The 72,089-nt window shown below is 45.1% G+C and overlaps 1 protein-coding gene across 2 annotated transcripts; it reads left to right on the top strand.

The window, feature by feature from the left end:
* The first annotated feature begins 13,525 nt into the window (after positions 1-13,525).
* On the top strand, positions 13,526-19,518 carry LOC119276265 (ubiquitin-like modifier-activating enzyme atg7). 2 transcript variants are annotated; one of them, XM_037557296.1, is made up of 20 exons: positions 13,526-13,736; positions 14,289-14,485; positions 14,576-14,767; positions 14,855-14,909; positions 15,028-15,122; positions 15,261-15,447; positions 15,566-15,653; positions 15,735-15,876; positions 16,236-16,385; positions 16,462-16,638; positions 16,815-17,000; positions 17,108-17,205; positions 17,361-17,508; positions 17,589-17,810; positions 17,904-18,053; positions 18,131-18,319; positions 18,397-18,579; positions 18,681-18,796; positions 18,888-19,035; positions 19,122-19,518. In XM_037557296.1, the coding sequence occupies exons 1-20, from the start codon at positions 13,595-13,597 to the stop codon at positions 19,287-19,289; spliced, it is 3,033 nt and encodes a 1,010-aa protein (XP_037413193.1). In that variant the 5' UTR covers positions 13,526-13,594; the 3' UTR covers positions 19,290-19,518. The 2 variants fall into 2 exon arrangements, with proteins under 2 accessions (XP_037413193.1, XP_037413192.1); XM_037557295.1 differs by having other exon boundaries at positions 15,536-15,653.
* The last annotated feature ends 52,571 nt before the right edge of the window (positions 19,519-72,089 follow it).

The following is a 72,089-nucleotide window of genomic DNA, read 5'->3' as shown; positions in this document are numbered from 1 at the left end:
TGCTACTAGATCATGATGAACCTACGAACTATGAAGAAGCGATGGTGAGCCCAGATTCCGCAAAGTGGCTTGAAGCCATGAAATCTGAGATGGGATCCATGTATGAGAACAAAGTATGGACTTTGGTTGACTTGCCCGATGATCGGCAAGCAATTGAGAATAAATGGATCTTTAAGAAGAAGACTGACGCTGATGGTAATGTTACTGTCTACAAAGCTCGACTTGTCGCAAAAGGTTTTCGGCAAGTTCAAGGGATTGACTACGATGAGACCTTCTCACCCGTAGCGATGCTTAAGTCCGTCCGAATCATGTTAGCGATTGCCGCATTTTATGATTATGAAATTTGGCAGATGGATGTCAAAACTGCATTCCTGAATGGATTTCTGGAAGAAGAGTTGTATATGATGCAACCGGAAGGTTTTGTCGATCCAAAGGGAGCTAACAAAGTGTGCAAGCTCCAGCGATCCATTTATGGACTGGTGCAAGCCTCTCGGAGTTGGAATAAACGTTTTGATAGTGTGATCAAAGCATTTGGTTTTATACAGAATTTCGGAGAAGCCTGTATTTACAAGAAAGTGAGTGGGAGCTCTGTAGCATTTCTGATATTATATGTGGATGACATATTGCTGATTGGAAATGATATAGAATTTCTGGATAGCATAAAGGGATACTTGAATAAAAGTTTTCAATGAAAGACCTCGGTGAAGCTGCTTACATATTAGGCATTAAGATCTATAGAGATAGATCAATACGCTTAATTGGACTTTCACAAAGCACATACCTTGACAAAATTTTGAAGAAGTTCAAAATGGATCAAGCAAAGAAAGGGTTCTTGCCTGTGTTACAAGGTGTGAAGTTGAGTAGGACTCAATGCCCGACCACTGCAGAAGATAGAGAGAATATGAAAGATGTCCCCTATGCATCAGCCATAGGATCTATCATGTATGCAATGCTGTGTACTAGACCTGATGTGTGCCTTGCTATAAGTTTAGCATGGAGGTACCAAAGTAATCCAGGAGTGGATCACTGGACAGCGGTCAAGAACATCCTTAGATACCTGAAAAGGACTAAGGATATGTTTCTCGTATATGGAGGTGACAAAGAGCTCACCGTAAAAGGTTACGTTGATGCAAGCTTTGACACTGATCCGGACGATTCTAAATCGCAAACCGGATACGTGTTTACATGAAACGGTGGAGCTGTCAGTTGGTGCAGTTCTAAACAAAGCGTCGTAGCGGGATCTACATGTGAAGCGGAGTACATAGCTGCTTCGGAAGCAGCGAACGAAGGAGTCTGGATGAAGGAGTTCATATCCGATCTAGGTGTCATACCTAGTGCATCGGGTCCAATGAAAATCTTTTGTGACAATACTGGTGCAATTGCCTTGGCAAAGGAATCCAGATTTCACAAAAGGACCAAACACATCAAGAGACGCTTCAATTCCATCCGGGATCTAGTCTAGGTGGGAGACATAGAGATTTGCAAGATACATACGGATCTGAATGTTGCAGACCCGTTGACTAAGCCTCTTCCACGAGCAAAACATGATCAGCACCAAGGCTCCATGGGTGTTAGAATCATTACAGTGTAATCTAGATTATTGACTCTAGTGCAAGTGGGAGACTAAAGGAAATATGCCCTAGATGCAATAATAAAGTTATTATTTATTTCCTTATAATCATGATAAATGTTTATTATTCATGCTAGAATTGTATTAACCGGAAACATAATACATGTGTGAATACACAAACAAACAAAGTGTCACTAGTATGCCTCTACTTGACTAGCTCGTTAATCAAAGATGGTCATGTTTCCTAACCATGAACAATGAGTTGTTATTTGATTAACGAGGTCATATCATTAGTTGAATGATCTGATTGACATGACCCATTCCATTAGCTTAGCACCCGATCGTTTAGTATGTTGCTATTGCTTTCTTCATGACTTATACATGTTCCTATGACTATGAGATTATGCAACTCCCGTTTACCGGAGGAACACTTTGGGTGCTACCAAACGTCACAACATAACTGGGTGATTATAAAGGAGCATTACAGGTGTCTCCAAAGGTAGATGTTGGGTTAGCGTATTTCGAGATTAGGATTTGTCACTCCGATTGTCGGAGAGGTATCTCTGGGCCCTCTCGGTAATACACATCACATAAGCCTTGCAAGCATTACAACTAATATGTTAGTTGTGAGATGATGTATTACGGAACGAGTAAAGAGACTTGTCGGTAACGAGATTGAACTAGGTATTGGATACCGACGATCGAATCTCGGGCAAGTAACATACTGATGACAAAGGGAACAACGTATGTTGTTATGCGGTCTGACCGATAAAGATCTTCGTAGAATATGTAGGAGCCAATATGGGCATCCAGGTCCCGCTATTGGTTATTGACCGGAGACATGTCTCGGTCATGTCTACATTGTTCTCGAACCCGTAGGGTCCGCACGCTTAAGGTTACGATGACAGTTATATTATGAGTTTATGCATTTTGATGTACCGAAGGTTGTTCGGAGTCCCGGATGTGATCATGGACATGACGAGGAGTCTCTAAATGGTCGAGACGTAAAGATTGATATATTGGAAGCCTATATTTGGATATCGGAAGTGTTCCGGGTGAAATCGGGATTTTACCGGGTTACCGGGAGGTTACCGGAACCCCCCGGGAACCATATGGGCCTTCGTGGGCCTTAGTGGAAAGGAGAAAGGGGCAGCCCAAGGTGGCTGCGCCACTTCCCCCTCCCCTAGTCCTATTAGGACTAGGAGAAGGTGGCCGGCCCCCCTCTCCCTCTTTCCCCCTTTGGGGAATCCTAGTTGGAATAGGATTGGGGGGGAGTCCTACTCCCGGAAGGAGTAGGACTCCTCCTGCGCCCTCCTCCCTTGGCCGGCGCCCCCTCCCCCCTTGGCTCCTTTATATACTGAGGCAGAGGCACCCCAGAAACACACAAGTTGATCCACGTGATCTATTCCTTAGCCGTGTGCGGTGCCCCCTGCCACCATATTCCTCGATAATACTGTAGCGGAGTTTAGGCGAAGCCCTGCTGCTGTAGTTCATCAAGATCGTCACCACACCGTTGTGCTGACGGAACTCTTCCCCGACACTTTGCTGGATCGGAGTCCGGGGATCGTCATCGAGCTGAACGTGTGCTCGAACTCGGAGGTGCCGTAGTTTCGGTGCTTGATCGGTTGGATCGTGAAGACGTACGACTACTTCCTCTACGTCGTGTCATCGCTTCCGCAGTCGGTCTGCGTTGGGTACGTAGACAACACTCTCCCCCTCGTTGCTATGCATCACATGATCTTGCGTGTGCGTAGGAAATTTTTTGAAATTACTACGAAACCCTACAAATACAATGAACTGTATCCCAGCCAGTGCTTTAACTATGCTGGAAGTTCTTGATAATCTTTCGATATAATCTCAGCACTGGTAAACAAGAGTGATTTCAACCATACATTTGAAGTGCACAAAAATATATACTATTGTGTGATTCCAGTGAGTGCTTTATCATCTCTTATGGGACTACATGAATAAGCTTTTTTTCTCAGGTTGGTACGGGCCTAAGGCCTTCATCCATATTAGTTTTCTGTCATCTCTATTTGTATCGTGCTACTGTCATGAGAAACTCCTTTATCTTTACACTTTTAAGTTTTGCAACCTATGATAAATGGCAATGCTTTGAGTGTTGAGTTGAGCTAATTGGCACTGATTAAATAAACTAATACCTCTCTTTAAGCAAGACTACTATGTTGCTAACTTTACCCATTAAGATAATGAGGGTGCTTCTATTTGTTAGTGTATGTTTCATCAACTAGTCCCACTATTACAGTAATATCACTCTCTCAATATATGTGCCAATAGGATGCTTGATTTTGGTGGAACTGCACAAAAACTTTGGGTGCTTCGTTGCCTCGACAGCTTCCGTCCTTTCCTGTCAGTCGCTAATCTCCGCTTGCTTTCTTCCTTTGCTATCAGTCGCTTGGCATATCTCGGCTTCCAGTCAAAGGAAATAGTAATTGATATGCTACCTCACACAGGTTGGTACTGGTCTTTATCCTGATTATTGTGCCTGTCATATGTATTGGTAATTTGGTATTGTGCTACTGTTTGCCGATTTCATAAAGGAGTAATTTGGAGCCTGAACTCGCAGGCAAATCATTACATCGGGTGATTTCAGTAGAACTGCACAAAATGATCAGATGGACAGGTACTTACGCTGCTGCTATGTACTCCAAAGTTCACTCAGACAAGCATCGATGTTGACAAGAAGTGCTTATATTCATTCGAGTATCAACCGGCGTCAACCAATTGTCAAACTCCAAGTATTAGGAGAGTGAACGCCAAAAATATTGCTTGGTTCATAGCCCAGAAAAACGCAGTCCAGTCTTTGGTCCCAACTTGTGCCTTTTGGTTATCGGCACATATGGTAGCGAACTATATGGCATGGAGTCTAAAGATTCCACACAAGTTGGTTGATGCGTATATTCATCTGGCACTTAATCAGTCTGCACGCCAAGGATGCTCCATTTCAGTTGAACTGCACAAAAAATTTGGGTGGTTCATTTTCTCAACCGCCTCCTTTCTCGTCTGCAATGTAGAATTTTGGCGAGATACAAGACCAAGATGAGCTAGTAAACTAGTTGGATGAAAGTAGTGGCCAAGTTGCTCAAACCTCCCTCGGCACGAGGCCACTATTTGAGGATAAACCTACAAGCAAAGTTCAGATTGTCTGTGTTGCCTCTTATGTACTTGAAAGTTTACTCGTACAAGAACTAATTTTAGCAAGAAGTACCTCCGATTGGACACCATTTACCAGTCTGTACCCTAGGTAATTAAAGTTCGTCCATGGATCATATTGGTTGTGATCTCAATCATTTGGATGCATAAACATACTGAACATGTGTATATCTGAATCTTTTTGTGAATTATGTATGAATATTGTCGTGTGATCTATCAATCATTTGGATGCATAGATATGCTGAGCTTGTGTATATATGAATCTTTTGAGTTATTGATAGTGAATGTTGGCTATGAATATGAACATGTCCTGTGAACCTGAGTTTGATATGAATGTTTACCTTTTCTGTTGTATTTGTGTGTGAACTTGTTAGTATGCCTACTGTCGGGTATAAAACGAAGGTCTCTTATAAAAGTAATGTTGTGTCCAATTTATGTTTTCCCTTTTAACCACATTATATATATTTATATTATTACTATTATCGTATATTTTATAGAGACTTATATATACATTATAAAAACATCCCACGTGTTATTAACTTATAAAAGTAAATGTTTAACGGAAAATCCTGGTTGTTTTTGACTCACAGGCAAGGAAAATCCTGATGATTGCGTACAAAAGCTTGCGAAGATTTTAAGGACCAATTTAATAATAACACGCTCATTTTTATTTTGAACAATAACTCGCTAATTTCTTAATTATATATATATATATATATATAATGTGCCTCTCCGGTTTATTCTTTGATATTAATTGCTCCTTCTAACATAACATTATATATATAACGGGCCCACCTAATACGTGTATTTCAAGGAAGTGCAAATGGGCTGGGATTTCTTAGAAAATATAAATGGGCCCGATTGACGCGAAATTATTTGTTCACCCAGCCCAGCAAATGGACTGTACATTCTAGAAAACATGGGTTAAATATATGCCACATTTTTGTAGGCTGACATGTGAGCCAATAGGTCGAAGCCTACGCAGGGCGTTGTCAACTTGGTCAACAAATGATTGTGTCATCCACAGCCATTGGATTTATATCCAACGTCCGGCATGCACCTTCAATCTCTCGTCTTCTTCCTCCAGCGTCGCCGGGACCGCCTGGTCCGGCCTCCGGCGGCTAGCGGCTCTGCTTAGCACGCATCGCTGCGAAGCGCTACCCCACCACCACCCAGGCTATCTCCGAGTCGTTCCCGTCCGGGGCCTCGCCATTGTCCACCGCCTCGCTGTGTTCGGTGTGGCGTGGTCAACAAACGAGATTCATCGGAAGAGGACTATACGTGGAGAGCCTGACGGCGGGACCCACGAGGTCCATGGTCGCACGCAAGGAACGATTCTAGCTCCAGTGACCGTACGATGTCCATCCAATGGCCGTAGTGCTTCTTCAACCTCTGGTCTTCTTGCTCCAGCCGCCCAAATGCAAGGATCATCATGTCTATCCCTGATATGTTATAGTTCATCACGAAGCTCTAATAGCTTGGTGGTAGTGACTATGGAGAACCATCACTATCTCATCTGGAAGATTAACCCCCACTCGATTCAAGTGATTGTAGTACTCAGACAATCTGAGCACATGCTCAATGATTGAGCTTTTCTCCCTTAGTTTGCAGGCTTAAGAAACTCGTCAGATGTCTCATACCTCTTTTACGTGGGCACGAGCCTGAAATCCCAATTTCAGCCCTTTGAACATCTCATATGTTCCGCGACGTTTCAAAATAATCTTCGGCGCCTCAATTCTAAACTGTTTAACATTACTGAACTATCACGTAGTCATCAAAACATGTATGTCAGATGTTCGCAACATCCACAAATGACGTTCGAGGTTCAGCACACCGAGCGGTGCATTAAGGACATAAGCCTTCTGCATAGCAACGAGGACAATCCTCAGTTTACGGACCTAGTCCGCATAATTGCTACTATCAACTTTCAACTAAATTTTCTCTAGGAACATATCTAAAACAGTAGAACTAAAGCGTAAGCTACGACATAATTTGCAAAGAACTTTTGACTATGTTCATGATAATTAAGTTCATCTGGTTATTTAATGAACTCGCACTTAGATAGACATCCCTCTAGTCATCTAAGTGATACATGATCCGAGTCAACTAGTCCGTGTCCGATCATCACATGAGACGGACTAGTCATCATCGGTGAACATCTTCATGTTGATCGTATCTGCTATACGACTCATGTTCGACCTTTCGGTCTCTTATGTTCCGAGGCCATGTTTGTACATGCTAGGCTCGTCAAGTCAACCTAAGTGTTTTGCTTGTGTAAATCTGGCTTACACCCGTTGTATTCGAACGTTAGAATCTATCACACCCGATCATCACGTGGTGCTTCGAAACAATGAACCTTCGCAATGGTGCACAGTTAGGGGGAACACTTTCTTGAAATTTTAGCGAGGGATCATCTTATTTATGCTACCGTCGTTCTAAGCAAATAAGATGTAAAAACATGATAAACATCACATGCAATCAAATAGTGACATGATATGGCCAATATCATTTTGCTCCTTTTGATCTCCATCTTTGGGGCGCCATGATCATCATCGTCACCGGCATGACACCATGATCTCCATCGTCGTGTCTTCATGAAGTTGTCTCGCCAACTATTACTTCTATTACTATGGCTAACAGTTTAGCAATAAAGTGAAGTAATTACATGGCGTTATTCAATGACACGTAGGTCATACAATAAATTAAGACAACTCCTATGGCTCCTGCCGGTTGTCATACTCATCGACATGCAAGTCGTGATTCCTATTACAAAAACATGATCAATATCATACATCACATATATTTCATTCATCACATCCTTTGGCCATATCACATCACATGACATATGCTACAAAGAACAAGTTAGACGTCCTCTAATTGTTGTTGCAAGTTTTTACGTGGCTGCTATAGGTTTCTAGCAAGAACGTTTCTTACCTACGTCAAAACTACAACGTGATATGCCAATTGCTATTTACCCTTCATAAGGACCCTTTTCATCGAATTTGATCTGACTAAAGTGGGAGAGACAGACACCCGCTAGCCACCTTATGCAACTAGTGCATGTCAGTCGGTGGAACCTGTCTGACGTAAGCGTACGTGTAAGGTCGGTTCGGGCCGCTTCATCCCACGATGCCGCCGAATCAAGATAAGACTAGTAATGGCAAGTAAATTGATAAAATTGACGTCCACAACAACTTGTGTTCTACTCGTGCATAGAAACTACGCATAGACCTAGCTCATGATGCCACTGTTCGGGAACGTAGCAGAAATTCAAAAATTTCTATGCATCACCAAGATCAATCTATGGAGTAACTAGCAACGAGAGAGAGGGGAGTGCATCTTATACCCTTGAAGATCGCGATGCGGAAGCGTTGCAAGAACGCGGTCGATGGAGTCGTACTCGAAGAGATTCAGATCGCGGCCGAATCCGATCTAAGCACCGAACAATGGTGCCTCCGCTTTCAACACACATGCAGCCCGGCGACGTCTCCCGTGCCTTGATCCAGCAAGGAGAGAGGGAGAGGTTGGGGAAGACTCCATCCAGCAGCAGCACAACAGCATGGTGGTGATGGAGGAGCGTGGCACTCTAGCAGGGCTTCGCCAAGCACTACGAGAGACGAGGAGGGAGAGGGGTAGGGCTACGCCAAGAGAGAGGGAGACTCCTGTTCTTGGCAGCCCCAAAACCCCCACTATATATAGGAGGAGGGGAGGAGGGTGCGCCCCCTCTAGGGTTCCCACCCCTAGGGGGGCGGCAGCCCTAGATGGGATGGAGGGAGGCGGCCAAGAGGGAGAGAGAGGGGGGCGCGCCCTAGGGTGGGCCTTAGGCCCATCTGCGCCTAGGGTTTCCCCTCTCTCCTCTTTGCTGCACCTTGGGCCTTGGTGGGAGGTGCACCAGCCCACTCAGGGGCTTGTCCCTTCCCACTCTTGGCCCATGCAAGCCTCTGGGGCTTGTGGCCCCTCCCGGTGGACCCCGGAACCCTTTCGGTGGTCCCGGTACATTACTGGTGACACCCGTAATACTTCTAGTGACCAAAACCTCACTTCCTATATATTATTCTTTACCTCCGGACCATTCCGGAACTCCTCGTGACGTCCAGGATCTCATCCTGGACTCCGAACAACATTCGGTAGCCACATACAAAACTTCCCTATAACCCTAGCGTCATCGAACCTTACGTGTGTAGACCCTACGGGTTCGAGAGACATGTAGACATGACCGAGACATCTCTCCGATCAATAACCAACAACGGGATCTGGATACCCATGTTGGCTCCCACATGTTCCACGATGATCTCATCGGATGAACCACGATGTCGGGGATTCAAGCAATCCCGTATACAATTCCCTTTGTCAATCGGTACGTTACTTGCCCAAGATTCGATTGTTGGTATCCCAATACCTCGTTCAATCTCGTTACCGGCAAGTCACTTTACTCATTACGTGATGCATGATCCCGTGACTAACTACTTAGTCACATTGAGCTCATTATGATGATGCATTACCGAGTGAGCCCAGAGATACCTCTCCGTCACACGGAGTGACAAATCCCAGTCTCGATTGATGCCAACCCAACATACACTTTCGGAGATACCCGTAGTGCACCTTTATAGCCACCCAATTACGTTGTGACGTTTGACACACCCAAAGCATTCCTACGGTATCCGGGAGTTGCACAATCTCATGGTCTAAGGAAATGATACTTGACATTAGAAAAGCTTTTAGCAAACGAACTACACGATCTTGTGCTATGCTTAGGATTGGGTCTTGTCCATCACATCATTCTCCTAATGATGTGATCCCGTTATCAATGACATCCAATGTCCATGGTCAGGAAACCATAACCATCTATTGATCAACGAGCTAGTCAACTAGAGGCTCACTAGGGACATGTTGTGGTCTATGTATTCACACATGTATTATGGTTTCCAGTTAATACAATTATAGCATGAACAATAGACAATTATCATGAACAAGGAAATATAATAGTAACCATTTTATTATTGCCTCTAGGGCATATTTCCAACAAATTTAGCATGTCGTCTAAAGAAATCGATTTATGGCTTAAAGCAAGCTTCAAGAGAGTGGTGCCTCAATTTTGATAAAATTATCAAAACTTTTGGTTTCACCAAAAATGTTGTGGACAACTGCATCTATACCCATATAAAAAGACCCAAAGGGGCAGATCCAAACCATCTCGGCCGTCAAATCATGTTATCTAGCGGTTCAAATCGCTCCAATGTTGAGCATCAAACACATTTAACGCTCTAATTACCCACCATTGCCATTGGTTATAAACACGTTTTGACTCAACGCTATACCATCAAATCTTCCATGTAATTAATATCCTACCATTCCCGCGAAAAAAGTGATTGATATCTTACCAAATACCAACATGCAACAGATATATCTTACCTAATATAACATGCAACTAGTATCCTACCTAATATAAACGTCTGTTGCACGTACATTATTACTAGTATATGTTAAGTTTAAAGCCAGTAGGTTCATAGTTTTAGTCCTATATGTTGATGACATATTGTTGGCGTGTAGCGATAAGGATACGCTACATGAGACCAAGAATTTTCTGCCATCCAATTTTGATATGGAAGATCTTGGTGAAGCCACGTATGTCCTCGGCATCGAGATTCATCAAGATAGGTCCAGAGGAACGTTAGGACTATCTCAAAAGGCATATTTTGAGAGAGTGCTGAAGAAATTTAATATGCATAAGTGCTCACCCTCACCTGCTCCTATAGTTAAGGGCGATAAGTTTGGGACATTTCAATGTCTGAGGAACCAGTATGAAACTGATCAGACGAAGTCGGTTCCTTATGCTTCAACTGTCGGAAGCATCATGTATGCTCAAGTGTGTACACAGCTAGATTTATGTTTTGCAACCGGGATGCTTGGCAGATACTAATCAAATCCAGGACCGGACCACTGGAAGGCCGCCAAAAAAAGTCTTGCGTTATATGCAGGGAACTAAGGATTTCATGCTTACATATAAAAGAACTGATAACCTAGAAATTGTTGGTTATTCCGACTCTGATTTTGTTGAGTGTGTGGATAGTAAGAGATCCACGTCTGGTTATATATTCACACTCGCCGGGGGAGCCATATCGTGGAAAAGCTCCAAACTAACGTTAACTGCTGGATTTACGATGTAAGCAGAATTTGTAGCATGTTTTGAGGCCACCGGGCAGGCTGTATGGCTAAAGAATTTTATTCTCGGGCTTAAAGTGGTTGACAACATATCTAAACTAACTTTATTATACTGCGATAATGAACCCGCAGTTTTCTATACGAGTAACAACAGATCAATGCCGGTATGGGACTACTGGGAGCCTTATGATTCTGGATTAAGAGGACCGCTAAAATAAACCACTCCCCAATTAGCAAAACATATTCCATTTCGAAATAGGCGGGTGTGCTATAAGTGTTGGGATTCTATGGCGTTTTGAGTTGTTGTAACACCTCACTTTGGTACATCATTCCTATGTAGAATAGGCGAATGAAGTTAAGCCTAACGATCAAGGGGGAGAATGTTGGTTTGATCTGACGGCTGAACATGCAGTTAGATCTATTAGTCTAACAGAAAATAAATAAAGATGCCAACACTAGCAACCCACGGGTACCAATCTGAGGTTTTGGGACAAAGATTGAATACAAGAGATGAACTAGGGTTTGAGATGAGATGGTGCTGGTGAAGATGTTGATGAAGATTGGTCCTCCCACGATGACAGGATTGTTGGTGATGTCGATGGCTTCGATTTCCCCCTCCCAGAGGGAAGTATCCCTGGTGGAATTGCTCTGCGAGAGAGCACAAGTGCTCCTGCCCATGTTCCGCCTCGAGATGGCGGCGCTTCATCCCGAAAGTCTTCTCTTCTTTTTTTTCTAGGCCAAAACCCTTCATATAGCAAAAGATGGGCACCAGCAGCCAGCTATGGGCCCCACAAGGCATCGGGGCGCGTCCAAGGGGGGTGAACGCACCCTGTTGCCTTGCGGGTAACTGGTGGGCCCCCTCTGGTATTTCTTCACTCCACTATATTTTATATATTCAATAAAAAATCTCCGTGAAGTTTCAGGTCATTTGGAGCTTTGTAGAATGGGTATCTTTGCTGTAGCTCTTTTAGGTCCAGAATTCCAGTTGTCGGTAATCTTCCTCTCCATGTAAATCTTGTAGGTTAAGAGAGAAAAGACATTAGAATTGCGACATAAAGTGGAATAATGGCCAAAAACAATATAAATAACAGTAGTAAAACATGATGCAAAATGGACGTATCAAATGCCATCGATAGCCCGTGAGTAGTTTCCTTTGGACTATGGGCCCGTAGCAGTTGCTCAATGGTTCTCTATTTCTTGCTTCTTCATATTGATTTTTTTCCTTCATTTCTTCATATTGTTGTTTCCTTCATGTTTTCAGCTTTATCACATGCCCTCCTTCACATCTTCCTTTCTTTTGCATCTTCTTCATTTACAACTGAGTTGTTGGTCTCCCTGGCCTCCAGTCGCAAAAGCCCTTGCTTTGACCGGCGTTGCCATCATCATGGATCTCCACGTCTGTGTGTCCGCGCTCGTTCGCTCCAGCACTTCCCCACAATATTTTGAAAAACCTGCCCAATAACACATGAAGGACACATGCATAACACAGGAATTCACCCGGTGAGCTGACCGGTTTGTTATCAAAACATGCCCTGGTGCGTGGTTTCCAAATTTCCGAACATAAAGCATCAATCCCCATATTTGTAGGTTTCTTCTTTGGAATCCACTAGAGGTATTGCTTGAAGCAAGAAGGCCTTACAACTACACCAAGTCATCTGCACACAATGCACCAAACATACTTAGCTGTAGAACAACCAACGAAGAGATGATTTATATTTCCCTGCTAGGATAGAAGCGACACAAAGGGTCACCTGTTCATTTTCTTTTTAACATATTATATTTGCTAGCTATTGCATTGTGCCAAATTAGCCAAAGCCAAATCTTGATTTCAAAGGAATTTTAGCTTTCCATACGTGCTTGAAAGATCTGGAAGGACCAATGTCAGACAAATGGTTGTACACAGATCTAGCAGGAAAGCCACCTCTACTATTCCATATCCTCCATTTAGGAATAGCCTTTTCAATAGGTCTCAGTGTTATAGAACACAGGTTTATCCTTAGTCTGTTAAGCCAAATCATCTCGTTAGCAGAAAGTCATCTTCTAGAATTAAAATTTCAATTCCTCTCCCCATTTCTCTTACTATATAGCTTAATCATGATGGACCTCATATAGTGCAGCAAATTGATCTTTTAGAGCTCCATTGCTAATCCATTTACTCTAGGAAACAATAGGAAGGCTGACATTTGACCGAACACCTGCCTCCGTCATGGATGGCGTTGGCAGGGGGACAAGGGTATTTGAGTGGATCAGAGTGTCGGAGTCTTATGTGGCGGAGGTCTGGACGCCCGCAAATCTCCCCCAATTTGCAGGAATTTGGACAAGCGGATGCATCCACGAACAAATAAAGAAACGCATTGGATGACAAACTATAATGATGCCCTTTACTATCTTTCTTCTTTTTTGTAAAATGTAAAAAGAAGAGAGAAAATCGGTTATCTGGTAGCAGGGGCTACCTGTAAAAGCGTCGATTCGAAGTCCTATTTGCAGACTCGTTCTTTGTCTTCTACAATCCTTCACGAAACGTAATACTGCACGCGCAAGTTATACATACGCTAAAGCAAGCCCTCCTCTAATTGAAAGGGTTGTCCAACAGATAACTATACAAATAAAAGGAGAGGTAAAAAAAAAAAAGCAGAAGCAGCCCACGAAACCACTCGCCGTGCCGCCGGCGAAAAGACGAGACGGGAGATGGCGGCGAAGGCGGAGGTGCGGCCGCGGCCGCTGGAGTTAGACCCCATCACGAGCCGCGTCGAGCTGGCGTTCTGGGAGGACCTCCGCCGACTCAAGCTCGACGTCCTCGGCACCGACGACTCCCCCATCCCCATCACCGGTACGGATCCTCCCACTCGCCCACACCCGTTCCTCTCGTAATTCTCCTCGAGGGTTGCGATTTCGTGCGTCGGATCGACAATGGTCTTAGTTGTCGCTACTCCTAGATTTTGCGATCTCGTGTATGAGTTGGTGGCGGTCCATGTACGCTATGTTGCCTGGATTTTGCCTCCGCTGCAATGTTTGCTTGACATGTTTCTTGGGAGTTGGTGCTTTCTGTGTTCGACTTGCTAGTAAATGTTTGGTCCAGATGGTCTCGGTTAAGGCTTGAGTTTTCGCATGTCCTAATATAAATTCTCCATCATTTTTTTAGATGGGTTATTGTTGGTGTAGTTGCTGATTGATCTTTCTGCTTGTGCACTTTCCTCTAGTGATATGGAGTACAACTCCAGGGATTCCTCAGGAGAAGTAGCATTTCCCTTGAAATAACTCCAATTTTGTGGAAAAAAAAAACATTCTTCTGATCTGTTCGTCCATGTGTGTAGGGGGCGCCTAGTCTTTTTGTATTCTCTTTCTGGATAGACCAAACAAGTTTGTTTCAATTTTGTGCTAGGTTACTATATTCCATGCACACATCCAAAAATGTCGGGCCTCTTAAGGCTGGGCGGAGAATCATTAGTGCCACCATCTGCCAACTCCTCTGGCTCTAGGAACTCTTGTCCAGTCCCAGGGACCCTCATAAACACGAATAACATGCGAGGGTTACAAAACCTGGATGTGGAGTATCTACTGAGAGAAGAAGCAAAGAAGGTACATTTTTTGACATGGAATTTGCTAATCTTTCCTTTCTTGATGTATTTCCTTCATCATAATCGCTGTTGTATGTATCTATGGAGCCAGATCTTGCACGACATTATGTATGGTAAAATAGAAGAGGATCCTTCTCTGCTACTGAGGTTCCTTGTGATATCATTCGCGGATCTGAAGAATTGGAAGATTTATTACAGTGTTGCATTCCCCTCATTGGTTTTCAAGTCTGAAATGACTTTGCTCAGCCTGCATAGTGCCTCACTGGTGCTTAGTCAAGAGGAGGTCATGATCTTATGCGCCTAATATCCACAATATTAAATATCTGTATTTTTGTGGTTGGTATTGAAGGCTATCAATTTTCTCCCGCAGGCAAAATCATTGTCTAAGTCACTGAAAGAGTGGCGCAGTTCAAATGAAACAGCAGGTTGGGTAAATGATAGTTATCTCAAACTAGTATATGAGTTATTTGATAGCTTGTTGTTAATTGGTCATGTTTTGCTAATTTGCTATACTTTTGTTGCAATGGATCCATATTTCTGCAGCTCTTCCATTTTTCTTCGTCGATATATCCTCGGATTCTTCTATTGCTATAAGGCAACTCAAGGATTGGAAAGATTGCCAGGACAATGGCCAAAAGGTATGTCTGTGTTACTCATTTGATCATCACAAATATTTCGTGCTCTCATATTTGGTACGAAATTTAGGAGATCCGTTACTTTGTATTCTTCATGCATATATCTGTTCTTTCTTTAAATGCTTTGATCTGCTAATGCAGTTCCTATTTGGATTTTATGATCATGGTTGTCATCAAGATCCTGGCTGGGCTCTTAGAAACTACATTGCATTCCTTAGTCTGCGGTTGAAAATTGAGAAGATTCAGTTCTTATGCTACCGAGAAAAACGATCGGAGCTTGATCTAGAGAAATCCCTTGTTGGCGAAGCATCATTTCCACCACCTCATGGTATTATGATCTATCTGGATAAGAACTTCTACATAGCAGTTTCACTCGTAGTTTGTATTTTTTTTTTTAACATTGGTTGTGATTACGGGCTGGGATGACTCTGATTATGTGCCTGAAGCTATTGGATGGGAAGGAGAAAAGCCTGGGGATGGAAGGAAAGAAAAGAAACTGAAAGAAATCAATCTTGAATCAATGAGCCCAGAAAGGTAGATGAAGAGTGTTTTACCTTGCTCTGCACATTATCAGTAATTAATTGGATTTATTTCGATTGTTTATCATATGCGCAGGCGGGATGAAGAACAACAACTGATGCACTTGAAGCTTATGGGATGGCGGCACTTCCCTGTTGATTTGGAGAAGTTATCTGGCATTCGATGTCTTCTGTTGGGTGCTGGAACTCTTGGATGTGAAGTTTCTCGCTTACTCATGGTTCGTACATTGTGTACTGCTATGTCCATGCTCCCATGTAACAAACTGTAATACTCCCTCCATTCCAAATCATTTGAAGTTATAGCTTTGTCCTATGTCAAACTAATATATTAACATCTACAAGGCCAAATTAATTTTCATTAGATCCAGCATAAAATATATTTTGATACTATGTTAGCAATATTTTTCTATATACTTTGTTAAACTTAAAAGAAGACTTAGGACAAAGCTAGAACTTCAAGTAATTTGGAATGGAGTAGTATACAATTACATAATTCCCTTCTAACAAACTTAAATAAAATCGGCACTTAAACATATTTTTTGTATCTTTTTATTCCTTGATGGAACCAAAATTTCAGACCTGGGGTGTACGGAAACTAACAGTGGTTGACGGTGGTCATGTTTCTATGCCTGATGTACTCAAACAATCACTCTACGTAGATGACGATTGTGGTGTCCCAAGAGCCACCGCAATAGTTCCACATCTAAAAGAGAGATGTCCTGCAGTGGTAAGTCATGGCTACCTTTTTCTTGAATATTTGCTTTCTACAGATCTGCTTGTTGACAACAATTGCTGTCATCTAGGACGTTGAAGCCATCCAGATGGAAATACCAGCGCCTGGGAATCCGGTTTCTCCAAGTGTGCTTGATGATTGTGAGCGTCTTCAAACATTAGTAGCTTCTAGTGATGTGGTCTTCTTGTTGACTGACACATGGGAGAGCAGATGGTTTCCAACTCTTTTGTGTGCAAACGAAAACAAGGTAAATCTCAGACATATTATTCATCTGCAGTGACCAAGAAATTTTAATACTCAATAGCTTGACTGGAGAATATATTCTGGCCATGTGGTTTCATTTAAATAAGTATGCTTTCCCCATCTTCCATTTTTAAACATAGCGAGCTCTTGGGAACTAAAGGTCTTTTGTCTCCACTGCAGATGGCCATCACGGCAGCATTAGGACATGACAGTTACCTTGTCATGCGACATGGTGCTGGTCCAGGAACAAGAAGAGGAAATATGGATGACGTGATTGCTCAGATACAGAATTTATCCACCGAAGATGCTCTCGGTCGTCAAAGATTGGGGTGCTGTTTCTGCAACGATACGACTTCCCTTTTCAACGTATACCAGATAAAGACTTACATTTGTGGAATATTCTTTTTTTTTATACTTTTAATTTTGACACTGGTTACTAGATTTCATATTTGCTTGATCTTATTGGTTTGCAGTCAGTCTCTGATGAAACAGTAGCACTACCTGGGTTGACCTCCATTGTATCCGGCAAAGCGGTGGAGCTCTTTGCGAGGATGTTACATCATCCAGAGGGGTAAGCTGCTAAATAACTGAAAGATAACTGCAGAGTTGCAATTTTTGTATGTGTATCATTGATTTCGATGAAGAGTAGTTGATCAAGCTAGAACTAAAGAAAACTAATCAATAAACGTACACCATGCCTTAAGGATTGTACCATACCTCTTGCAGGATACATGCTCCAGGAGATATGGCTGGTATGGATACTGAACATCAGCTTGGTTTATTGCCGCACCAGATGCGAGGATCACTCCCGCGGTGTGATTTATCAACTGTGATAAGCAATTCCTCAAACAATTGTACTGCATGTTCTAATATTGTAAGTAAATTATAGCACACATGGCGCTACATTATAAGAGTTGTATATATACTGACGTTTCTCCTTGCTAAACATTTCAGGTACTGTCTGAATATAGAAGAGAAGGGTTGAATTTTGTCATGCAAGCCATTAACCAACCAACATATTTAAAGGACCTTACAGGCATTTCTAATTTGATAAAGTCGGACACTTGTTTGAAATTGCCAGCCAGCTTCCCTGTAAATTCTGGGAAGTTGTCTAGTGCTCGATGTCTACTTTTAGGTGCTGGAACTCTTGGGTGCGATGTTGCTCGTATTCTTATGGTTAGTTTTATGGTTCGTGCTACTTTTATGTTGAACTACCGACATAGACTCACAGAGCATCTTGTTAATCATGGTGGATACTAACTTTTTCAGGATTATGGTGTTCGGAATCTCACAATTGTTGACAGTGGTTGTGTTGTTGTGTCAAATTTGGCAAGACAATCACTTTACACAACTAAAGACCGCAAGACCCCAAAAGCGACAGCGATACTGGAGCATCTAAAAGAGAGATGTTCGTCAGTGGTAAGTTTTCACTTCCCTTCCCTCGAAATAGTACTTTCATTTTTTTAACAACATTTAAAAAAAAATCTGCGTTATAGGAGGTTGAAGGAATTCAAATGGAAATACCGATGCCAGGGCACCCTGTATCATCTAAAGAAGCTGCTGGTGTGCTTAAAGCTTGCGAGCGTCTCCAGGAGTTAGTAGCTGCCCATGATGCTGTCTTCTTGCTGACTGACACAAGGGAAAGTAGGTGGCTGCCAACGCTTCTCTGTGCGAATGAAAACAAGGTAAACCCTGTCCGTATTCTTGAATAATGTACACACTGGAAGTTATATGCTATATAATGCCTCCCATTATACTGCAGATTGCTATTACCGCAGCCCTAGGATATGATAGCTACCTTGCCATGCGACATGGGGCTGGTCCAGGAATAAATTCTGAAGGTTCAGATATGGTTGCTGTCATGAACAAGCTGTCTGCAGAAGATGTTCTTGGGCGTCAAAGACTGGGGTGCTATTTCTGCAATGACGTTATCGCTCCTGTTGATGTAATGTTTGTTGCCTTAGGTTTCTGAAGTTATGCTCATCTTCTCAGTAAATTATTTACTGCAACCATCATATATCATGTTTTTATGATCTTGTGATGCAGTCGGTCTCCAACCGAACGCTGGACCAACAGTGTACAGTAACACGACCTGGACTGGCCTCCATTGCATCTGGCCATGCTGCAGACCTCTTCACAAGACTGTTAAATCATCCAGATGGGTAAGCAGCTGAACCTCCTGGAACCTGCTATGTAAAAGGTGGGTGAGGAAACAATACAAGTGATGGTTGATTTACTTACTGTATTGTGCAGGATACATGCTCCAGGAGATATCGCTGGCACAAGCAGTGAGCGTCCGTCTGGTCTATTGCCACACCAGATGCGAGGATCACTATCGCAGTACAGCTTATTAACTCTCATGGGCTATTCCTCGAGCAGCTGTATCGCATGTTCCAATGCGGTAAGCAAACATCTACGGCGATGCATGATTGGATATGATGTTTTGAAAACTTTGCTGATACATTCGCGTGCAAAACAAAATGGCAGGTATTGCGTGAATACAGGAGTAGAGGATTGGATTTTGTGATGCAGGTGATCAACGAACCAACCTACCTAGAAGACCTGACGGGCCTGACGGAGTTGATGAAATCGGCGGATTATTCTCGAGTCGAGTGGGTCGATGAAGTTGACGACGAGGACTTTGCCGACATGTGACTTTATATGACAAAAACAAGTGTAAATACTTCCTTCAGAGATTGATTGTTAGAGTTGCATTCATGAAAATTGTTTCAAACACTTTGTAAATTCTTCGGAGATTGATTCAACACTTTGTAATATGTAAATTCTTCGGAGATTGATTCAACACTTTGTAATATGTAAATTCTTCGGACATTGATTCGAGTAGAGAAGCACGGCGATAGCTCGTGAGGGTGTTCTCCTTATACATATTAGCTACAACCTCCAGGCAGTTTGAGATCAGCCGCCAAGGATAGTGCTTCACTAATCGCCATAGCCTCCAAAGCTTCAGGAGCTGTCAAGCCTTCAACAATCGTACCTGATACACCTTGAGAAGTTCCTGAACTGGCCCTGCTGCATACCGCTGTCGAGGCACCCCGCCGTTCAATTTTTGCCAGACCCCTTGGCTTGCACACAAGCAGCTGCTGCGGCCTGAGCCTCCTCCCTCTTCTTATTTTCCTCTTTGGTGGCAGCGGCCAGCTCCCGCTGTTTCTTAGAAGTTCCTATCCAAATTTACATCTCTATCTCTACTACTTGAAAAGAACGTAAGGTTTCCATTTCACCTTTCTTCCCACCACCCTTAGTTTATTACTCGAAACTAAATCAAGGATTTTCGGGATACTTTCTGGAATATGCTCTTATTAATAAGATTTACTAACCTTATGGTTTTGGAGAAGACAGGTGAAAGTTGTAAGTCCTATTGTAAGAATACTCCATCTTTCATAATTTTCATAATAAAATATGAGGATTCTATTATGAAAATTATGAAAAGTTCATTGATAGGATTCGTAACCTTTCATGTATATATGATAATCAATCACTTTAATTTATTTACCTTCTGAACCAATTACACTTTAATTACTTACCAAACTTCTAATCAAAATATAAGGTAATTTATGGGCAGAATTTGATAAACATTTATTTACACAATCGTATTATTATTGACAGGTAAATCACAAACTAACATATTATATCCCATTGTAACACGCAGGCATTGTTCTAGTGTATCAAAAATCATGTACTCCTTCCGTCCCGCCGCCGCTCCAAAACACGGTACAAAACGGATAATAAACATGATACGTAGCTCTCAAGTATTCTCAAGAAACCACGTTGGCTAGAGGGTATACGCTGAGAATGGCGTTTTGGATCTAGGCCTTCACGGAGGCCGAATTTCTGAAAAGAAAAATCAAAAAACAAAAAATTTGATTTCAAAAAGATCTGAAAAAATTTGTACAAGTAAACAAGGATGTGAGGTATATGTGTGTAAAATTTCAGGGCGGATACGTTGAAATGCGCCCTGTACAAAAAAGACAAATTCATAGTCTGGGAGGATGTGTTAAAAAGCCCCAGATTTGTTTTTTTTGTTTGCACAACCCTCATTTCAACGTACTTCATCCTGAAAATTTACACACTTGTGCATTATGCCTTCGTGTATGTCTATCATTTTTCAGAATTTTTGAAATGTAAAAATATAAATTTTCACAAATTTTGAATTTTGCATTTGGAGGTCTCCATGGAACTCGGCCTCCAAAAGCAATTTCCAGTATATGTTATATTATTTAATTCCAATATTCCCATGCCGTTTCACATGATTATCAGCATGTATTTTGAGCATATCTGTTGGAGGAGGGATCCACCTCCCTTCATGGTTTGGACAAGGCCCTACCCGAGGTCCAGTCTCCTGCAATCAGCTGAGTCCGCCATATTCAGATCTTGCAAATATCTCTCGATAAAAACATGTGTCGATAAGGGTGATTGGAATTCATCCTCATGTATAGCCCTCCTTCGTACCCACAATAGCCCTCCTTGTGGCCCAATTTGGAGCTCAGCTCAAACAGCCATAGCTTCGCGTGCAGGGTCTCGTCTGAAGTATTTTACTATCTCCATCCATAATGTAAAACGTTTTTTGACACTAGTGTAGTATCAAAAAAACATGAAGGAGGGAGTAGCATAGAAATCTTGTCCTGCGATCGCCCAGACACTCCGCGCCATGTTACAATCGAGCAAAGATGTTTCCACGTATCAACTTGAACCCCGTAGAGCTGGCATTCAATAGTGGTCGCCATGTGGCTGTGGTGCCTAACTTCCCTTGTAGGCCATGTTACTGAGCCAACTTCCAAGAAGTGCGGAGTTTGGGTGGCAGCTTGACTTCACACAGTCTTTTCCATCCCGCTCGGTTGCCTTAAACAATATTATGCTACCATCAGCAAAGAGGAGATGATTAAATATATGTGTCGTAGTAGTGACTCTAATCCCCCTTAAGGAACCACCCCCTATCCTACGTGACACACCACCTAGGCGGTCAACCAAGGTAAAGACCAGTAATTGCAAGTCAAGAAGGTCAACGACATTCCAAGCAAGTCACCCCGATCAACGAAATTCAAGCAAAGCTTCATGGTCAACAAGTTAAAGGAAGAAGGTCACATAAAATAATAAGTTGAAGATGAAGGCAAATTAGAGAAAATAAAGCCCAAGCCCAAGCTAAGGGACCTTTAAATAATGTAGGGATTCTCCCCTTAATGGGCCATAACCCACCTTCTAGCCCAACTAGAGGCACATGGGTCAAAGGATGGAAAAGTACCCAGTTCTATCCTCCCACCTCCTTACTTCAAGGGTAGCCTTGGTCATTTGTTAGGGAACATTAGGTTATATAAGGCCCTCCATCACTACTAGGGAAAAGCCTAGCAGTAGCCCCACAACTTGAAGACGAAGGCTGCCCAAAGGACACCCCCCTACCGGCAATGACAAGAGGAAGGATCACCGGCGCACCCCTCGTCTCGCGGGCAGAGTCGCGGGGGGAGAGAACATGGGGCCTAGCTCCGGGGCACCCTCGCGGCATCATGATGGATGGAGTTGGACTCACACCCTACACAGGCTTGGGGCGCTGGGGGCTGCGCGCATGCGCCGAGCTGGAGTCCTTGGGGGTGCCTGCCTCCTGAGGTTTCGTCTTCATGGAGATCCTGCAAAACCCCAGCCATAAGAAAACGCGGCACGCTTGGGGGTCAAGAGCAAGGGTACTTACTCATCGGCAGCCACGTATCTCCTCGGCTTCAGCGGCCGACGGGTGCCATCGTCGCGACATGGGGACCTCTTCCTCTTCAGGAGCGACTCGAGGCACAGGCGGCGCCGACCCGATCCCGACGGGCGATCCTCGGGAGGGGAAGCGCTCAACGTGGTATCTGGAGCAAGGGTCCCAAGGGCAGGGGCACCCGACGAGACTTTCTGGCTCACAACCCCGGGGCCATTGGTGGGCCTCTCATCGTTAGCAGCCACACTGGAGCCACCGTCCCAGGCGTCAGAAGCCCCTGCCTCCGGGGCCGGGGGCTGCACCAGTCCTGCGGCAGCTCCTTCCCAGGCCCTAGAAGCCTCAGGCTCTTGAGCCTCTAACAGAGCCGGGCCTCCGGAGCAGCTCTCAACAGTTGATGAAGGCGCGCGCCCCCCAGCCTCCACATTTGAGGCGCACGCGACAGGGTCGACCAGGAGAGGAGCCACGAAGATGGGATTCTCACGGGGCCCCTCAATGTCCTCGGGAAGCAACCCCCACTCGTCGAACAAAGGCATCTGCCCCGCAAAGGCCGCCTTGTTCGTGCACAGATAGAGAAGGCAACCACCTCCCAGAAGGTCAGCAGGCTCGGGCTCACCACTCAGGAGCTTGAGCACCATGCTCAAGGTATCAGCAGCAAGCGACAGCTTCTGCAGCCTCATCGGATCTCCGGCGCCTGTGTAGTCCCACATCGGGCGAGAATGGTGCTGGAGGGGAGCAATGCGCTGCTTCACGAATTCCTTCACCACCATTGGCACTCTCACCTCTAGTTCCCGGAGCCTCGACAACCTCTTCCAGACAAAAGCAAGACGCCGGTCGGTGAGCTTCTCATGGCGCCAGCCGGAGCTAGGCGAAGCCGGCGACCCAGGAATCGTGAGCAGGGGGCTGAACACACGGGCATCCATCTGGAGCCACTGCTTCCGGAATCCCTTCACGACAGGCGCAAGCCCGAAGACGATCCCCGAGCCAGCAGTCGCTACCACGGCTTCGAAGGTCGCGCACCCAGAGCATTGGCGGGCGTCCACAAACCGAAGCAGGAAGAAATGGCGAAACAAGGCCACGGAGGGAGTGATGCCCACCATGGCCTCGCAGAGGAAGGCGAAGACGGCGAGGAGGATGATGGAGCGAGGGTCCAGGTGCACCAGATGGATCTGGTAGTGCGACATCACGACATTGAAGAAAGGGGAGAAGGGAGGAATCAAACCAGCAAGAAGAGCATGGAGATGGATGGGGATCTCAGTGGCACTCATCTCTCTGGTTCGCCAAGACGCAGGGCGGGCAGCCGTTGCCTTCCCCTTGTTGGAATCGGCGGCGAGCGCATGGCGAACCTTATCCAGCCCCTCCTTATTGATCACTGTCGACTGCTCAAGGGCCGCCTCCAGGGCCGGCGGAGGACCGGCCGGTGCGTGCGACTGCCGCTTCTTCTTCCTTGGCTTGGGGCCACGGCGAACACCAAGAGAGGGCGAGGCGCCGACACCAGATCTATGGACGCGGCGGCAAGATTGGGAAGGAGGAAACAAGAGCCGAGCAGAGTACTCTGTGAAGGGCGAGTTGCGTTGAGAATGGGCGGCTGCTGGGTCTACCGGAATTGAAGGCGGCGTGGGGAAGTGGAGACACCCACGCCCCATCAACCGCCACATGTCTTCAGGGCCGCAGGCCGATGGGGCCCGTGGCGCTCCGCCCTTGCCTTTTGGCTTCGCCTAGAAGCCAAGTCCGAGCGCGCCTTGGGCCCGAGGGCTACTGTCGGCGTCCTGGATTTGGGGGTACCCAGTCCTGCCTACCTGCGGCCCGTCACGTGGCTCCATAGACGGCCTGGTACGGCCCAACTTCAACACCAACACCACGAGACCCTCGCGAGGGGCCAAGCCTCGCGAGGCGGACGACGCTGAGACCCCCGAAGGAGTTGACCTCTTCAGGAGGGCTCCTAAGGGGCAGAGAGTTCTATGCAGCTACCTCATGAGGCTCAGCTGACGTGAGCCATGACGACCAAGGCCAGGCGGGCGCCAGGCGGGTGCAGAGCACATGTTTCCTCTTTGGTGCAAGGGAGGCAAGCCACATGCGCGGAGTCCTGAGGAATCAGCCAAAGGCTGCCATTCTGGTGCAATGAGACAAAGACCGCCAGGACGGCAGGACGGAGGTCATCACCGAGCCCACCGCAGCGTCACGACCAGAGGCTTTTCGCAGCGAAGACTACTTTTGTCAGGATAGACTGTACTACTTGTCCCCTTTCAAATCCCGCCGTTGTGGAATCCCTTCCCTCTCATATTCGGGAAGAGGACCAAGGCCATTATATATAGGACTTAGCCACCACCATAGAGGAGGACTAAAATTAGAACAAGGAGAGCACCACACCAGCTCAAGGACACCTCACTCCTGAGGCTTATTCATCCTTTGTACTAGTTCATCCATAGCCCCTCGAGGCAATCCACCACATCACACTGGATTAGGGTATTACACCACAACGCTGGCCCGAACCAGTATAAATCTCTGTGTCTTTGTGTCTCCTTGAGCTTGACGCGCTAGGCTAGGGAGGATCGCGAGTAGGCAGGCTAGGCAGGTTGAGATCTCCGCACACACCCTAGAGTTCGAACCTCTCAAGGGTTGCCGGATCCCTAAATCCGACAAAGACACTTCTCCATCTGATGAGAACCCTCTACCGGGTTTCCGCGAGGACCGGCTTATCCCAAGACATCCCCTTCCAGGCCGGCTCATGACCGCTGAGCGGGCCAAGTACAGAGCCACCTTTTCCAAAGTAAGGGATTTGCTTGCCAATGGGCTGACCGGCATCGACCTAGTCCATTGCTGGGTCTTGTGAAGGATTATACCCCTGAGCCGCCGGCCCGACTTAATGTGCACATATACCGGTGACACCAAGGATCCATTACGCCATAGCTCAGTGCATTTGGATAACAAGGGCATCAACGATATGATAAAAAGTCTGCTTGAAGAATCCTTAGATAGCTGCAGCAAAATGGGGTCGAACCATTTCTAACCCGCCTCCACCTGTAAGTGATCAATGCACACTTTACTTTTCTGTTTATACAAACCGCATATCCCTTATTTTCACTTTGATTTGCGCAGGCCAACTCTGCCTTCTGGAAGAAGAAATATCAGGAAAAGGAGAAGGCGTCTAAAAAGCCCAGGGCCAAAAGCAAGGCCTCCAAAAAGAATAAGGAGAAAACTGATATCTCAGAACTCTTTGATCTGGATGATGAGTCAGAGGTAGAACTTGACTCCGTCGGCTCATTTTTTATGCATCTTATTGACGCTGACCTCTCTCAGGATGATACGAAGGCCAGCCAGGCGGATGATGACGAGGTAACTATCATTCCCTCCAACTCAGAGCCTTTGCCAAGACAGAAAATTCAATGTGTGACCCGGAAAGTAAGATTTTCGCACCCTTTAGCTTACTTGGATCCAAACTTTCTTTTGAAGCAACAGTAGCATGAGACCCGGCACCAGACCTAGAACAGTGGGGGCGGAGAGTTATCCTCCGGCTTACCCAATACACCAGTTTGCAAGCGCTGGAAAGAGGTGCCTCAAAATTCAAACTCTTTTTATCCCAAGGCAGGTCTTATTCGCCATCCACTTAATCCTTCCGACTCAAACTACCAGGGAACCTCAAACTCCTCTTCTGGTGACTCAAATGGAACTCAGCTGCTGGATTTCAAGACTGCCCTTGGGTAATAATTTTAGCCTTCATTGTTTTTAACTTTGTATGTACTCATACTGACCTTTCTATTTCTTCAGTGGTAAAGCTAAACCAAGCAAGAAAGCCAGGACAATCCAGTCGGTTGAAGACCCCAAGACACATGAGCTTGAGAAACAACCGCCAGAGTCTGAAGCTTCAATTCAAAATGCTAAAAACATAGTTGATGAGGCGCCGCCAGAAATGCCAGAGACCCTTGTGGACCCTATGATCATTGACTCATCAGAAGCTAAACCGTCGAGCCCTGCCAAGCCTGCTGAAGAGGCTGAAGATGGTCTTATCACTCGCACCAGTTATACAGAGCCGGGGAATCCCACGGTCTTGGGCAAGTACACTGCCAAGGAAGAACTTGCCGAAAGGCGAAAGGTTAAATTTGATCTGTCCAATTACTCTCAGCTGGGCATCGGTGAACTCCTCTCTGGCTATCTTAGCCAAGTTCATGCTGGCCGTGAACTTGAGGTGGGCATCGTCAAATAGATGCACCAAAAGTATGAGGTACAAACTTCTACTTCCTTTGTTAATATAATCCTCCAGCCCCCAATTCTTAGCCATAGGAAAGATTTAACAGAGTATGGTGAAGACTTCAATTAGTATAAACTAAATAGCTTCAAGCCGTAACCCCCATGAATCGGCTTATCTTGACAAAGTTGAGCTAGTTCATTCTCATTAATAAAACAGAAAACTTCCAGGTCCTAGCCCTCATGGGCCGGTTTAGCCTGACAAAGCTGAACCGGTTCATAAAATACATAAACAAAGAAGAACTTCTGCACACATTAGCCCCCAAGTGCCAAGTGCTATTGTTTGCAAAGGGCTTGGGACTTGTGCGTATTAACATGTCTGCTTATGATTGCTTTAACTTTGCCTGCACAGGAAGCCTCCACTGAAGCTGAATCTTAGCTGGCTGATTTGAAGAAGAGGCTTAAACATCAAGAATCAGAGACCCGGAAGGCTGAAGCCAAATCCAAATTTAGCCTGGATGAACTAGAGAAACTAAAACCCGGGTTTGCTGCAGATAGAAACGCTCGGGACGAAGAAAAAGCTGCCTTAGTGCAAAGAGCGGAGCATGCTGAAGCTTCTTTAAAAGAGGTTACCGCAGAACTGTCCGGCTTAAAGCATCATATTTCACAGATGACCACTACCATCTTTGGTAAGCAATTTTAAGTATCTCAATCAATTCCAGCGCACAATTCTCAACTCGCATGGCGACTATGCTTTACTTTACAGGTCCCAGAAGCACCAATCTTAGGCAAGATATGCTTGTGAAGCTGAAGGCGGCTTATACCTTAATGGAGTAGTTATATGTAGGCACCCAGTGCATGATAGCTGCGATTACTCACAACAAAGAGCCACCTTCACTTCTCAAATATGTACTAAACCAATTGTCTGTCTTGCCGCAAAGGATTGCAGAAATTAAGTGGCCGTCCGCCAGAGCCGGCGCCATTACTACCTTGAGCCGTGTGAAAGCGTAACAAGCCGAGCTAGACCAGGCAGAGCTGGCCACTAGCTACTCAAGCTATAAAGAGGACATGTCTCCTTTTACCATAGAGGACTTCGCTATATGCTTGAGGGAGGTGCGTCCATTAGCCAGCAAACTGGCCGAAGAGACTAACCTTGCTCGATATCAGCCGGCTTATAAGACAACTCAAGAGTAAAAGCTCTGGCTTATAAAGCTGTCGACCTTACCCCGCCAACACGTAAGCATACCTTTGCCCCTAAAGTTGACCCGTCTGAACTCATAGATGATGAAGCGGAATTCCAAGCTTTAACAGACATCAACTGGAAAACTTCTGATTTCCAGACAACAGATGGAGGCAAAGAACCGGTGCATGCTAACCCAGAATCTTCTACTCGGCATGAGCATAATTGATCTGAAGGGCGACTATCTAACCATGGTGCCATATTTTGTTGAAAAACCACTTGGGCCTGATGATAGCCTTGTAATAGGCTAGTTAAAAACAATGATCTGCCATGCCATCATGCATGTTTTGTCATTTGAATATGTTAAACTGCCGTTTTCATGCTTGAAGATCCATAGGTTGTACTTCATCACATTTATCCATCAAACGGGTTATAACAAGTATTGTTGTGTGACTTGCACACAAGTGAACAATATGTGCCCTGGCAACTTACACCAGGGTGGGTCATAATATTCAAAATAGCATATTCTAGTGACTTAAAGTCTCTAACCAGGGCAGGTTATCAAGCTTCGCATTTTCACATAACAGGCAAAACTATACATGTGAACGTAGTTCATACTGCCGGCTTACACCACCATATGCGGTGAGGATAATTTCAATTGCACAATCAAAGCATACTGGCAACTTAAAGTCCAAAGCCAGGCTGGGTTATCAGAACCTTTAAATATGTTCAAATATACTGGCGACTTAAAGTCCAAAACCAGGGTGGGTTAGCAAAAACCCATAACTGTGCTCAAACATGAGTCATAAAGATCAAGGCTACATGGCCTGAATTGTTATTAAACCATATATCAATATGGAACAAAGACATGAATTCAAAAAGCTGTTCGGAAAAGGGAAAAACAGAAAACAAGGCTTTCATAGGCTACCAAGCCTCAAAATCAAGTGTTGTTCATGGGCTGCACATCCACTGAGTTAATCCATCAATCAAACCTGTAAGTCGGGCCTCACATGACCAATCGCCGCTTTAACTTTAGACAAGTTCAGGGTCTTTTATAAGATTGACTGTCATGAGTACGGCGGGTCATTCCAGGATTACCTGGGCGGAGTGGCAACAAACAAGGCAGGATAAACCAGAATTTTGGTGGTTTACGCCTGGCATACTAGCCAATCAAAAAGGGTTAACAAAAGCTATGTTCATTGAATAGGGAGCTCCCCAAGTGACATATATTGAACCGTCAAGGCAAGATACCTATGTTTGAGCTGTGGATTGCCACAAGTTCTCTTTGGTAACCTTTAACTTGGGAAATAAACCCCCAAGAATGTGTAACAAGGCGTACAAGACATATCAACAGGGTAGTCATAACTATGCTCAATGAGAAGGAAGCCCCCAAGTAATTTTTAAGAAGGCGTGCAAGCCGGATCAAGAGGGTAGTCATAGCTATGCTCAATGAGCAGGAAGCCCCCAAGTGATATTATGAATTGATAATAAAGACTCAGATACTCAGAAATGAAATGACAGAGGCCCTGAATTATCAGGGATGCTGGCTTTATTATACTTGATCATAATATACACATGGATGAAAATATGTACAACACAAGAGCCAATGGCTCAGGTGTAATAAGGCCGAAGATGAGCAATGTTCCAAGGCCGGCGGGTCTCCTCCTCCGATGTGCGTGAGTCCTTGTGGTCTTGAACATCAATGAGGTAGTATAATCCATTGTTCAAGTTTTTACTGACCACAAAGGGTCCTTCCCAAGGTGAGGATAATTTGTGCATATATGTCTGATCCTGGATGAGCCGGAGCACCAAGTCACCTTCTTGAAAGGTCCGAGTCTTAACCCGACGGCTATGATAACGATGCAGATCTTGATGGTATATTGCCAAACAAGCCGCTGCAAGGTCACGCTCTTCATCCAACAAGTCAAGAGCATCTTGGCGTGCCTTTTCATTATTAGCTTCAATATAGGCCACCACACGGGGCGAGTCATGACGGATGTCACTAGGGAGAACCACCTCTGCTCCGTAAACCATGAAGAAAGGCGTATAACCCGTGGATCTGTTGGGGGTAGAATTGATACTCCAAAGCACCGAGGGTAACTCCTCAACCCAACAACCCGACGTCCTCTGCAAAGGGACCATAAGTCGGGGTTTTATACCTCTCAAGATTTCTTGATTAGCCCTTTCAGCTTGACCATTAGACTGGGGGTGAGCCACTAACGAGACATCAAGACGAATATGCTCTTGTTAACAAAATTCTTTCATAGCACCCTTAGATAGGTTAGTGCCATTATCAGTTATGATGCTATGAGGATAAACAAAGCGGAAAATCACCTTTTAGATGAATTGAACCGCCATTGTTGCATCACATTTGTTGACCGACTCTGCTTCAACCCACTTTGTGAACTTGTCAATCGCCACCAAAAGGTGGGTCTTTTTATCCTTGGATCTTTAGAAAGGTCCAACCATATCCATCCCCCAGGCTGCAAACGACCAAGTAATTGGAATCATCCACAATTCTTGAGCCGACACATGAGCCGTTTTGAAAATTTCTGACAGCCATCACCCTTGCTAACCAGATCTTCTGCATCAGCATGAGCCGTCAGCCAATAAAACCCATGACGAAAAGCCTTAGAAACAAGAGATTTAGAGCCGGCAAGATGGCCGCAATCTCCTTCATGAATCTCCCTTAGAATTTCATGGCCCTCCTCGGGAGAGATGCATTGTTGAAACACCCTTGTAACACTGCATCGGTGTAACTCGCCATCGATAATAGTCATTGACTTAGATCTCTGGGTTATTTGCCTGGCCAAAGTTTCATCATCAGGTAACTCACCCCGGGTCATATAAGCCAAATATGGAACTGTCCAATCAGGAATAACATGAAGAGCCGCCACCAACTGTGCCTCCGGGTCAGGGATAGCAAGATCCTCTTCCGTAGGCAATTTAACTCAAGGATTATTCAGAACATCAAGAAAAACAATAGGTGGTACCGGTTTATGCTGGGACCCCAACCGACTTAAAGCATCAGCCGCCTCATTTTTCTTATGATCAATATGTTCCACATGATATGAAGGAAATATGCCCTAGAGGCAACAATAAAGTTTTTATTTATTTCCTTATTTCATGATAAATGTTTATTATTCATGCTAGAATTGTATTAACCGAAAACTTAGTACATGTGTGAATACATAGACAAAACATAGTGTCCCTAGTATGCCTCTACTTGACTAGCTCGTTAATCAAAGATGGTTAAGTTTCCTAACCATAGACATGTGTTGCCATTTGATGAATGGGATCACATCATTAGGAGAATATGTGATGGACATGACCCATCCGTTAGCTTAGCATTATGATCGTTACAGTTTCATTGCTACTGCTTTCTTCATGACATATACATGTTCCTCAGACTACGAGATTATGCAACTCCCGTATACCGGAGGAACACCTTGTGTGCTATCAAACTTCACAACATAAATGGGTGATTATAAAGATGCTCTACAGGTGTCTCCGAAGGTGTTTGTTGGGTTGGCATAGATCGAGATTAGGATTTGTCACTCCGTGTATCGAAGAGGTATCTCTGGGCCCTCTCGGTAATGCTCATCACTATAAGCCTTGCAAGCAATGTGACTAATGAGTTAGTTGTGGGATAAAGTATTACAGAATGAGTAAAGAGACTTGCCGGTAATGAGATTGAACTAGGTATGATGATACCGACGATCAAATCTCAGGCAAGTAACACACCGATGACAAGGGGAACAACGTATGTTGTTATGCGGTTTGACTGATAAAGATCTTTGCAGGATATGTAGGACCAATATGAGCATCCAGGTTCCGCTATTGGTTATTGACCGGAGATGTGTCTCGGTCATGTCTACATAGTTCTCGAACTCGTAGGGTCAGCACGCTTAACGTTTGATGACGATATGTATTATGAGTTATGTGTTTTGATGACCGAAGTTTTTTCGGAGTCCCGGGTGAGATCACGGACATGACGAGGACTCTCGAAATGATCGAGACATAAAAATTGATATATTGGACCATATTATTCGGACACCGGAAGTGTTCCGAGAAGTTTCGGGTAAAAACGGAGTGCCAGAGGGGTTACCGGAACCCCCGGGGAACTAATGGGCCACCATGGGCCTTAGTGGAGAGAGAGGAGGGCAGCCAAGGCAGGCCGCGCCCCCTTTGCAATCTGAATTGGACAAGGTAAGGGGGGGACGACGACGCCCCCTTTCCTAATCCCTCTCCCTCTCCTTCCTTCCCCATCTCTTCCTTGTAGGAGAATCCTACTAGGACTAGTAGTCCTTGTAGGACTCCTCCTCTTAGGTGCGCCCCCTAGGGCCGGCCGGCCTCCCCCTCCCTCCTTTATATACGAGGGCAGGGGGGCACCCTAGAACACACAAGTTTCTCTTAACCGTGTGCGGTGCCCCCTCCACAGTTACACACCTTGACCATACCATTGTAGTGCTTAGGCGAAGCCCTGCGTCGGTAGCATCATCATCACTGTCGCCATGCCGTCGTGATGGAACTCACCCTCGTTCTCAACTGTATCAAGAGCACGAGGGACGTCATCGAGCTGAACGTGTGCTCAACGTGGAGGTGCCGTACGTTCGGTACTTGGATCGGTTGGATCGCGAAGAAGTTCGACTACATCAACCGCGTTACTAAACGCTTCCGCTTTCGGTCTACGAGGGTACGTGGACACACTCTCCCCTCCCGTTGCTATGCATCTCCTAGATAGATCTTGCGTAATCGTAGGATTTTTTTTTGAAATTACCACGTTCCCCAACAGTGGCATCCGAGCCAGGTCTATGCGTAGATGTTTTATGCACCATTAGAACACAAAGAGTTGTGGGAGATAATAGTCATACTGCTTACCACCAACATCTTACTTTGATTCGGCAGTATTGTTGGATGAAGCGGCCCGGACCGACATTACATGACCGCGGTCATGAGACTGGTTCTATCGACGTTCTTTTGCACATAGGTGGCTGGCGGGTGTATGTTTCTCCAACTTTAGTTGAATCGAGTTTGACTACGGCCGGTCGTTGTTGAAGGTTAAAACAACACACTTGACAAAAAATCGTTGTGGTTTTGATGCGTAGGTAAGAACGGTTCTTGCTAGAAGCCCGTAGCAGCCACATAAAACTTGCAACAACAAAGTAGAGGACGTCTAACTTGTTTTTGCAGGGCTTGCTGTGATGTGATATGGTCAAGACATGATGTGATATAAATTGTTGTATGAGATGATCATGTTTTGTAACAAAGTTATCAGCAACTGGCAGGAGCCATATGGTTGTTGCTTTATTGTATGCAATGCAATCGCCATGTAATTGTTTTACTTTGTGTCACGACCGGTTTTCTGGGTACTAATTTCTAGAAAATGGCCGTTGTGCTCACCAGCCCCAGGATTATTGTTAGCTGATGAGGCACCAACTTGATACAGAAGTTCCAAGCAAAATACAAAATATGCAGTACAAGACCATTCTGGCCTATGAGTACAACAAATGGTTTCTAGTGGTTGATGGCGGAAGCGGTCTGTGAATCATTAGTGTCTATGGGACTCCATTTCCCACAGGAATAGCTGACCAGGTTAACTCCTATCTTCGCGAGGCTGCTATCACCGTTGCTTAGTTTCCGGGGCTGTCGTCGCAAGCTCCTCTCCAAGCAAGAAATCTGGCCAAGACAATAGCCAGGGACAAGCCAGTGAGTACTTTGAATGTACTCGCAAACATTATGAACACTGGGATAATATACAATGATAATCATGCACTGAAATATTCTATGATCACATCGTCAGTCATAAATAAAAATCTTTTATGCATGCAAGTAGGTTATTTATATGCAACATGAATATGTAATAATGGAGTGGAAATAAAATGCCGCAGTCGGGCGTCTGTGTGACAGCACATAAAGGGCTTATAAAGTATATGATTAATAAGCATGCCATAGTCGGGCATCTCAGCGACACCACATAAAGGGCTTATAAAATAAATAAATAATAAGCAATGCCACAGTCGGGCGTCTCAGCGACACCACATAAAGGGCTTATAAAGTATATGATTAATAAGCATGCCACAGTCGCGCGTCTCAGCGACACCACATAAAGGGCTTATAAAATAAATAAATAACAAGCAATGCCACAGTCGGGCGTCTCAGCGACACCACATAAAGGGCTTATAAAGTATATGATTAATAAGCATGCCACAGTCGGGCGTCTCAGCGACACCACATAAAGGGCTTATAAAATAAATAAATAACAAGCAATGCCATAGTCGGGCGTCTCAGCGACACCACATAAAGGGCTTATAAAGTAAATAATCACAATGACTATCCAGGAGGTGGAACTGTCCCAGGGATACTTAATAATATAATGGATTAGTCCATAATAATAATAATCATAATCATCATAGTCAGCACAAGTCACAAGCCATGATCCATGTTCTGATTAAACAATTTCTCCTCCGAAGACCGACACTAAGACCGACACTTGACCCACCCAGACTGTAGTCCTTAACCATGCACATGGCTATTCGAATAGATTTAATCTCTGCAGAGGGTGTACTCTTTACCCGCGAGTAACAGATTTTGTTAGTTCATCCAGACTAATTCCGCTCACGGTCTTTCAGTTGACAACACACCCAACTGCACACACCAGCTTGACTTATCGGTGTCTGGAATCACCCACGACACTCATTAAGCAAAACTCTAAGTGGGGAGGCTACAACCTCGATTAGCATGGGATCACAAAATTTATACCGCGCGCAAACTGGGGAAGCTACCCCCTCGGCTACAACCGAAACACCCATGCCCCCTGACCGGATGATTGGCTTTAATCCATGGCCATGGTACCCTCATCCCGGCCCCTCTGTACGGTGTGTGCTAGAAAGGGGTTGACAAATTACTGAACCGTACCCTACCTGCGGCAGGGACAAGTGGTAGTACGAGACAAGTATGGGGGTTACTGGAACAAGACTCGATCTACGGTCGACTCAGAAGGTTTATAATTTCCCTGCATGACATGTATAACAAATATATTTCAACCAACAAAATCACCACTCATTACACCTTACTATGCCATATCGGACATAACTGTCCCGACGGAGACCGGCGACAAGCTCACGCCTACCCAAGGCAGAGGCTTTCCCGGATTCCTTTTCGGCATGCATGCAAGGCACATGAGGATGACTACCATCACAAGTATATTCATTTCCAACAGCAAGGAAATCACTAATATGCATTCATGCAAATGATCGTATCACCACATGAAATAACAAGCTCTCCGAAATAAGGTGGTGTTATAATCGTGTCAACTAACACACCAAAAATATTATGCCAGGGTTCAGAATGCTTGCCTTCAAGTTGTGGGGAGGCAAGGTGCACCCCAAAACTTTTGAAAGCTTCCTCCTCTCTCCAAAATCCTATTTAAACTATTTTTGAATCAATATATAGTTCCAAAAATAGTACCAAAAAGTTGTCTAATTTTTTGAAATAAATCTTAAAATAAACTGGACAAAATTTGAGGGAGGTAGGAAAAGGAATCAACTCATTTGGAGTTATAATTAAAAAGTTATAGGCAGTCAAAGTTGTGGTCAAAATCTGTTTTAAAAAATAAACAGAAAAAGAAAAACATTTCGATTACTGACCACGTTGAAGGCGTATTTTGGATTTACGCTTCCACTTACTCCAGCATGGACGACGCGTGGGTCACTGAGAGTGGGTCCAGGGGCCCACTAGTCAGGTTTGACTAGTCCACCTTCCCTCCTCTTCCTCTGCCCGAGAGGGGGCGGAACTCCGGCGACGCTCGCCGGTGAACGGCGGCACCGTTCGAGAAACAGAGGTCACCCGCGGGCTCAGGGGACCGAGGTGGTCACTCCGGTGGTCGCTTTGGTCTCTGGGGTGGACGGAGCTGCCGGCGGCGAGCTCCGCAGCGGACAGTGGCTGTCGGGCAGAGTGGGTTTTCGCCCGCGGCGAGTCCTGATCGAAATTGAGTAGGGGGATGGACTCATGAGAGGGAGAGGAAGCTCTTGGTGAAGAGAGTGGAGAGGGGGAGGCCCTGGTGGCGCCGGAATGGCCGGGATAGTGGCGGCGGCTGCGGTTGCCGGAGATGGAGAAGAAGACCTCCCCGGTTCGGTTGGCTGCCACGGGGAAACTAGGGGGGGTGATTTGAGGCTGCCTGGGGAACGGAACATGCTCGGGGGCCTCTTAAATAGGCGGGCAATGGCGGTTCCGGCGACGGCCGTGGATAAGAATGCCGGCGACCGCCATTCTGTAGTTGGGCCGACGTGGCGGCGACGAGCACTAGGGGACACGTTGTGGATGAGCTCGCGCTGCTCCAGTGGGCAGGTGGCGAGCGGGAGAGGCTCGGGTGGCACCGACCTGAGTAGTTCCTTAGTGTGGAACCTGTCTCATAGAAATCTTGTTGTTCCTTAGTGTGGAACCTGTAGTCCACTGTAGTTCTTCTTCTGACAGCATAGGGATCAGTCTGTCTCCAGAGTCTTAGACCAGCATCCTTCCTGAGCTTCATATCCTCTGCAACTGGATGAGCATCATTATGATCTGGGATCTTGGGCTTCAACTTTCTCAATACAAGTGAATCTTCATCTTCTTCTTCAGCAGCTTCAGGCACTGGGGCCTTGTTCTTCTCTTCAGCTGGAATACTCCTGGTGTTCCTCTTGGGTGCAGACTTGGGCTTAGGGTCAGCAACCTTGGGAGCATCTTTGGTGTCACATCCTAGTTAGCCATGCATTAGAGTGTTGCATCATGTTTACTCTTTCATCAGAAACTTGAAATGGGGATCTGTGAAACCCTCAGAATCATTTTTGAAATGACCCAAATAAAAATTTCTCCAAAAGGGTCCAAGAAAATGCTCATGTTGCTCTCTGAAAATATTGGACAGAGATAAAAATCAAACCAATATTTTTAAGAGCTCATAGGTATTTATTTTGGGCATTTGGAATTAATGCATAAATATTTGCATTGGAAATATATTAATTATATATATTAATATATGTCCAAATATTATGCCAAATATAAAGGAGCTCTGGAATAATATATATAGCTCCTGCAAAAATTGGCATAAGTTAAATAAATGATTTAATATATTATTTAAATCAAAACAAATGTCAGAAATTAGAAAACAGAAAAAAAAATAAAAGGGAGAAGCTTACCTGGGCTCCTCCCTGTGCAGCCCAGCCAGCTGGCCGGCCCAGCCAGCAGCCGGCCCAGCCCACCTCCCTCCTCTGTCGTCTTCGTCCCGACAGAGGGAGGGGAGTGTGGCCGGCGCGCGCGCGCGCCACCGCGCCACGCCACCTCTCTCCCTGCCTGCCTGCCCTCCCCTCCTCGCCTCGATGCCCTGGACGACGCCACGCCTCCCCCCTGCTCTCTCTCACTCTCCCCCGGCTCTTCCCTCCTCTCCCTCGCTCTCTCTCTCACACGGCCGAACACCACCGTCGCCGCCGTTCGCCACAGCAGCCGTCTCCGGCCACCCCTCGCTCCCCCGACTAGCTCAGAAGCTCCGCCACGACCCCCTCTTCCTCCCCACCGCTCCACAGCTCCCCGGAAGCCCTGCATCGCCGCCACGTCGCTGTTCCCCTCTTCGGGCTCCGACCATCGTCGCCGTCGAATTCGTCGTCTCCAGCGCGTCCCCGAGCCTGCTAACCATCCCTGCAGCTCCGCGGTGAGCCCCCGGATCGTTTCCCCCTTCTCCCCTGGCCTCTTCCGACCTCTAGGCCGTAGCCCCACCTTGGCCGAGAGCTCCACGCTGCCGGCGATGTCGCCGTCGTGGCCACGGTCACCGTAGCACCCAACCGAGCACACTATCGTGCTCCACACCTCACCAGGAGCACGCAGCACGCACTAACGCCTCCCCAAACCCCCTGCAACACCGATCCCGACCGCACCCGAACTCCGGCGGCCGCAGCCGAGCTCGCCGCCGTCGACTCCGGCCACCCCAGGCCCAGCCACGGCCACCGTTCGACGCGCGGGAGCAAGGGCTCTCCAACGAGCCCAAGCACGGCCTCGCCCGTGCCCTGTAGCGCGATCCCGCGTCGCGCCGCCGTCTCGGGCCTCGCCGGCGTCACGTCGCCGGTGGGTTTGACCCACTTTGACCACGGCAGGACCCCCCCCCTGAGTCCCTGACAGGTGGGCCCAGCCCTGTAGCTAATTAGGATTAGTGCTAACCACTGTTAGTCAACCCCTGACACTGACCAGTGGGCCCCAGCGCCACTAATCCCTAATTAGGATTAAACTAACCCTGTTTAACCCCCCTGTCACTGACGTGTCGACCCCACACGTCAGGTTTGACCCCAGACAGCCGCAGTTGACCACTGACGTCATGCTGACGTCATGCTGGCGCAATAATTATAATTTCTGGATTTAATTTAAATCAGGAAATTCCAGAATATTATTTAAACTTCAAAAATTCATAACTTTTATTCTGTAACTCCAAATTGGACAAATTATATATGAAAAATGATCAGAAAAATCCAATCTATCCATCTGTACTATTTTCATGCATGATCAAACAAGTTAAATTGATGTTTTAAGCAGAATAAGAAAAAGCACTTAAAGAGGCCATGTTTGAGTTTGAAATTTGAATCTTTGATTCAAATTTGTTCAAACCCTTCTGGTTTTAGTTGCATTAGCCCAACACACTCATCTTGCCATGTCTCATGCATGCATCATATTGTTGCACATTGTTTGGTGATGTTTGCGTATCGATGTCCTTTGCGACAGGTTCTGCCTCCGAGGAGTACCGTGATTACCCTAACGAAGAACCATATCAGTGCATCGAACCATCAGGCAAGCAACCAACCATTTGATCATATCGATACAATCCCATGTTCTCGCTCCTGCTCTCTTTTACTGCATTAAGACAACGCGTTTCAAACTGCTGTGTGCTACGGTAGTTGAACCCATTTCCTCTGCATGACCTGTCATTGCCACAGTAACTAGATGAAACCCACTAGCATGTGTAGGAGTTGATTGAGCCATATGTATGTGTTGTTCCTACCTTGCTATGCCTGCTATGCTTAGAGTCGTGTCAGGTCTGGTTCATCTGGGTGATGGGCTAGAGTGAAATGATTATGTCGGTAATGAGAGTGGTGTGGTGAACACGATTTGGTAAAGGTATCGATGAGAGGCCATGTAGAAGTACATGGTGGGTTGTTTCATTGAAGCCGACCTTAAGCACTGAGATCTGTATGTGTGATTTAAGATACAGCTACTACCATGCATTGGGCCCTGAAATATGACCCCGCTCGACTTCTTATTCACCCTAGCTCTCTGTCCAGGAGTTGCAAGTAGTTTCTGGTGTTTGTAGCCTACTGGAGGCCGTGGACAGCGCTGACCGTAGGGGTGGGCTGTGATGCGGTAGGTACGTGGCACGGTGTACCGAATACCCGTTAGGTATCACGGGAACCCTGTTCACATCGTTCGGGGCCGTATGGGAAACCTCGGCCGGACTCCCTGCGGATGGAACCTGAATAGGCGATAAACCTGGACTAGAGGCTTAAGTGTTTAGGTAGGTCGTGGTCTACACCCACGTCGGCTTTCGCTTGAAGTCTGCCGAGCACATGTCGTGTGCAGACGCTAAGTGGTGGAAACATGTATGAAGAAGTACACCCCTGCAGGGTTATCATAATCTATTCGAATAGCCGCGTCCGCGGTAAAGGACTACTTGGTTGCCTATACAGTTCATAGACAAGTAAATGGAAACTACTAAAAGCCTCAAGATAAGTGTGAGTGCCGAGGATGGCTCTCCCGTAGGAAGACGGAGGCGGATCCTCGGTAGTGTATTGAATTGGTGAGTAGTGGACTCGTAGGATAGCCTAGCCAAGAGTCAAAGCTGGCTTGCTGCAATAACTCCACCAACCCTTCTTGATAACATGCATGTATGTAGGATCTGATGTAAGTCTTGCTGAGTACCTTTGTACTCATGTTGCTATAATCTACATTTTTACAGAAGACGCTGCAACCCCTTCTGATGGTTTCTATGTAGACGTTGACATCAACGAGTAGGCTAAAGACCCAGGTGGTGACCCTGAGCTTGTGAAGGACCACGTAGTATAGCTAGGCTTTCCAAGCCTCTTTTATTTTACTAATTGTCTGTACTCAGACAAGTTACTTCCGCTGCTGGTTTGTATGACTGTATGACTTGTATGTTGGGTCGTGAGACCCGTACCTTTGTGTATGTTATGTATGGCTCCCTGAGCCTTAAATAAAGTACTTGTGTCGTAGAGTCATGTTGTGATGCTTCGTTGTATTTGCACATATCGAGCATATTGTGTGTATGATTGAAATGCTTGGTATGTGTGGGATCTGACTATCTAGTTGTTTATCTTTAGTAGCCTCTCTTACCGGGAAATGTCTCCTAGTGTTACCGCTGAGCCATGGTAGCTTGCTACTGCTCTGGAACACCTAGGCTGGCCGGCATGTGTCCTTCTTCGTTCCTGTGTCTGTCCCTTCGGGGAAATGTCACGCTTTGAGTACCGGAGTCCTGTTAGCCCGCTACAGCCCGGTTTACCGGAGTCCTGCTAGCCCAGTGCTACAGCCCGGACCCACTTGCTGATGACCGACACGTTCGAAGCTGGGTCATGGATGCCTATCCCTGTAAGTCTGTGCCACTTTGGGTTTACGACTAGTCATGTCAGCCCGGGCTCTTTATCATATGGATGCTAGCGACACTATCATATACGTGAGCCAAAAGGCGCAAACGGTCCCGGGCAAAGGTAAGGCGACACCCGTGAGGATACCGTGCGTGAGGCCGCAAAGTGATATGAGGTGTTACCGGCTAGATCGATGTGACATCGAGTCGGGGTCCTGACAGCGTATAATCACCCTGACATGCGGGACCCACTGTCAGGTTTGACCCAGACCTGTTCCGTTGACCTGCTGACGTCACACTGACGTCAGGCTGACGCAGTAATTGGTTTTCTGGATTTAATTTAAATCAGGAAATTCCAGAATATTATTTAAACTTCAAAAATTCATAACTTTTATTCTGTAACTCCAAATTGGACAAATTATATATGAAAAATGATCAGAAAAATCCAATCTATCCATCTGTACTATTTTCATGCATGATCAAACAAGTTAAATTGATGTTTTAAGCAGAACAAGGAAAAGCACCTTAAAAGGCCATATTTGAATTTGAAATTTGAATCCTTGATTCAAATTTGCTCAAACCCTTCTGGTTTTAGTTGCATTAGCCCAACACACTCATATTGCCATGTTTCATGCATGCATCATATTGTTGCACATTGTTTGAAGATGGTTGTGTATCGGTGTCCTTTGCGACAGGTTCTGCCTCCGAGGAGTACCGTGATTACCCTAACGAAGAACCGTATCAGTGCATCGAACCATCAGGCAAGCAACCAACCATTTGATCATATCGATACAATCCCATGTTCTCGCTCCTGCTCTCTTTTACTGCATTAAGACAACGCGTTTCAAACTGCTGTGTGCTACGGTAGTTGAACCCATTTCCTCTGCATGACCTGTCATTGCCACAGTAACTAGATGAAACCCACTAGCATGTGTAGGAGTTGTTTGAGCCATATGCATGTGTTGTTCCTACCTTGCTATGCCTGCTATGCTTAGAGTCGTGTCAGGTCTGGTTCATCTGGGTGATGGGCTAGAGTGAAATGATTATGTCAGTAATGAGAGTGGTGTGGTGAACACGATTTGGTAAAGGTATCGATGAGAGGCCATGTAGGAGTACATGGTGGGTTGTTTCATTGAAGCCGACCTTAAGCACTGAGATCTGTATGTGTGATTTAAGATACAGCTACTACCATGCATTGGGCCCTGAAATATGACCCCGCTCGACTTCTTATTCACCCTAGCCCTCTGTCCAGGAGTTGCACGTAGTTTCTGGTGTTTGTAGCCTACTGGAGGCCGTGGACAGCGCTGACCGTAGGGGTGGGCTGTGATGCGGTAGGTACGTGGCACGGTGTACCGAATACCCGTTAGGTATCTCGGGAACCCTGTTCACATCGTTCGGGGCCGTATGGGAAACCTCGGCCGGACTCCCTGCGGATGGAACCTGAATAGGCGATAAACCTGGACTAGAGGCTTAAGTGGTTAGGTAGGTCGTGGTCTACACCCACGTCGGCTTTCGCTTGAAGTCTGCCGAGCACATGTCGTGTGCAGACGCTAAGTGGTGGAAACATGTATGAAGAAGTACACCCCTGCAGGGTTATCATAATCTATTCGAATAGCCGCGTCCGCGGTAAAGGACTACTTGGTTGCCTATACAGTTCATAGACAAGTAAATGGAAACTGTTAAAAGCCTCAAGATAAGTGTGAGTGCCGAGGATGGCTCTTCCGTAGGAAGACGGAGGTGGATCCTCGGTAGTGTATTGAAGTGGTGAGTAGTGGACTCGTGTGCGCAAAACCATTTCAAGTTGGAGTATCGTAGGATAGCCTAGCCAAGAGTCAAAGCTGGCTTGCTGCAATAACTCCACCAACCCTTCTTGATAATATGCATGTATGTAGGATCTGATGTAAGTCTTGCTGAGTACCTTTGTACCCATGTTGCTATAATTTACATTTTTTACAGAAGACGCTGCAACCCCTTCTGATGGGTTCTATGTAGACGTTGACATCAACGAGTAGGCTAAAGACCCAGGTGGTGACCCGGAGCTTGTGAAGGACCACGTAGTATAGCTAGGCTTTCCGAGCCTCTTTTATTTTATTAGTTGTCTGTACTCAGACAAGTTACCTCCGCTGCTGGTTTGTATGACTGTATGACTTGTATGTTGGGTCGTGAGACCCGTACCTGTGTGTATGTTATGTATGGCTCCCTGAGCCTTAAATAAAGTACTTGTATCGTAGAGTCATGTTGTGATGCTTCGTTGTATTTGCACATATCGAGCATATTGTGTGTATGATTGAAATGCTTGGTATGTGTGGGATCTGACTATCTAGTTGTTTATCTTTAGTAGCCTCTCTTACCGGGAAATGTCTCCTAGTGTTACCGCTGAGCCATGGTAGCTTGCTACTGCTCTGGAACACCTAGGCTGGCCGGCATGTGTCCTTCTTCGTTCCTGTGTCTGTCCCTTCGGGGAAATGTCACGCTTTGAGTACCGGAGTCCTGTTAGCCCGCTACAGCCCGGTTTACCGGAGTCCTGCTAGCCCAGTGCTACAGCCCGGACCCACTTGCTGATGACCGACACGTTCGAAGCTGGGTCATGGATGCCTATCCCTGTAAGTCTGTGCCACTTTGGGTTTACGACTAGTCATGTCAGCCCGGGCTCTTTATCATATGGATGCTAGCGACACTATCATATACGTGAGCCAAAAGGCGCAAACGGTCCCGGGCAAAGGTAAGGCGACACCCGTGAGGATACCGTGCGTGAGGCCGCAAAGTGATATGAGGTGTTACCGGCTAGATCGATGTGACATCGAGTCGGGGTCCTGACAGCGTATAATCACCCTGACATGCGGGACCCACTGTCAGGTTTGACCCAGACCTGTTCCGTTGACCTGCTGACGTCACACTGACGTCAGGCTGACGCAGTAATTGGTTTTCTGGATTTAATTTAAATCAGGAAATTCCAGAATATTATTTAAACTTCAAAAATTCATAACTTTTATTCTGTAACTCCAAATTGGACAAATTATATATGAAAAATGATCAGAAAAATCCAATCTATCCATCTGTACTATTTTCATGCATGATCAAACAAGTTAAATTGATGTTTTAAGCAGAACAAGGAAAAGCACCTTAAAAGGCCATATTTGAATTTGAAATTTGAATCCTTGATTCAAATTTGCTCAAACCCTTCTGGTTTTAGTTGCATTAGCCCAACACACTCATATTGCCATGTTTCATGCATGCATCATATTGTTGCACATTGTTTGAAGATGGTTGTGTATCGGTGTCCTTTGCGACAGGTTCTGCCTCCGAGGAGTACCGTGATTACCCTAACGAAGAACCGTATCAGTGCATCGAACCATCAGGCAAGCAACCAACCATTTGATCATATCGATACAATCCCATGTTCTCGCTCCTGCTCTCTTTTACTGCATTAAGACAACGCGTTTCAAACTGCTGTGTGCTACGGTAGTTGAACCCATTTCCTCTGCATGACCTGTCATTGCCACAGTAACTAGATGAAACCCACTAGCATGTGTAGGAGTTGTTTGAGCCATATGCATGTGTTGTTCCTACCTTGCTATGCCTGCTATGCTTAGAGTCGTGTCAGGTCTGGTTCATCTGGGTGATGGGCTAGAGTGAAATGATTATGTCAGTAATGAGAGTGGTGTGGTGAACACGATTTGGTAAAGGTATCGATGAGAGGCCATGTAGGAGTACATGGTGGGTTGTTTCATTGAAGCCGACCTTAAGCACTGAGATCTGTATGTGTGATTTAAGATACAGCTACTACCATGCATTGGGCCCTGAAATATGACCCCGCTCGACTTCTTATTCACCCTAGCCCTCTGTCCAGGAGTTGCACGTAGTTTCTGGTGTTTGTAGCCTACTGGAGGCCGTGGACAGCGCTGACCGTAGGGGTGGGCTGTGATGCGGTAGGTACGTGGCACGGTGTACCGAATACCCGTTAGGTATCTCGGGAACCCTGTTCACATCGTTCGGGGCCGTATGGGAAACCTCGGCCGGACTCCCTGCGGATGGAACCTGAATAGGCGATAAACCTGGACTAGAGGCTTAAGTGTTTAGGTAGGTCGTGGTCTACACCCACGTCGGCTTTCGCTTGAAGTCTGCCGAGCACATGTCGTGTGCAGACGCTAAGTGGTGGAAACATGTATGAAGAAGTACACCCCTGCAGGGTATCATAATCTATTCGAATAGCCGCGTCCGCGGTAAAGGACTACTGGGTTGCCTATACAGTTCATAGACAAGTAAATGGAAACTACTAAAAGCCTCAAGATAAGTGTGAGTGCCGAGGATGGCTCTTCCGTAGGAAGACGGAGGTGGATCCTCGGTAGTGTATTGAAGTGGTGAGTAGTGGACTCGTGTGCGCAAAACCATTTCAAGTTGAAGGATCGTAGGATAGCCTAGCCAAGAGTCAAAGCTGGCTTGCTGCAATAACTCCACCAACCCTTCTTGATAATATGCATGTATGTAGGATCTGATGTAAGTCTTGCTGAGTACCTTTGTACTCATGTTGCTATAATCTACATTTTTACAGAAGACGCTGCAACCCCTTCTGATGGGTTCTATGTAGACGTTGACATCAACGAGTAGGCTAAGGACCCAGGTGGTGACCCTGAGCTTGTGATGGACCATGTAGTATAGTTAGGCTTTCCAAGCCTCTTTTATTTTACTAATTGTCTGTACTCAGACAATGTACTTCCGCTGCTGGTTTGTACGACTGTATGACTTGTATGTTGGGTCGTGAGACCCGTACCTTTGTGTATGTTATGTATGGCTCCCTGAGCCTTAAATAAAGTACTTGTGTCGTAGAGTCATGTTGTGATGCTTCATTGTATTTGCACATATCGAGCATATTGTGTGTATGATTGAAATGCTTGGTATGTGTGGGATCTGACTATCTAGTTGTTTATCTTTAGTAGCCTCTCTTACCGGGAAATGTCTCCTAGTGTTACCGCTGAGCCATGGTAGCTTGCTACTGCTCTGGAACACTTAGGCTGGCCGGCATGTGTCCTTTTTCGTTCCTGTGTCTGTCCCTTCGGGAAATGTCACGCTTTGAGTACCGGAGTCCTGTTAGCCCGCTACAGCCCGGTTTACCGGAGTCCTGCTAGCCCAGTGCTACAGCCCGGACCCACTTGCTGATGACCGACACGTTCGAAGCTGGGTCATGGATGCCTGTCCCTGTAAGTCTGTGCCACTTTGGGTTTACGACTAGTCATGTCAGCCCGGGCTCCTTATCATATGGATGCTAGCGACACTATCATATACGTGAGCCAAAAAGGCGCAAACGGTCCCGGGAAAAGGTAAGACGACACCCGTGGGGATACCGTGCGTGAGGCCGCAAAGTGATATGAGGTGTTACCGGCTAGATCGATGTGACATCGAGTCGGGGTCCTGACAGCGTTGGCATCAGAGCCGGACTGCCTGTAGGTTCTCCAAGCCAAGCTGGTCGATGTTGAGTCTAGAAATTCTTTAGTTATATGTAGGGGAATTGTTTGTGGGTTGGAACGTAAGGCTCTTTTTACTCCTTTATCTTATGACATTCTGATCCGAGTGAGTCCATTCTTCCACCGGGGGTTAAGGAATTAGGATCTGTTCTCTCTATCAGGATCACGAGTTACTAATCAGTAGTACCTTATAAGTTTGATGGTTACAAGCCTAGTTCAGTTCTACTACCACATTATGTTGCTAGAATGGTTTCAGAACTTTGATATGATGATGTTGAGTGTGTACGAAATCCTTTGTCAAATGTCTCAAAATCCTTTTTGAGCATTTACAGCTGTTATGCTGCCGAAATTTTGCTAGAAATTCTAATGCCTTTGCATTATGATTGTGCTTTCAGATGGCCACTCGCGACCTCAATCAAGTGGTTCGCCTGACTCGATGCCTAGATGTACCCGGCCATACTGCCAAGTTGGTCAGGGTAATGACTGAGGCTGGATACCGCTGGTATCCTGAGTACACGGTCGAAGAGCAATTCCGAGACTTTAATCAAAGCCAGTATCTCTGCACTGTCAGGATATTTCCATCTTATCCTGGATCCACCGAGCCTCTTCACTGCTCCTATGGACTCGGGGTTACTGTTGAGATGGCTGTGCAGGACGCCGCCTACTCTATGATGACCATTATGCGAGTCAGATCTGGTTTATTTCGGGACTCTGATTTCCGGTATATGCCAGGATCACTTCCGGGAGCACAAGGGTATCTCCAGGCTATTTATGCTGACCCCACTCAGGAGGATTCACGGACTCGCACCACTGCTGAGATGCTCGAGGATAAGGACCGTGAAAATCGGGCCTTAAGGTTAGAGCTCTTCAATACCCGTGCTGACCACTGGGCCACTTTGACTCGGTTCGCACCGGCGGTGCAAGCTGGATATTCAGATATGCGCGATCTCTATCCTGTGAGATCTGCTCTGCCGGACGTGATGGTTTGGCGTGATGTAGGAGGCATCACCCCACCTCGCGGTCCCCGCAGGCCACCATCTGTTGGTCCAAGGCCTCATCCTAGCCCCTATGGTCCACAAGCTCCGCGAGACCGTCTGTTTCCGGATGATCATGTTGAACTTCCAGGCTATGGAGGCGACTTCTACGAGGACTACTACGGATCGGTCTGAGTTAGCGGTAGTATCACTAGTTCGCACTAGCTGTGTCGTCTATCATCCCGCGTGACTCGTGGGATATGATCTAGTTTGTACTCCTTCCGGAGGTGTAGAAAAATAATGTATAGGAGTTTGGGATGCCTCCGATGAGATGTAATCCTCTTTTCACCGTATTAGTACTTTGTTTGGTCTTGTACTAAACCCTGTATGGTGTGTATGACGATGGAATAAAAGAAGCAGTTTCTGTATCTACCATGTCGTACGGATGATCATCTTGCATTCCGAGTTATTCCTTACATTATGTATCCTATGTCGGAATTATCATCCTGACTAACTCATTGTCTTGTTTACCTAGGATGGTCAACACGCGCACTAACCCTGCTCCTCAAGAGCAGGCCGAAGGCAGTGAAGTCAGGGATGCAAATCTGCCTCATCCTCCTTCACTAGCCGAGGTTATGATGGAAGCTGAGAGAAACAAGCGGGAGACCAACCGTTTGTTGGAGCGTATTGAACAGAACACAACACATCATCAGAGGACTAACGTGGTGTCACTCAGTGATTTTATCAAATTACATCCACCCACGTTCCACCACTCCGTCGAGCCTCTCGACGCTGATGACTGGCTTCGCAGTATCTCTCACAAACTGCGTTCCGCGCTGGTAGCGGAGGCTGACAAGGTCACCTTTGCTGCATATCATCTTGAAGGCCCCGCCAGTCTATGGTGGGAGAATTATGGAGCTATGCGCCCAGCGGGCCATGTCACTTCCTGGACTGAGTTCAGCGAGGCTTTCCGTGAACATCACATTCCGGAGGGTCTCATGGACCGTAAACGTGAGGAATTCTGCAATTTCACCCAAGGCCGACTTTCTGTGGATGTTTACAGTAGGGAGTTTGGTAATCTCGCACGATATGCAACCGAGGAAGTTTCTACTGACGCCAAGAAGCAAGCAAGGTTCCGTAAGGGACTTAGTCCTGAGCTTCGCCGCGACCTCCGTCTGCATGAGTGCACATCTTTTCAGAAACTTGTCAATAAAGCCATCAGTGCTGAAACTGGTCAGACTGACTATGACGCAACACGCAAGCATGGCCGTGATATGGGTTCCTCATCCGGTGCTGGTCCCCAGAAGCGCCGCGTGTGGGTACCCAACACCGCCCTGCCACCCAGGTTCACACCGAGGCCATCTTTCCAGGCGCCTCGCCCTGTTCAACAGTCTGCACCGACCAAGCCCTATGGGGGTCCAACTAACAATGCTCCTCCACGTACCAGTTCCGTGACTTGTTTCAAGTGTGGGGAATCTGGTCACTATATGCGTGAGTGTCCCCAGACCAACCCCAATCAATCTGCTAAAGCTGTTGGCCGTGGCAAGCCGACAGGAAAAATATTTCACGCCAAACCGGTCACCGCTTCACGTGGCCATGTCAACTGTATCTCTGCCGAAGAAGCTCAAGAGGATCCCAACGTCGTTCTCGGTACGCTTCTTGTAAATTGTCACCCGGCATCTGTTCTTTTCGATACAGGAGCCTCTCATTCTTTTATATCCGAAAATTATGCTCGTTTGCATAACGTTGCATTCTGTGACATGCCAACCTCTATGGTAATTCAAACTCCGGGATCCAAATGGCAAACTTCTAGAGTAAGCCATGGAAATGAAATCCAAGTCGACAGACTTGTTTTTCTCGCATCTTTGATAGCCCTTAAATCTTCAGATATTAATATCATTCTGGGTATGGACTGGATGTCAGCTCATCATGCCCAAATTGATTGCTTCTCTAGGACTGTTCAACTCACCCATCCTTCGGGGAAGATAGTCAATGTCTTGGCCCGAATAGCCAAGCGACAATTATATTCTCTTAACGCCAGCCCTTTGCCAGACCTTGAGGACATTCCGGTAGTCCGTGACTTCCCGGATGTCTTTCCAGAGGAATTGCCAGGTGTTCCACCTGACAGGGATGTTGAGTTCGTAATCGACCTCATCCCCGGAACCGTTCCGATTGCTAGAAGACCTTATAAGATGGCACCCCTAGAACTAGCCGAGCTTAAGAAACAACTCGATGAGTCCTTGAAAAAGGGTTTCATCCGCCCTAGTTCATCTCCGTGGGCTTGCCCCGTCCTATTCGTCAAGAAGAAGGATGGTACGGACCGGATGGTTGTAGATTACCGACCTGTCAATTTGGTCACAATCAAGAACAAATATCCACTTCCCAGGATCAACGACCTGTATGATCAGCTCGCTGGATCCTCAGTCTTCTCCAAGATGGATTTGAGGTTGGGCTACCATCAAATCAAAATCAGAAACGGGGACATTCCTAAAACGGCCTTTGTTACTCGTTATGGCCAATACGAGTACACCGTCATGTCCTTCGGTTTAACCAACGCTCCAGCCACCTTTTCTCGGTTAATGAACTCAATCTTCATGGAATATTTGGATAAATTCGTCGTGGTTTACCTCGATGATATACTCATCTACTCCAAGAACGAGGAAGAACATGCCGAACATTTGAGGCTAGTGTTGAAGAAACTTCGAGAGCATCGCCTTTATGCCAAATTTTCTAAATGTGAATTCTGGTTGTCAGAAGTGACCTATCTAGGTCATGTAATATCTGGTAAAGGTATTGCTGTTAACCCTGAGCGAGTTCAAGCCGTTCTTAATTGGACTCCACCTGAATCGGTCAAGCAAGTTCGGAGTTTTCTAGGCTTAGCGAGCTATTGTCGTCGCTTTGTCGAGAACTTCTCCAAAGTTGCCAAACCTCTAACCGAACTCCTCAAGAAAGATAAGAAGTTCGAATGGACTCCACAATGTGAGCACAGCTTTCAGGAACTGAAAAGACGCCTGACCTCTGCTCCCGTGCTGGTACCGCCAGACTTCTCCAAGGACTTTGTTATCTACTGCGACGCCTCGCGACAAGGACTAGGTTGCATTCTCATGCAAGATCGACATGTAATTGCTTATGCTTCACGGCAATTGCACCCACATGAGGAGAATTATCCTACTCATGATCTAGAGCTTGCAGCCGTAGTCTATGCACTTAAGACCTGGCGACATTACCTCCTCGGTAATCGTTGCGAAATATTCACTGATCACCAAAGTCTGAAGTACATTTTCACCCAACCGGATTTGAATCTCAGGCAGAGACGTTGGGTTGAATTGATCACAGACTTCGACTTAGGAATAACCTACACCCCAGGGAAAGCCAACGTCATGGCTGATGCGCTAAGTCGTAAATCTTATTGTAACAACCTGATGTTACAACAAAGTCAACCTCTCCTCCATGAGGAATTTCGGAAGCTTAACCTTCACATTGTACCTCAAGGTTTTCTTTCCACCTTGGTAGCAAAACCTACTCTTACGGATCAAATCATCGCTGCCCAAAGGCGAGATAAGGGAATATCTAAAATCAAAGAGAACATTGCTAGCGGAGGTGCTAGTTGTTTCTCCACAAATGATCATGGTGTTGTGTACTTTGAGAACCGTCTAGTGGTTCCCAAGAACCATCATCTACGGCAGTTGATCCTTAAAGAATCTCATGAATCTCCTCTCACCATTCATCTCGGTAGCACTAAGATGTATCAGGACCTACGCCAGAGGTTCTGGTGGACTAGGATGAAGAGAGAAATTGCTCAGTATATTGCAAATTGCGACGTCTGTCGTCGTGTAAAAGCAGAGCACCAACAGCCTGCTGGCACCCTTCAACCCTTAGCTATTCCTGAATGGAAATGGGATAAAATTGGTATGGATTTCATTACCGGTTTTCCCAGGACCAAGACAGGGAATGATGCTATTTTCGTCGTGGTCGATCGTCTTTCCAAAGTAGCCCATTTCTTACCTGTTCGTGAGAGTATAACCGCTAGTCAGCTGGCAGATTTGTACATCTCCCGAATAGTGTCTCTCCATGGTGTTCCTTTGGAAATTAACTCGGATCGAGGAAGTCTTTTCACCTCTCGATTTTGGGAAAGTTTCCAAAATGCTATGGGGACTCGTCTCTCCTTTAGCACCGCCTTCCACCCTCAGTCGAGTGGTCAAGTGGAACGCGTCAACCAGATTCTAGAAGACATGCTTCGAGCCTCTGTTATCTCATTCGGAATGGACTGGGAGAAGTGCCTTCCATTTGCCGAATTCGCTTACAACAACAGCTATCAATCTAGCTTGGGTAAAGCCCCTTTTGAAGTTCTCTATGGACGACGGTGTCGAACACCCCTTAACTGGTCAGAGACCGGGGAAAGACAATTCTTTGGCCCGGACATGATTCAGGAAGCAGAAGAACAAGTTCGCATCGTTCGTGAAAAGTTGAAAACAGCCCAATCTCGTCAAAAGAGTCAATATGACCGAAAACATAAGGCTATGACTTTCGAGGTTGACGAGAAGGATTATCTTCGGGTCACCCCTCTGAAGGGAACCCATCGTTTCGGTATCAAAGGCAAATTGGCTCCTCGTTACATTGGACCTTTTCGCATTCTTGCCAAACGAGGAGAAGTTGCCTACCAGTTGGAACTACCTCCGCACCTCTCCAGAGTCCACGATGTCTTCCACGTTTCTCAACTCAGGCGTTGCTTCTCGGATCCTATCCGTGAAGTGGACCACGAAACGCTTGATCTCCAAGATAATCTTACATATCGAGAGTACCCCATTCGTATCCTCGATCAGGCCGAACGTACCACCCGACGTCATAATATCAAGTTTCTCAAAGTTCAATGGTCGCACCATTCGGAGGATGAAGCAACCTGGGAAAGGGAGGATCGTCTTCGACTCGAGTATCCTGCCTTCTTCCCGGAGGAACCCAAATCTCGGGACGAGATTCTTTTGAGTGGGGGTGAGTTGTCACATCCTAGTTAGCCATGCATTAGAGTGTTGCATCATGTTTACTCTTTCATCAGAAACTTGAAATGGGGATCTGTGAAACCCTCAGAATCATTTTTGAAATGACCCAAATAAAAATTTCTCCAAAAGGGTCCAAGAAAATGCTCATGTTGCCCTCTGAAAATATTGGACAGAGATAAAAATCAAACCAATATTTTTAAGAGCTCATAGGTATTTATTTTGGGCATTTGGAATTAATGCATAAATATTTGCATTGGAAATATATTAATTATATATATTAATATATGTCCAAATATTATGCCAAATATAAAGGAGCTCTGGAATAATATATATAGCTCCTGCAAAAATTGGCATAAGTTAAATAAATGATTTAATATATTATTTAAATCAAAACAAATGTCAGAAATTAGAAAACAGAAAAAAAAATAAAAGGGAGAAGCTTACGTGGGCTCCTCCCTGTGCAGCCCAGCCAGCTGGCCGGCCCAGCCAGCAGCCGGCCCAGCCCACCTCCCTCCTCTGTCGTCTTCGTCCCGACAGAGGGAGGGGAGTATGGCCGGCGCGCGCGCGCGCCACCGCGCCACGCCACCTCTCTCCCTGCCTGCCTGCCCTCCCCTCCTCGCCTCGATGCCCTGGACGACGCCACGCCTCCCCCCTGCTCTCTCTCACTCTCCCCCGGCTCTTCCCTCCTCTCCCTCGCTCTCTCTCTCACACGGCCGAACACCACCATCGCCGCCGTTCGCCACAGCAGCCGTCTCCGGCCACCCCTCGCTCCCCCGACTAGCTCAGAAGCTCCGCCACGACCCCCTCTTCCTCCCCACCGCTCCACAGCTCCCCGGAAGCCCTGCATCGCCGCCACGTCGCCGTTCCCCTCTTCGGGCTCCGACCATCATCGCCGTCGAATTCGTCGTCTCCAGCGCGTCCCCGAGCCCGCTAACCATCCCTGCAGCTCCGCGGTGAGCCCCCGGATAGTTTCCCCCTTCTCCCCTGGCCTCTTCCGACCTCTAGGCCGTAGCCCCACCTTGGCCGAGAGCTCCACGCCGCCGGCGATGTCGCCGTCGTGGCCACGGTCACCGTAGCACCCAACCGAGCACACTATCGTGCTCCACACCTCACTAGGAGCACGCAGCACGCACTAACGCATCCCCAAACCCCCTGCAACACCGATCCCGACCGCACCCGAACTCCAGCGGCCGCAGCCGAGCTCGCCGCCGTCGACTCCGGCCACCCCAGGCCCAGCCACGGCCACCGTTCGACGCGCGGGAGCAAGGGCTCTCCAACGAGCCCAAGCACGGCCTCGCCTGTGCCCTGTAGCGCGATCCCGCATCGCGCCGCCGTCTCGGGCCTCGCCGGCGTCACGTCGCCGGTGGGTTTGACCCACTTTGACCACGGCAGGACCCCCCCTGAGTCCCTGACAGGTGGGCCCAGCCCTGTAGCTAATTAGGATTAGTGCTAACCACTGTTAGTCAACCCCTGACACTGACCAGTGGGCCCCAGCGCCACTAATCCCTAATTAGGATTAAACTAACCCTGTTTAACCCCCCTGTCACTGACGTGTGGACCCCACACGTCAGGTTTGACCCTAGACAGCCGCAGTTGACCACTGACGTCATGCTGACGTCATGCTGGCGCAATAATTATAATTTCTGGATTTAATTTAAATCAGGAAATTCCAGAATATTATTTAAACTTCAAAAATTCATAACTTTTATTCTGTAACTCCAAATTGGACAAATTATATATGAAAAATGATCAGAAAAATCCAATCTATCCATCTGTACTATTTTCATGCATGATCAAACAAGTTAAATTGATGTTTTAAGCAGAACAAGAAAAAGCACTTAAAGAGGCCATGTTTGAGTTTGAAATTTGAATCTTTGATTCAAATTTGTTCAAACCCTTCTGGTTTTAGTTGCATTAGCCCAACACACTCATCTTGCCATGTCTCATGCATGCATCATATTGTTGCACATTGTTTGGTGATGTTTGCGTATCGATGTCCTTTGCGACAGGTTCTGCCTCCGAGGAGTACCGTGATTACCCTAACGAAGAACCGTATCAGTGCATCGAACCATCAGGCAAGCAACCAACCATTTGATCATATCGATACAATCCCATGTTCTTGCTCCTGCTCTCTTTTACTGCATTAAGACAACGCGTTTCAAACTGCTGTGTGCTACGGTAGTTGAACCCATTTCCTCTGCATGACCTGTCATTGCCACAGTAACTAGATGAAACCCACTAGCATGTGTAGGAGTTGATTGAGCCATATGTATGTGTTGTTCCTACCTTGCTATGCCTGCTATGCTTAGAGTCGTGTCAGGTCTGTTTCATCTGGGTGATGGGCTAGAGTGAAATGATTATGTCGGTAATGAGAGTGGTGTGGTGAACACGATTTGGTAAAGGTATCGATGAGAGGCCATGTAGGAGTACATGGTGGGTTGTTTCATTGAAGCCGACCTTAAGCACTGAGATCTGTATGTGTGATTTAAGATACAGCTACTACCATGCATTGGGCCCTGAAATATGACCCCGCTCGACTTCTTATTCACCCTAGCCCTCTGTCCAGGAGTTGCACGTAGTTTCTGGTGTTTGTAGCCTACTGGAGGCCGTGGACAGCGCTGACCGTAGGGGTGGGCTGTGATGCGGTAGGTACGTGGCACGGTGTACCGAATACCCGTTAGGTATCTCGGGAACCCTGTTCACATCGTTCGGGGCCGTATGGGAAACCTCGGCCGGACTCCCTGCGGATGGAACCTGAATAGGCGATAAACCTGGACTAGAGGCTTAAGTGTTTAGGTAGGTCGTGGTCTACACCCACGCCGGCTTTCGCTTGAAGTCTGCCGAGCACATGTCGTGTGCAGACGCTAAGTGGTGGAAACATGTATGAAGAAGTACACCCCTGCAGGGTTATCATAATCTATTCGAATAGCCGCGTCCGCGGTAAAGGACTACTGGGTTGCCTATACAGTTCATAGACAAGTAAATGGAAACTACTAAAAGCCTCAAGATAAGTGTGAGTGCCGAGGATGGCTCTTCCGTAGGAAGACGGAGGTGGATCCTCGGTAGTGTATTGAAGTGGTGAGTAGTGGACTCGTGTGCGCAAAACCATTTCAAGTTGAAGGATCGTAGGATAGCCTAGCCAAGAGTCAAAGCTGGCTTGCTGCAATAACTCCACCAACCCTTCTTGATAATATGCATGTATGTAGGATCTGATGTAAGTCTTGCTGAGTACCTTTGTACTCATGTTGCTATAATCTACATTTTTTACAGAAGACGCTGCAACCCCTTCTGATGGGTTCTATGTAGACGTTGACATCAACGAGTAGGCTAAGGACCCAGGTGGTGACCCTGAGCTTGTGATGGACCACGTAGTATAGTTAGGCTTTCCAAGCCTCTTTTATTTTACTAATTGTCTGTACTCAGACAATGTACTTCCGCTGCTGGTTTGTACGACTGTATGACTTGTATGTTGGGTCGTGAGACCCGTACCTTTGTGTATGTTATGTATGGCTCCCTGAGCCTTAAATAAAGTACTTGTGTCGTAGAGTCATGTTGTGATGCTTCGTTGTATTTGCACATATCGAGCATATTGTGTGTATGATTGAAATGCTTGGTATGTGTGGGATCTGACTATCTAGTTGTTTATCTTTAGTAGCCTCTCTTACCGGGAAATGTCTCCTAGTGTTACCGCTGAGCCATGGTAGCTTGCTACTACTCTGGAACACTTAGGCTGGCCGGCATGTGTCCTTCTTCGTTCCTGTGTCTGTCCCTTCGGGGAAATGTCACGCATTGAGTACCGGAGTCCTGTTAGCCCGCTACAGCCCGGTTTACCGGAGTCCTGCTAGCCCAGTGCTACAGCCCGGACCCACTTGCTGATGACCGACACGTTCGAAGCTGGGTCATGGATGCCTGTCCCTGTAAGTCTGTGCCACTTTGGGTTTACGACTAGTCATGTCAGCCCGGGCTCCTTATCATATGGATGCTAGCGACACTATCATATACGTGAGCCAAAAGGCGCAAACGGTCCCGGGCAAAGGTAAGGCGACACCCGTGGGGATACCGTGCGTGAGGACGCAAAGTGATATGAGGTGTTACCGGCTAGATCGATGTGACATCGAGTCGGGGTCCTGACAGCATTGGTATTCGCTGGCTTTGACTTTGACCACGGGTGGGCCCTGGTTGACTCCCCTAAGTCAATGACAGGTGGGGCCCAGCCCTGTTAATTAAACATGTTTAGTTTTAATTAAACATTAATTAAAATAATCACCCTGACATGCGGGACCCACTGTCAGGTTTGACCCTGACGTGTTCCGTTGACCTGCTGACGTCACACTGACGTCAGGCTGACGCAATAATGATTTTCTGGAATTATTTTAAATCAGGAAATTCCAGAATATTATTTAAACTTCAAAAATTCATAACTTTTACTCTGTAACTCCAAATCAGACAAATTATATATGAAAAATGATCAGAAAAATCAAATCTATCCATCTGTACTATTTTCATGCATGACTAAACAAGTTAACTTGATGTTTAATGCAGAACAAGGAAAAGCACTTTAAAAGGCCATGTTTGAGTTTGAAATTTGAATATTTGATTCAAATTGGTTCAAACCCTTCTGGTTTTAGTTGCATTAGCCCAACACACTCATATTGCCATGTTTCATGCATGCATCATATTGTTGCACATTGTTTGGTGATGGTTGTGTATCGGTGTCCTTTGCGACAGGTTCTGCCTCCGAGGAGTACCGTGATTACCCTAACGAAGAACCTTATCCGTGCATCGAACCATCAGGCAAGCAACCAACCATTTGATCATATCGATACAATCCCATGTTCTCGCTCCTGCTCTCTTTTACTGCATTAAGACAACGCGTTTCAAACTGCTGTGTGCTACGGTAGTTGAACCCATTTCCTCTGCATGACCTGTCATTGCCACAGTAACTAGATGAAACCCACTAGCATGTGTAGGAGTTGATTGAGCCATATGTATGTGTTGTTCCTACCTTGCTATGCCTGCTATGCTTAGAGTCGTGTCAGGTCTGGTTCATCTGGGTGATGGGCTAGAGTGAAATGATTATGTCGGTAATGAGAGTGGTGTGGTGAACACGATTTGGTAAAGGTATCGATGAGAGGCCATGTAGGAGTACATGGTGGGTTGTTTCATTGAAGCCGACCTTAAGCACTGAGATCTGTATGCGTGATTTAAGATACAGCTACTACCATGCATTGGGCCCTGAAATATGACCCCGCTCGACTTCTTATTCACCCTAGCTCTCTGTCCAGGAGTTGCAAGTAGTTTCTGGTGTTTGTAGCCTACTGGAGGCCGTGCACAGCGCTGACCATAGGGGTGGGCTGTGATGCGGTAGGTACGTGGCCGGGTGTACCGAATACCCGTTAGGTATCTCGGGAACCCTGTTCACATCGTTCGGGGCCGTATGGGAAACCTCGGCCGGACTCCCTGCGGATGGAACCTGAATAGGCGATAAACCTGGACTAGAGGCTTAAGTGTTTAGGTAGGTCGTGGTCTACACCCACGCCGGCTTTCGCTTGAAGTCTGCCGAGCACATGTCGTGTGCAGACGCTAAGTGGTGGAAACATGTATGAAGAAGTACACCCCTGCAGGGTTATCATAATCTATTCGAATAGCCGCGTCCGCGGTAAAGGACTACTTGGTTGCCTATACAGTTCATAGACAAGTAAATGGAAACTGTTAAAAGCCTCAAGATAAGTGTGAGTGCCGAGGATGGCTCTTCCGTAGGAAGACGGAGGTGGATCCTCGGTAGTGTATTGAATTGGTGAGTAGTGGACTCGTGTGCGCAAAACCATTTCAGTTGGAGTATCGTAGGATAGCCTAGCCAAGAGTCAAAGCTGGCTTGCTGCAATAACTCCACCAACCCTTCTTGATACTATGCATGTATGTAGGATCTGATGTAAGTCTTGCTGAGTACCTTTGTACTCATGTTGCTATAATCTACATTTTTACAGAAGACGCTGCAACCCCTTCTGGTGGGTTCTATGTAGACGTTGACATCAACGAGTAGGCTAAAGACCCAGGTGGTGACCCTGAGCTTGTGAAGGACCACGTAGTATAGCTAGGCTTTCCAAGCCTCTTTTATTTTACTAGTTGTCTGTACTCAGACAAGTTACTTCCGCTGCTGGTTTGTATGACTGTATGACTTGTATGTTGGGTCGTGAGACCCGTACCTTTGTGTATGTTATGTATGGCTCACTGAGCCTTAAATAAAGTACTTGTGTCGTAGAGTCATGTTGTGATGCTTCGTTGTATTTGCACATATCGAGCATATTGTGTGTATGATTGAAATGCTTGGTATGTGTGGGATCTGACTATCTAGTTGTTTATCTTTAGTAGCCTCTCTTACCGGGAAATGTCTCCTAGTGTTACCGCTGAGCCATGGTAGCTTGCTACTGCTCTGGAACACTTAGGCTGGCCGGCATGTGTCCTTCTTCGTTCCTGTGTCTGTCCCTTCGGGAAATGTCACGCTTTGAGTACCGGAGTCCTGTTAGCCCGCTACAGCCCGGTTTACCGGAGTCCTGCTAGCCCAGTGCTACAGCCCGGACCCACTTGCTGATGACCGACACGTTCGAAGCTGGGTCATGGATGCCTGTCCCTGTAAGTCTGTGCCACTTTGGGTTTACGACTAGTCATGTCAGCCCGGGCTCCTTATCATATGGATGCTAGCGACACTATCATATACGTGAGCCAAAAAGGCGCAAACGGTCCCGGGAAAAGGTAAGACGACACCCGTGGGGATACCGTGCGTGAGGCCGCAAAGTGATATGAGGTGTTACCGGCTAGATCGATGTGACATCGAGTCGGGGTCCTGACATTTGGGCTCAGATGGAGCATCCCCTAATCTTATAGCATCTCCCATCAGCTTTTGAGCTTTAGGTGCTGGTGCAGCAACCTCTTCTTCTTCTTCTTCTTCTTCTTCTTCTTCTTCTTCTTCTTCTTCTTCTTCTTCTTCTTCTTCTTCTTCAGAGTATCTCCTCATGGAGGGCTTGCCAAGTACTTTGGCAGTAGTAGTTCTGACTCTCTTCTTATTCTTCTTCTCTTGGCCAGCAGCTTCATCATCAGACTCAATGGTGAATTTCATGGTTTCACCAGTGGCAACCTTCCTAGGTTTGGAAGTGGGAATTCTCCTTGCAGGTGCCTTCTTTTGCATTCTTGGCTTAGTGGATGCAGCTATGCCATATTCCTTCTTCAGCACCTTCTTCTTAGAAGTGGCCTCATCCTCAACAGCAACATAGTCCTCATCTTCAGAATCTGAGGTCTTCTTCTTTCTGGCCCTGGTGGCTGCCTTGGGCAAATTGCTGGGTGTGCTCCTGCTACCCTCATCATAACTGCTAGAGGGACTAGTGCCCTCACTCATGTGAATTTGCTCCTCAGACTTTTTCTGACTGTCACTCTGATCTGACATGATGCAAACTCTGACAGCAGACCCCTAATGCGGCGATGGATTTGCTACGGCGACAACGGCGGAGCAGAATCCCGTTGACAGCGGCGGAGACCAGCGACGGGAGGTCGCTGGCGACGAGGAGAACGATCCGGAGACCCGAAGAGGCAGAGCAGGCTGTGCACGGGCGAAGAGTTTCGGAAAAGTTTCCAAATTTTGGCCTGGGGGTATATATAGCCTAATCCTGTCAGTGTGACCGTGTGGAACAACTCGGTGGCACCGAGATGCATAACTGCAAGCAGTTACTGCAACTCGGTGTGACCTAAAAGTTCAAATCGGTTGCACCAAGATTGAAAACCTAGATCAACTTAGTAATCTCGGTATGACCGAAATGGTTGAATCGGTCAGACCGAAACACACAAAGAGATTTTGGAAGTTTAAGTCTATGATGAATTGGGGACTCCGAGTGATCCTCACACAGAGTGGTTCGAATCTGACTTGATCAAACTTTGTGATATAGCATGAATAGAGTTTGAGACAAGAAAAACATAGATAGCTAGAGAAGGTTCTTAGGCATTCTTGTCCATCCACTTGGCAAAAGAAAAGAAACCAAACAATCAAAGCTACAAGTGGATGTCCTCGAATGAGTAAATTATGCAACCAACATGCTCACACAATAAAATGGCAAATGAAATATGTGGCAAAGCATGCACAACCATTTCTAGCATCTATCAAGCAATTAGCGATGACTAGGTCATCTATATATGACTATATTGACTTAGGAGTCAAATGGGAACATTTGATCATAGGTCATACTCATCGTTTAAGCACAAGTGGGTTACCACTTTTACATAAAGCATTGTTGTGTTCACACCATTAGAGTTGCTTTGGCTCAATTCTTTGAGTAAAGCCCCCCCTAGATGTGAGATCCCCCCTAAGAGGGATGAACTAACCTTGGGTTTTGTCGATGATGACTTCACGTAGGTGTTGAAGATGTGGATGCTCAATGTTGATGTATATCATTTGGAGCAATCCTCTGGAGTGAGTTGCACTTTCAATATGTACACGGGTTAGTCCCACAAGGAACAAACAAGGATATCCATTAACATAGAGTGATGCACACACACAAGATGATTTCTATGAAAGCATTAGGTTACCTTATCCCTTGTCTTACCAACAAGAGGGTTTGTGACTCCTTGAACTAGTGCAAGATATGGAAGTTGATTGCACTTGTCCTTGCCAAAATGATAAGAGTGAAATATGTTGGCGGAGTCACCCTCAAGAACTCTCTAGTTCTTCTTCTTCGGGATCCACATCATCTTGATGGGAATCCTTGGAGTTGTAGTCGTACTTGATGAAGTAGAACTTGATGTAGTCTTGGGAACCCACTTGACCAAGGCCTTAGGAGCTTCTTCGAATGCATCAATCTCCTCTTGAAGCTTGTCCTTGCCTTTTTGCTTGTGGTCTTGTGGTGGAAGATCATCTTGAGCTTGTGTCCCTTTGAAAGAAGTAGGATCATACTTCTCTTGTTGAGGAACAAACTTCGTCTTGGGGTATTGATCTTCTTCCCACTCAACTCCATTGGCATTGAACTTCCGTTCAAAACCAACACCTTGGTTCTTCCGGTGCCTTCCTTGCTTGCGTACAATTTCCTCAAATTGCTTACTCCCGGCAAGGCTCTTGTAAACACCTTTCTCTATAATTCCCTTCAATAAGCTATTTTCTTGCTCAAGTGTAACTTGGCTAAGAGAATCATTAGTGGAATCAAGAGAACTACTAGAAGCAACAACATTGGATTTAGCATGATTATTGTTACTACTAGAGGAAGAATCTTTCTTGTTCTTGTTACTAGACTTGACTTGAGGCATGTAATTAGCTAAGAGTAAATGCTTGGCAATGTAAGAAGAACTTTTCTTGCGAAGAACATCATTGATTGCCTTTAAGAACTCATGCTCTTGCTCAAGATTGAGCTTTTCAAAGCGTAACTTCTCATGAGTCCTTAAAAGTTCTCGATGATCTCCTAAGATAGTTTCATGAGCTAACTTAAGAGTGTTTAGTTCTTTAGTTAGGAGCTCAACCTTCTCCTTATCATTTTCATTCGTTTTATCTTGATTAGCATGATTAATTGACGTTTCATCATAGTATTCCTCACTAGAGTTGTCAACAAGTAAATCATCATCACCTAACAAGTCATCTTCATCACTATTGAAATCATCATACTCGGGGTGTGATACCTTTGGGCCTTTAACAATGAAGCATCTTCCAAGTCCTTCATTTGGTGACTCAAGTATGTCATAGGAGTTGGTTGACACAAGTGCTAGACCGGCAACACCTCCATCTTGAGTATATTTGGAGTCGGAGTGATAGCTTCTCTCGGAGTGATTGTCGGAGTCGGAGCCGGATACCCATTCACCAACATGAGCTTGATGTCTTCGTTTTGTGTAGCTCCTTGATGACTTGTCCTTCCTTTCTGAATCCTTGCTTCTCCGGGATGTTCTTCGTTCATAATGATCATCTCTACTCCTTCTTTCTCTTGATGGTGATTCTTCTCTTCTACTTCTTCTTTTTGGAGAATCTTATCTTCTTTTGTAGGGTGCCGTACACTCATTGGAATAGTGTCCGGGTCTTCCACAATTGTAGCAATTACGCTCATGACTAGAAAATCTTTTGTCATTGTAGGACCTTGACTTGGAACTTCTTTCCTTGCTTCTACTCTCGTAGAACTTGTTGAAGTTCTTCACCATTAGGCTCAATTCTTCATTGAAGGTTTGTTTCTCACTTGATGATGTGGGAGCTTCACATGAGGCTTTGTAAGCACCACTTGACTTGTTGTGGAGCTCCTCCTTATCCTTGAGTGACATCTCATGAGCAACAATTCTTCCAGTGACTTCCGTTGGCTTGAGATCTTTATAATTGGGCATCATTTGGATCAATGTGCACACGGTATCATATTTTCCATCCAAAGCTCTTAGGATCTTCTTGATGATGAATTTGTCGGTCATCTCTTCACTTCCTAAGCCGGAAATCTCATTTGTGATAAGTGCAAGCCTAGAGTACATTTCAGCGACACCTTCACCATCCTTCATTTTGAACTTGTCAAGCTGACTTTGAAGCACATCCAACTTGGATTCCTTGATGGAGTCGGTACCTTTGTGCATATCAATCAAAGTATCCCAAATTTCCTTTTCTCAAGACGGCTGATTTTGTTGAATTCTTCGGGGCACAATCCGTTGAAGAGGATATCACAAGCTTGAGAATTGTATTGCAGCATCTTCTACTCTTCCGCGGTAGCTTCACGGTTTGGTTCTCTCCCATAAAAAATTCACCTTGCAAGCCAATACACACAATAGCCCAAATGACGGGGTTATGTCCAAGAATATGCATTTTCATCTTATGCTTCCAACTAGCAAAATTAGTACCATCAAAGTAAGGACCTCTACGGTGGTAATTTCCCTTGCTAGATGCCATACTCTCCTAGGTTGTGAAACCAAGGCTATGACTACCAAAAGCTATGGAAATGAAAGCAAATGGAAACCAAGGCTCTGATACCACTTGTAGGATCAAAAGTATGTCTAGAGGGGGGGGGGGGTGATTAGACTACTTGTAGGATCGAAAGCATCCTTTACCCAATTTTAGTTCTTGGCAGATTTTAGCAACTTAGCACAATTCAAGCAATCTTAACACAATTCAAGCAAGCATGCAAAGAGTATATGAGCAGCGTAAAGTAAAGCATGCAACTTGCAAGAATGTAAAGGGAAGGGTTTGGAGAGTGCAAACGCAATAGGAGACACAGATGTTTTTGTCGTGGTTCCGATAGGTGGTGCTATCGTACATCCACGTTGATGGAGATTTCAACCCACGAAGGGTAACGGCTAAGCGAGTCCACGGAGGGCTCCACCCATGAAGGGTCCATGAAGAAGCAACCTTGTCTATCACACCATGGCCGTCGCCCATGAAGGACTTGCCTCACTAGGGTAGATCTTCACGAAGTAGGCGACCTCCTTGCCCTTACAAACTCCTTGGTTCAACTCCACAATCTTGTCGGAGGCTCCCAAGTGACACCTAGCCAATCTAGGAGACACCACTCTCTAAGAAGTAACAAATGGTGTGTTGATGATGAACTCCTTGCTCTTGTACTTCAAATGATAGTCTCCCCAACACTCAACTCTCTCTCTCTCACATGATTTGGATTTGGTGGAAAGAAGATTTGAGTGGAAAGCAACTTGGGGAAGGCTAGAGATCACGATTCATATGGTAGGAATGGAATATCTTGGTCTCAACACATGAGTAGGTGGTTCTCTCTTAGAAACTGAATGTTGGAAGTGTAGGCACGTTCTGATGGCTCTCTCCATGAATGAAGAGTGGCTGGAGGGGTATATATAGCCTCCACACAAAATCTAACTGTTACACACAACTCGCCAAACTCAATGGGACCGAATCGTCAAACTCGGTCAGATCGATATAGCAAATAATGTGACCGTTAGGATTTTCGGTGGGACCGACATGCAACTCGGTAGGACCGATATGGATTGGGTTAGGGCATAACGTAATCTCGGTGAGGCCGATTACTCAAAATCGGTGGGACCGATTTTGGTAATAAGCTAACCAGAGAGTTGGTCAGCCAAACTCAGTGGGACCAATTCGCTCATCTCGGTGAGACCGAAACATTACGAAAGGGAAACAGAGAGTTTGGATTGCAATCTCGGTGGGACCGATCGCTCATCTCGGTTGGACCGAAACATTATGAAGGGAAACAGAGAGATTACAATCCCATCTCGGTGAGACCGAGATCCCTATCAGTGAGATCGATTTGCCTAGGGTTTGTGGTAGTGGCTATGACATCTGAACTCGGTGGCGCCGGATAGGAAGAATCAGTGGGGCCGAGTTTGACTTTTGGTTTAGGTCATATGTGGATATGAGAAAGTAGTTGAGGGCTTTGGAGCATATCACTAAGCATTTTGAGGAAGAAAGCCATTAAGCAACACCCCATCCCTCCTTGATAGTATTGGCTTTTTCTATAGACTCAATGTGATCTTGGATCACTAAAATAGAAAATGTAGAGTCTTGTGCTTTGAGATTGAGCCAATCCTTTTGTCCTTAGCATTCTGAGGGATCCACTTTTCTCATCCATGCCATGCCAATCATTGAGCTTTCCTGAAATATTTATCTTGAAATAGAATTAGCTCAATGAGATATATTTTGTTAGGAATTACCAAAACCACCTAGGGATAGTTGCACTTTCACATGGTTATGAAACTGAAACTGTTGTGACACATCTTACTAAATTGAATAATATAGCCACCCTATTTGTTCATGAGGACCAAATTCGCTACTACTATATTCTTAAGTTGTTTCCTTTCTCATTAAAGGGTGATGCGAAGAAATGGTTTAATACTCTTGCTCCTGGTTTTGTGTGTAGTCCCGAGGATATGATTTATTACTTCTGTGAAAATTATTTTCCTGCTCATAAGAAACAAGCTGCCTTACAGGAAATAATTAACTTTGTGCAATTTGAAGAAGAGAATCTCCCTCAAGCTTGGGGGAGGCTTCTCCAATTACTTAATGCTTTGCTTGATCATCCTCTTAAGAAAAATGAAATACTTGATATCTTTTATAATGGACTAACTGATGCTTCTAGGGACTACCTAGATAGTTGTGTTGGTTGTGTTTTTAGGGAATGAACTGTTGAACAAGCTGAAGAATTATTGAATAATATATTGGGAAATGTCCATGATTGGACATTTCCTGAACCACCACCTAAGCCAACTCCTAAGAAGAGAGGTATTGTATTCCTCAGTATAGAAGATATGCAAGAGGCAAAGAAATTCATGAAAGCAAAGGGTATTAAATCCGAAGATGTCAAGAATTTACCACGTAATGAATAAGTACATGTACTCGATATCCCTACATAGGTAGTAAAGGTAAATTATCTTTATAGATTTTATGAATGTGATATTTCCTATAATAAATCTGCTAGTCAATGCCTAGACGAATTTGATAATTACATTGTTAAGCAAGAACGCTTCAATACGTATGTTAGCAATCAATTGAAACGTAATGCCATCATGATTGATCGTTTGAGTGACTTGATGTTCAGAATTGCTAATGATGTTATAGGATTAAGTAAACATGCATCCATGGTTCATACCCAGTTAGAACAAGTTTCTAAGTCACAAAATGATTTGCTTAATGATATGAATATTAAAATGGCCGATCATGCTATTAGGGTAAAAAATGACCCAAGATCTTCTATATCCTGAAGGTTATCCTAAAGGAATTGAGAAAGATTCTCATAGAATTAATATTGATGCACCTAGTTCATCTAAGAAAAAAAGGAAAAGAAAAATGATAGAAATTTGCATGTTTCTAGTGAACCTGTGGTAGAAAAACCTTCTAAGGTAGTAATTATGTTTCTATTTCTGATGCCGAGACACAATCTGGTAATAAACATCCACCAAGTGATAATGATAATGAGGAGGTTCATGTTAGTGCTCAACCAGATAATGATAAAGAACCTAATAATGATGTAGAAATAGAACTTGACGTTGATCTTGATAACCCACCTCCTAAGAATAAAAGATATGATAAAAGAGATTTCATTGCTAGAAAACATGGTAAAGAAAGAGAATCATGGGTTAAAAAACTCATGTCGTTTCCTACTAAACCTCCGAAAAATAAGGATGAGGAGGATTTTTAACACTTTGTTGAAATGCTTAGACCCGTCTTTTTGCGCACACGCTTGACGGATATTTTGAAAATGCCTCCAAATGCTAAATACATGAAAGATATTGTCACTAATAGAAGAAAGATACCTAAAGATGAAATTTCCACCATGCTTGCAAATTATTCTTTTAAGGTGGGAATACCTAAGAAGCTAGGAGAAACAGGAATACACTATACCATGCTCCATTACAAGAAGTTATGTCAAAACTGCTTTATGTGATTTAGCAGCCGGTGTGAGTGTTATGTCTTTCTCTTTATATAGAAGACTTGATTTGAATAAGTTGACACCTGCTTTAATATCTTTGCAAATGGCTGATATATCAACTGCTATACCTATCGGTATTTGTGAGGATGTGCCCGTTGTAGTTGCAAATGTTACTATCTTAACGGACTTTGCTATTCTTGACATGCCTGTGGACGACAACATATCGATTATCCTTGGTGGACCTTTTTGAATACTACAAGGGTTGTTATTGATTGCAACAAAAACAAGGTTACTTTTCATGTCAATGGTAATGAGCATACGGTATATTTTGTGAGGAAACAACTCCAAGTGAATAGTATCAACTCTATTGAAAGAATTATGACAATCACTATTGGAGGTTTTGAATTCCGTCTTCTGTCCGTCAAAAGGAAATACAAAACTCTTATTGTTGGGGAGATGTATATCCCCGTTGAGGTAACTTAGTGTTATACCAAGGTTCTTCTGTTTCATGTTACTCGGAAATAGTTTGTTAACAAGACTTGATCAACCTTATTAATGCATTCAATTTGAGGGACATGTGGTCGATGAATTTAGTAAGCACAAGCTAATGTACCTTTAGCTTGCTCTTTGTTATTGATACGTCTCCAACGTATCTATAACATTTGATTGTTCCATGCTATTATAGTATCAATCTTGGATGTTTATTATGCAATTATATATCATTTTTGGGACTAACCTACTAACCTAGTGCCCAGTGCCACATGTTGTTTTTTTACTTGTTTATGGATTTTCAGAAACAAACGGAGTCCAAATGATACGAAACTTTTTAACGATTTTTTTGGACCAGAGGGTACCATAGAAGCTTCGGGAGAAGACCTGAAGTGCCACGAGGCAGCGACAAGCCTGCCAGTCACACGCCAGGGGAGCACCCCCGAGGCTTGTGGGCCCCTTGTGGCACCTCGTGACCTAATTCTAGCTCTATAAATTCCAAAATATCCCCCATACATAAGAGAACCACCCCAAATACTTTTTCCACTACCGCAAGTTTCTGTTCTTCGGAGATCCCATTTGGAGACCTTTTTCAATACTCTGTCGGAGGGGTAATCGATCACGGAGGGTCTCTACATCAACCTTGTTACCCCTCTGATGATGTGTGAGTAGTTTACCACAGACCTACGGGTCCATAGCTAGTAGCTAGATGACTTATTCTCTCTCTTTGATCCTCAATACAATGTTCTCCTCAATATTCTTGGAGATCTATTTGATGTAATCCTTTTTGCGGTGTGTTTGTTGGGATCCAATGAATTGTGGGTTTATGATCAGATTATCCATGAATATTATTTGAGTCTTCTCTGAACTCTTTTATGAATGATTTTTATAGCTTTGTATTTCTCTCCGATCTATCGATTTGGTTTGGCCAACTAGATCGATTTATCTTGCCATGTGAGAGGTGCTTTGTGATGGGTTCGATCTTGCATTGCTCAATCCCAGTGATTGAAAGGGACATGACACGTACTTGTATTGTTGCCATTAAGCATAAAAATATGGGTTTTATTCATATTAATTGGGTTTACTTTGTCTATATCATGTCATCTTGCTTAAGCGTTAATTCGTTCTTTATGAAGTTAGTACTCTAGATGTATGCTGGATAGCGCTCGATATGTGGAGTAATAGTAGTAGATGCTGGCAGGAGTCGGTCTACTTGTCTTGGACATGATGCCTATATACATGATCATTGCCTTGGATATCGTCATAATTATTCACTTTTCTATCACCTGCCCAACAGTAATTTGTTTACCCACTGTATGCTACATTCAAGAGAGAAGCCTCTAGTGAAAACTATGGCCCCTGGGTCTATTTTAATCATATACTAAAATCCAAAAATATATTGATGTAATTTATTTACTTATATTATATTTTGTGTTTTTGTTAATCTATCTATCACTACGAGATTTGATCCTTTCAATTAACCGCCAAGGGATTGAGAACCCCTTGTTTGCGTTGGGTGCAAGTATTTGTTATTTTGTGTGTAGGTACTGCTAACAAGGTGTTACGTGGTTCTCCTGCTGGATTGACAGCCTTGGTTCTTAACTAAGGGAGATACTTATCTCTACTGTACTGCATCATCCTCTCCTCTTCGAGGAAATCCCAACACAGCTCACAAGTAGCAGGAAGAATTTCTGGCGCCATTGCCGGGGAGACATCATCAACATCTATCAAGTACCATTGCATAAACATTCATCTCCTTGCATTTACTTTTGTTTGCCATTTGCCTCTCGTTTTCATCTCCCCCACTTGTAAAACATTTTCACAAAAACACAAAAGTATTTTCCATTTGCCTTTTTGCTTGTTTGCTTGTTTTATCGTTATGGCTACGTCATCCCTTGTTACACGTACCCATGAAAATGAGGTTTTCAATTTTAAACAAAGGGGAGGGAGAGTCTAAAAGATTCTTGGTATAGGATTTGTGATGCTCAAAATAAATCATCTCGTAAGCAATCTACTACTGTTCTTCTTCACAATTTTTATGTGGGTGTTACTACTTGGTATAGATTTGTGCTAGACACTATTACCAGGGGAATTTCTGGAGTAGTCACCATCGGATGATTTCAATGCTATGGGATATTTAGTGGGATCACCACCTATCCTTATTAATGAAACAACATTGACTTTGGAACATGTTATGCAAAAGTTAGACGTTATTGAAAATAAAATGCCTACCATAGAGCATATTGAAAATTTGGATAAAAAGATTCATAATCACATTACTCAATTTGGTTCAAAGGTAGGAAATACTTTTAAGATTCTAAAAGAAAAGGAACCAACAATTAATGAGAGGGTAGAGCAAAGTCCCGCTAGGATTGATAAGTTGGAATAAATTATTAATAATTTGGGTTCCGCTTTTTCTTCCGTCAAGACTATTGAAAAGATTCCTCTAGTAAGAATTGCAAGTTTATGTATGTTCCCAAGAATATGGGTGCCACATCTAGTAATGGAAGCGAAGATCTTAAAATGATAAATGTTCACCTCGACTTCATTGATTTAATAAAGGAAATCGTCTACGACAATAAATTTCTCAACTTTATCCCTAGGAGTGTGATCATTAAAAACTTGTTTGTTGAAACTCCTAGGAAATATGGATGTGTGATTGAGGAGTTGGAAACTAAGGATGACAACACTTGAAACTATGCATTACGCCTAGCTAGGGCGTAAAGCAATAGCGCTTGTTGGGAGGCAACCCAATAGCTATCTTTATTGTTGCTTGTTTATTTCCTATTTTTTCTGGTGTGCACACAATTATGCTACTGTTATGGTTATGTTTTTGTGTTTAAATAGTGTTTGTGCCAAGTAAAGCCTTTGGGATGATTTGGATGATAGTTGCTTTGATTCTGTGAGAAAACAGATACTTTTGTGCCCAGCAGTAGAACTATTGAGATTCACTAGAACGTGATAAATTCCTGACTTTTCTATTTGTCAAATTTTTTGGAGTTACAGAAGTATGGTCATTGTTCGAATTATTACAGACTGTTCTATTTTTGACAGATTCTGTTTTTGTTGCATTGTTGGCTTGTTTTGATGAATCTATGGATTGTATCGGGGGGGGGGGGGTAAGCCATGGTGAAGTTAGAATACAGTAGGTATTATGAAATAATAAAATATGAATGGGTTTACAACAATACCTAAAGTTTATGATTTGCTTGTTATACTAACGGATCTCACAAGTTTTTTGTTGAGCTTTGTGTGCTGAAGTTTTCAAGTTTTGAGTGAGGTCATGATGGATGAAGAAATAAGGAGTGGCAAGAGCCCGAGGCACCCCATGGTAATATTCAAGGACACACAAGACTCTAAGCTTGGGGATGCCCCGGAAGGCATCTCCTATTTCTTCTACCAACTATCCATAAATTACTTGGAGCTATATTATTATTCATCACATGATATGACTTTTGCTTGGAGTGTTGTGTATTATATGGGTCTTTGCTTTGTTTACTTTTAGTTTTCCACAATCATTTTGTTGGACACACCTTTTTGTGAGGGACACACATTATTCGTGATTTGTTAGAATACTCTATGTGCTTCACTTGTATCTTTTGAGCTAGCCAGTTGCTCTAGTACTTCACTTATATCTTTTAGAGCACGACGGTGGTTATATTTCAAAGAAATAGTTGCACTCTCATGCTTCACTTATATTATTTTGAGAGTTTGATGTCTGCTATAACTATGTCGGTATTTCCCCAAAGAGGAAGGGATGATGCCGTATAGCGACAATAGGTATTTCCCTCAGTGATGAGACCAAGGTTATCGAACTAGTAGGAGAACCTCCTCACAACACGCAAACAACACCTCCACACAAATAACAAATACTCGCAACCCAACGTGTTAAACGGGTTGTCAATCCCTTTCGGGTACGGCGCCTCAAGATAGGCAAATAACGTGAGATAAAAGTGGTAGATAGGATAAATAGATCGCGGAAGAAATAAATTGCAGCAAGGTATTTTTGTATTTTTGTTTTAATGCAAGGGCAAGGGCAAATAGATCACAAAGGAAAATATGATGGAAAGAGACCCGAGGGCCATAGGTTTTATTAGTGGCTTCTCTTGAGAAAAATAGCAAACGGTGGGAAAACAATTACTGTTGGGCAATAGATAGAACTTCAAATAATCATGACGATATCCAGGCAATGATCATTATATAGGCATCACGTCCAAGATTAGTAGACCGACTCCTGCCTGCATCTACTACTATTACTCTACACATCAACCGCTATCCAGCATGCATCTAGTGTATTAAGTTCATGGAAAAACCGAGGAATGCAATAAGAACGATGATGTGATGTAGACGGGGTTCGTTTATCTATTGCGGAGATATAGATCCCATCTTGGTATCCTTAGTAGGAATGATACATACGTGTCGGTTCCCCTTCTGTCACTGGGATCAAGAACCGTAAGATCGAACCCACTACAAAGCACCTCTTCCCATTGCAAGATAAATAGATCAAGTTGGCCAAACAAAACCCAAATATCGGAGAAGAAATACGAGGCTATAAGCAATCATGCATATAAGAGATCAAAGAAGACTCAAATAACTTTCATGGATAAAAACATAGATCTGATCATAAACTCAAAGTTCATCGGATCCCAACAAACACACCGCAAAACGACTTACATCATATGGATCTCCAAGTGACCATTATATTGATAATCAAGAGAGAGAGAGAGAGAGAGAGGAAGCCATATAGCTACTAACTAGTACCCGTAGGTCTACAAAGAACTACTCATGCATCATTGGAGAGGCACCAACGAAAGTGGTGAACCCCTCCATGACGGTGTCTAGATTGGATCTGGTGGCTCTGGACTCTGCAGCGGCTGGAATTGATTTTCGTCGACTCCCCTAAGGTTTCTGGAATATTGGGGTATTTATAGAGCAAAGAGGCGGTTCAGGGGGCACCCGAGGTGGGCACAACCCACCAAGGCGCGCCTGGGCCTCCTGGCGTGCCCTGGTGGGTGTTGCTCACCTCGAGCCACCCCCAGGTGCTTCCTGGGCCCACTAGATGTCTTCTGGCCCAAAAAAAATCCTCCAGGAGTTTTGCTGTATTTGGACTCCGTTTGATATTGATTTCCTGCAATGTAAAAAACATGCAGAAAACAACAACTAGCACTGGGCACTATGTCAATAGGTTAGTACAAAAAAATGATATAAAATGATTGTAAAACATCCAAGAATGATAGCATAACAACATGGAACAATAAAAAATTATAGATACGTTGGAGACGTATCAGCATCCCCAAGCTTAATTCCTGCTCGTCCTCGAGTAGGTAAATGATAAAAACAGATTTTTTGATGTGGAATGCTGCCTGACATGTTCATCACATTTCTTTTCTTTATAACATGGACATATGGACTTTTATATGATTCAAAGCAATAGTCTAGTTTTCACATGAAGACTTTAATACTCAAGCATACCAACAAGCAACCATGTCTTTCAAAATATCAACACTAAAGC

The sequence above is a fragment of the Triticum dicoccoides genome, chromosome 3B (assembly GCF_002162155.2).
Source record: "Triticum dicoccoides isolate Atlit2015 ecotype Zavitan chromosome 3B, WEW_v2.0, whole genome shotgun sequence".
NCBI lineage: Eukaryota > Viridiplantae > Streptophyta > Magnoliopsida > Poales > Poaceae > Triticum > Triticum dicoccoides.
This window is presented reverse-complemented; position numbering and strand designations above follow the sequence as displayed.

Coding starts and splice junctions, on each gene's coding strand:
- LOC119276265 (XM_037557295.1), top strand. CDS start 13,595: ATGGCGGCGAAGGCGGAGGTGCGGCCGCGGCCGCTGGAGTTAGACCCC. Junction 14,486..14,575: donor TGAGAGAAGAAGCAAAGAAG/GTACATTTTTTG, acceptor CTATGGAGCCAG/ATCTTGCACGACATTATGTA. Junction 14,910..15,027: donor CAGTTCAAATGAAACAGCAG/GTTGGGTAAATG, acceptor ATATTTCTGCAG/CTCTTCCATTTTTCTTCGTC.